Source organism: Vitis vinifera, chromosome 16 (assembly GCF_030704535.1).
Source record: "Vitis vinifera cultivar Pinot Noir 40024 chromosome 16, ASM3070453v1".
NCBI classification, from domain to species: Eukaryota; Viridiplantae; Streptophyta; class Magnoliopsida; order Vitales; family Vitaceae; genus Vitis; species Vitis vinifera.
Window position 1 is genome coordinate 20364281 of NC_081820.1, and position 59158 is coordinate 20423438.

The 59158-nt window shown below is 32.2% G+C and overlaps 4 protein-coding genes and 1 non-coding gene across 9 annotated transcripts; 1 reads left to right on the forward strand and 4 right to left on the reverse strand.

Annotated features, from left to right (window-relative positions):
* The first annotated feature begins 24646 nt into the window (after positions 1-24646).
* Positions 24647-32095, forward strand: LOC100265770 (pentatricopeptide repeat-containing protein At4g38010). The gene has a single exon (XM_059733645.1). The coding sequence runs from the start codon at positions 25120-25122 to the stop codon at positions 26899-26901; it is 1782 nt and encodes a 593-aa protein (XP_059589628.1). The 5' UTR covers positions 24647-25119; the 3' UTR covers positions 26902-32095.
* A 48-nt stretch (positions 32096-32143) lies between these two features.
* LOC100248586 (uncharacterized) lies at positions 32144-34497 on the reverse strand. Its single transcript, XM_002267947.4, has one exon. The coding sequence runs from the start codon at positions 34237-34239 to the stop codon at positions 32275-32277; it is 1965 nt and encodes a 654-aa protein (XP_002267983.1). The 5' UTR covers positions 34240-34497; the 3' UTR covers positions 32144-32274.
* A 4469-nt stretch (positions 34498-38966) lies between these two features.
* MIR399B (microRNA MIR399b) lies at positions 38967-39083 on the reverse strand. Its single transcript, NR_127820.1, has one exon. It is a non-coding gene; the product is annotated as a microRNA MIR399b (primary transcript).
* Positions 39084-41303: 2220 nt separating this feature from the next.
* On the reverse strand, positions 41304-44621 carry LOC100264005 (protein HOTHEAD). 3 transcript variants are annotated; one of them, XM_002267812.5, is made up of 4 exons: positions 44116-44615; positions 43343-43984; positions 42111-43032; positions 41304-42028 (listed from the first exon to the last, which is right to left on the reverse strand). In XM_002267812.5, exons 1-4 carry the CDS (start codon positions 44198-44200, stop codon positions 41995-41997), a joined length of 1683 nt encoding a protein of 560 aa, XP_002267848.2. In that variant the 5' UTR covers positions 44201-44615; the 3' UTR covers positions 41304-41994. The 3 variants fall into 3 exon arrangements, with proteins under 3 accessions (XP_002267848.2, XP_059599434.1, XP_059599433.1); XM_059743451.1 differs by having other exon boundaries at positions 41304-43032; positions 43523-43984; positions 44116-44621; XM_059743450.1 differs by having other exon boundaries at positions 41304-43032; positions 44116-44616.
* Positions 44622-48030: 3409 nt separating this feature from the next.
* On the reverse strand, positions 48031-50771 carry LOC100241724 (protein HOTHEAD). 3 transcript variants are annotated; one of them, XM_059743454.1, is made up of 4 exons: positions 50261-50718; positions 49668-50129; positions 48253-49178; positions 48031-48164 (listed from the first exon to the last, which is right to left on the reverse strand). In XM_059743454.1, the coding sequence occupies exons 1-4, from the start codon at positions 50343-50345 to the stop codon at positions 48135-48137; spliced, it is 1503 nt and encodes a 500-aa protein (XP_059599437.1). In that variant the 5' UTR covers positions 50346-50718; the 3' UTR covers positions 48031-48134. The 3 variants fall into 3 exon arrangements, with proteins under 3 accessions (XP_059599437.1, XP_059599436.1, XP_059599435.1); XM_059743453.1 differs by having other exon boundaries at positions 49488-50129; positions 50261-50709; XM_059743452.1 differs by having other exon boundaries at positions 48031-49178; positions 49488-50129; positions 50261-50771.
* Between the last annotated feature and the right edge of the window lie 8387 nt (positions 50772-59158).

Below are 59158 nucleotides of genomic sequence, written 5' to 3' on the forward strand. Positions count from 1 at the left end.
GTTGTTCCTTTTCACAGACAATTACAAGGTTCAAAAGGCAAGAAGACGAAATGAAATGAAACAGAATAGTAGAACTAGTTATGCAGAACAAATTAGAACTAGTCATGTAGAACATATTCTATCATCTCCTCGACTACTTTTTTTATTCCTTTTTCGAAGTCATTCTCTTGAAACCTTTTCAAAACCTAAAAACGGATGTATAGAATGGGAAAAAAGGATTAAAACAGAATAGCTAAAACACAAAAAAAATCCAAAATGAAAAAAAAAACAAATTGAAAAGAAAGTTTACCTGATTAAATTCTTCTATGATCATTATGGTATTCAATGAGATGCAAGTGGTATTTAGCTTTATCCGGAAATGCTCGCCCACACTTGTTGTGTCATATAAAGAAATAGGTTTTGTGATAGTTTTTATTGTGAGTGAGTCGAGCTTTCTCTGTTGTTTTCATGCTCATATGGCAATGGGGACATTGCTCCTGCTCCGCCTTTGCTTGAGGAGGAGGAACAAAAGGTGGAGGATGGAAAGATGGATTCATCGGTAGAGGATGAGAATGTAGATTCATCGATTGAGGTATTAATATTTAGTTATTTCATTTATTTATTTTAATTCTATATATTTAATTTAATTGTTCTCTTACTTTTACCTTATTTTTTTCCTCTAAAATAATTTTAGTCACTTCAACCATCTTTCCTATTTAGATACTTTTTTGTGGTGATTTTATTTTATCCTTATTTTTATATTATATTTACCAAATCGTCATTTCTTTTGTTCACCATTAAGAATAACATTCATATAATTTCAGCAAACTCCAAACCCTTTTTTCTTACTTAGAAACTACCACTTATGCCTAGTCCCCCATCACTTGCACCAATTGTACACGCAGTAAAATAATTTTTTAAAAAATGAAAATCCTTATTTTTATATAATGTTTATCAAATTGTCATTCATTTTGTTCACCATTAAGAATGACATTCGTATAATTTCGGCAAACTCCAAACTCTTTCGTCCAACTTAAAAACTATCACTTATGCCCAATGCCCCATCACTACTTAATGAAAAATTTGTTGTTCCTTTTCACAGACAATTACAAGGTTCAAAAGGCAAGAACACGAAATCAAATGAAACAGAATAGTAGAACTAGTCATGCAGAACAGATTAGAACTATTCATGTAGAACAGATTCTGTCGTCTCCTCGACTACTTTTGTTATTCCTTTTTCCGAGTCATTCTCTTGATACCTTTTCAGAACCTAAAAACGGATGGATAGAATGGGAAAAAAGGATTAAAACAGAACAAGTAAAACACAAAAATAGATCAAAATGAAAAGAAAAACAAATTGAAAAGAAATTCTACATGCTCAAATTCTTCTTTGATCATTATGGTATTCAATGAGATGCAAGTGGTATTTAGCTTTATCGGGAAATGCTCGCCCACACTTGTCGTGTCAGCAAAAGAAATAGGTTTTGTGATAGATTTTATTGTGAGTGAATCGAGCTTTCTCTGTTGTTTTCATGCTCATAAGGCAATGGGGACATTGCTCTTGCTCCGCCTTTGCTGGAGGAGGAGGAACAGAAGGTGGAGGATGGAAAGGTGGATTCATCGGTAGAGGATGGGAATGTGCATTCATCAGTTGAGGTATTTCTATTTAGTTATTTGATTTATTTATTTTAATTCTATATATTTAATTTAATTGTTTTCTTTACTTCACCTTACTTTTTTCCTCTAAAATAATTTTAGTCACTTCAACCATCTTTCCTATTTAGATACTTTTTTGTTGTGATTTTATTTTATCCTTATTTTTATATTATATTTACCAAATCGTCATTCCTTTTGTTCATCGTATAATTTCAGCAAACTCCAAACCCTCTTTTCTTACTTAGAAACTACCACTTATGCCTAGTGCCCCATCACTTGCACCATTTTTACACGCAGTAAAATAATTTTAAAAACAATGAAAATCCTTATTTTTATATTATATTTACCAAATTGTCATTCATTTTGTTCACCATTAAGAATGACATTCGTATAATTTCGGCAAACTCCAAACTCTTTTTTCCAACTTAAAAACTATCACTTATGCCGAATGCCCCATCACTACTTAATGAAAAATTTGTTGTTCCTTTTCACAAACAATTACATGGTTCAAAAGGCAAGAACAAGAAATGAAATGAAACAGAATAGTAAACTACTCATGCAGAACAGATTAGAACTAGTCATGTAGAACAGATTCTGTCGTCTCCTCAACTACTCTTTTTATTCCTTTTTCGAAGTCATTCTCTTGAAACCTTTTCAAAACCTAAAAACGGATGTATAGAATGGGAAAAAAGGATTAAAACAGAATAGCTAAAACACAAAAAAAATCCAAAATGAAAAAAAAAACAAATTGAAAAGAAAGTTTATTCAATGAGATGCAAGTGGTATTTAGCTTTATCCGGAAATGCTCGCCCACACTTGTTGTGTCATATAAAGAAATAGGTTTTGTGATAGTTTTTATTGTGAGTGAGTCGAGCTTTCTCTGTTGTTTTCATGCTCATAAGGCAATGGGGACATTGCTCTTGCTCCGCCTTTGCTGGAAGAGGAGGAACAGAAGGTGGAGGATGGAAAGGTGGATTCATCGGTAGAGGATGGGAATGTGCATTCATCAGTTGAGGTATTTCTATTTAGTTATTTGATTTATTTATTTTAATTCTATATATTTAATTTAATTGTTCTCTTTACTTCACCTTACTTTTTTCCTCTAAAATAATTTTAGTCACTTCAACCATCTTTCCTATTTAGATACTTTTTTGTTGTGATTTTATTTTATCCTTATTTTTATATTATATTTACCAAATCGTCATTCCTTTTGTTCATCGTATAATTTCAGCAAACTCCAAACCCTCTTTTCTTACTTAGAAACTACCACTTATGCCTAGTGCCCCATCACTTGCACCATTTTTACACGCAGTAAAATAATTTTAAAAACAATGAAAATCCTTATTTTTATATTATATTTACCAAATTGTCATTCATTTTGTTCACCATTAAGAATGACATTCGTATAATTTCGGCAAACTCCAAACTCTTTTTTCCAACTTAAAAACTATCACTTATGCCGAATGCCCCATCACTACTTAATGAAAAATTTGTTGTTCCTTTTCACAAACAATTACATGGTTCAAAAGGCAAGAACACGAAATGAAATGAAACAGAATAGTAAACTAGTCATGCAGAACAGATTAGAACTAGTCATGTAGAACAGAGTCTGTCGTCTCCTCAACTACTTTTGTTGTTCCTTTTTCCGAGTCATTCTCTTGATATCTTTTCAAAACCTAAAAACGAATGGATAGAATGGGAAAAAAGGATTAAAACAGAACTAGTAAAACACAAAAATAGATCAAAATGAAAAGAAAAACAAATTGAAAAGAAAGCTTACCTGCTTAAATTCTTCTATGATCATTATGGTATTCAATGAGATGCAAGTGGTATTTAGCTTTATCTGGAAATGCTCGCCCACACTTGTCGTGTCAGCAAAAGAAATAGGTTTTGTGATAGTTTTTTTTGTGAGTGAATCGAGCTTTCTCTGTTGTTTTCATGCTCATATGGCAATGGGGACATTGCTCCTCCTCCGCCTTTGCTGGAGGAGGAGCAATAGAAGGTGGAGGATGGAAATGTGGATTCATCGGTAGAGGGTGGGAATGTGGATTCATCGGTTGAGGTATTTATATTTAGTTATTTCATTTATTTGTTTTAATTCTATATATTTAATTTAATTGTTCTCTTTATTTTACCTTAGTTTTTTCCTCTAAAATAATTTTAGTCACTTCAACCATCTTTCCTATTTAGATACTTTTTTGTTATGATTTTATTTTATCCTTATTTTTATATTATATTTACCAAATCGTCATTACTTTTGTTCACCATTAAGAATAACATTTGTATAATTTCAGCAAACTCCAAACCCTTTTTTCTTACTTAGAAACTACCACTTATGCCTAGTGCCCCATCACTTGCACCATTTTTACACGCAGTAAAATAATTTTTTTAAAAATGAAAATCCTTATTTTTATATTATATTTACCAAATTGTCATTCATTTTGTTCACCATTAAGAATGACATTCATATAATTTCATCAAACTCCAAACTCTTTTTTCCTACTGAAAAACTATCACTTATTCCCAATGCCCCATCACTACTTAATGAAAAATTTGTTGTTCCTTTTCACAGACAATTACAAGGTTCAAAAGGTAAGAACACGAAATGAAATGAAACAAAATAGTAGAATTAGTCATGCAGAACATATTAGAACTAGTGATGTAGAACAGATTCTGTCGTCTCCTCCACTACTTTTGTTGTTCCTTTTTCCGAATCATTCTCTTGATACCTTTTCAAAACCTAAAAACGGATGGATAGAATGGGAAAAAAGATTAAAACAGAACAAGTAAAACACAAAAATATATCAAAATGAAAAAAAAAAACAAATTGAAAAGAAAGCTTACCTGCTTAAATTCTTCTATGATCATGATGGTATTCAATGAGATGCAATTGGTATTTAGCTTTATCCGGAAATGCTCGCCCACACTTGTCGTGTCAGCAAAAGAAATAGGTTTTGTGATAGTTTTTATTGTGTGTGAGTCAAGCTTTGTCTATTGTTTTCATGCTCATAGGGCAATGGGGACATTGCTCCTCCTCTGCCTTTGCTGGAGGAGGAGGAACAAAAGGTGGAGGATGGAAAGGTGGATTCATCGGTTGAGGTATTTATATTTAGTTATTTCATTTATTTATTTTAATTCTATATATTTAATTTAATTGTTCTCTTTCTTTTACCTTATTTTTTTTCTTTAAAATAATTTTAGTCACTTCAACCATTTTTCCTATTTAGATACTTTTTTGTTGTTATTTTATTTTATCTTTATTTTTATATTATATTTACCAAATTGTCATTCATTTTGTTTACCATTAAGAATGACATTTGTATAATTTCAACAAACTCCAAACCCTCTTTTCCTATTTAGAAACTGCCACTAATGCCCAGTGTCCCCATCAGTTGCACCATTTTTGCACGTAGTAAAATGATTAAAAAAAATGAAAATCCTTATTTTTATATTATATTTACCAAATTTTCATTCATTTTGTTCACCATTAAGAATGGCATTCGTATAATTCAACAAACTCCAAACCTTCTTTTCCTACTTAGAAACTACTATCTATGCTTAGTGCCCCATTATTTGCACTCTTTTTGCATGCAGGAAAATGGTTAAAAAAAATAAAACAAATTTTAAATGACTTGATATTTGGTCACCTTTGGAAGTGGAAAAAAATTATGGAAAAAAAAACCACGATATCAAATTATGAACTATATCTTTTGTCGCCATAAGAAATGTAGACTGACATTTCCTAATAAAGCAGATTACAGAGCGTATCTACTGAAGAAACACGGGGTCATTCATTTTTATTTTTTATTTTTTGCCTTTGATTATTCTTGTGTTATAATATGTTTCTTGTTTTTCTTGTCAGGTATGATTGTTGAAGCACTTTTAGGTTTCGTTTAATGTCGCTTTAAAGGAAGGGAGAAATCTTTAGATTCTTGGCATGTTCTTGTGTTTAGGCATTGTAAATTCTAATTCTGCATTTTAATATTGTATCTGAATATCTTAAGGGGATTATGTTTCTTACTTTTCCTAGTTTCAACTTCATTAAAGCAGATTACTGTACCATTCTTTCAAGAATCGTGGAAATAGAATTTGATGAAGGTGCATAGTTTTAGGTTTCGTTTAATGTAGTTTTCAAGAAAGGGAGAAATCCTTGGAGATGTCCTTGTGTATAGGCATTGTTTGTAACTTTTTGGTTTTCATATTGCATCTGAACATCTGATAAAGTTTCTTTTCTTTCAATGTGATCATGCTTCTTGCTTTTCTTGGTTTGTCTATATTTTGTTTTCTCTTTGTCTCTTTGTCTTCGAAATTTTGCTCAGTTGTAGAGTTTTTGTTGAGAAGAAACAAGAAACCTATATATGTTTCACTGTCGTATGGGCATTGTAGAAGAATTATAGAAATGATATCATAATGCAAGACAAGGTCGATAAATTCCCATACACAAGATTTTATTCATTTTCTTTAATTTTTCGATTTTGCAAATGATGTCATGATTTTTCCTTTTTCTTTTTCATAATGCCAAAAACTGCTTTTGCTATGGATATGATTAGCTTCTTTTAGTTTTAGTCAATAACACGTGAACTTAAACTATACTTAATAAGACATATGACTTTAGTACACTAGGGTTGAATGCTTAAAATCATATGGGTATGTATGAAGTGTCAGGTTTCACGTGTATGAATTAGTGGGTTATTTTGAAAATATACTTAAAGTGTGTTTGACAGATGAATTTAATTTATTAACTATATTAAGTATGTTTATTATAAGGTTTAATATTTTTTTTGTTTTATTTGATTTAATTTTTACCATTTTTTTTAAATATCCATGAATAATGAAAAGCATATTTGTTATCCCACTTCAGACTATTCATTTTTGTGTTTTACCTAATATAATCTAAATTGTTTTTTTTTAATAATTTGTGGAAATGAAAGTAATAAAAATAAACAATGCATTTAATAATTCTTTGAACTTCATTTTTGATAATAATAGTACATACATTATTACTTTTGCCATTTTCTTTTATGATGAAAATAGTTTATCTATATTAAGTATGTTTATTATAAGGTTTAATATTTTTTGTTTCATCACTTGCACCATTTTTGCACGTAGTAAAATGATTAAAAAAAATAAAAATCCTTATTTTTATATTATATTTACCAAATTGTCATTCTTTTTGCATTAAGAATGACATTTGTATAATTTCAACAAACTCCAAACCCTCTTTTCCTAGTTAGAAACTACCACTTATGCCTAGTGCCCCATCACTTGTGCCATTTTTGCACGTAGTAAAATGATTAAAAAAATGAAAATCCTTATTTTTATATTATATTTACCAAATTGTCATTCATTTTGTTTACAATTAAGAATGACATTCATATAATTTCAACAAACTCCAAACTCTTTTTTCCTACTTAGAAACTACCACCTATGCTTAGTGCCCCATTATTTGCCCTCCTTTTGCACGTAGGAAAATGGTTAAAAAAAATGAAACAAATTTTACATGAAATGATATTTAGTCACCTTTGGAAGTGGAAAAAAATTAAGGAAAAAAAACGCGATATCAAATTAGGAACTATATCTTTTGTCGCCATAAGAAATGTAGATTGACATTTCCTGATAAAGCAAATTACAGAGAGCATCTACGGAAGAAACATGCTGTCATTCATTTTTATTTTTTTATTTTTTGCCTTTGATTATTCTTGTGTTATAATATGTTTCTTGTTTTTCTTGTCAAGTATGATTGATGAAGCACTTTTAGGTTTCGTTTAATGTCGCTTTAGAGGAAGGGAGAAATCTATAGATTCTTGGCATGTTCTTGTGTTTAGGCATTGTAAATTCTAGTTCTGCATTTTAATATTGTATCCGAATATCTTAAGGGGATTATGCTTCTTACTTTTCCTAGTTTCAACTCCATTAAAGCAGATTACTGTACCATTATTTCAAGAATCACGGAAATAGAATTTGATGAAGGTGCGTAGTCTTAGGTTTCGTTTAATGTAGTTTTCAAGAAAGGGAAAAATCCTTGGAGATGTCCTTGTGTATAGGCATTGTTTGTAACTTTTCGGTTTTCATATTGCATCTAAACATCTGATAAAGTTTTTTTTGTTTTAATGCGATCATACTTCTTGCTTTTCTTGGTTTGTCTATTTTTTGTTTTCTCTCCGTCTCTCTCTCTTTGAAATTTTGCTCAGTTATGGAGTTTTTGTTGACAAGAAACAAGAAACCTATATATGTTTCACTGTCGTACGGGCATTGTAGGAGAATTATAGAAATGAAATCATAATGCAAGACAAGGTCGATAAATTCCCATACACAAGATTTTATTCATTTTCTTTAATTTTTTCGGTTTTGCAAATGATGTCATGATTTTTCCTTTTTCTCTTTCATAATGTCAAAAACTGCTTTTGCTATGGACATGATTAGTTTCTTTTAGTTTTAGTCAATAACACGTGAACTTAAACTATACCTAATAAGACATATGACTTTAGTACACTAGGGTTGAATGCTTAAAATCATATGGGTATGTATGAAGTGTCAGGTTTCACGTGTATGAATTAGTGGGTTATTTTGAAAATATACTTAAAGTGTGTTTGATAGATGGATTTAATTTAATTGATTTAATTTAATTTAATTTATTAACTATATTAAGTATGTTTATTATAAGGTTTAATATTTTTTGTTTCATCACTTGCACCATTTTTGCACGTAGTAAAATGATTAAAAAAAATAAAAATCCTTATTTTTATATTATATTTACCAAATTGTCATTCTTTTTGCATTAAGAATGACATTTGTATAATTTCAACAAACTCTAAACCCTCTTTTCCTAGTTAGAAACTACCACTTATGCCTAGTGCCCCATCACTTGCGCCATTTTTGCACGTAGTAAAATGATTAAAAAAATGAAAATCCTTATTTTTATATTATATTTACCAAATTGTCATTCATTTTGTTCACAATTAAGAATGACATTCATATAATTTCAACAAACTCCAAACTCTTTTTTCCTACTTAGAAACTACCACCTATGCTTAGTGCCCCATTATTTGCCCTCCTTTTGCACGCAGGAAAATGGTTAAAAAAAATGAAACAAATTTTACATGAAATGATATTTAGTCACCTTTGGAAGTGGAAAAAAATTAAGGAAAAAAAATGCGATATCAAATTAGGAACTATATCTTTTGTCGCCATAAGAAATGTAGATTGACATTTCCTGATAAAGCAGATTACAGAGAGCATCTACTGAAGAAACATGTTTTCGTTCATTTTTATTTTTTTATTTTTTGCCTTTGATTATTCTTGTGTTATAATATGTTTCTTGTTTTTCTTGTTAGGTATGATTGATGAAGCACTTTTAGGTTTCGTTTAATGTCGCTTTAGAGGAAGGGAGAAATCTATAGATTCTTGGCATGTTCTTGTGTTTAGGCATTGTAAATTCTAGTTCTGCATTTTAATATTGTATCCGAATATCTTAAGGGGATTATGCTTCTTACTTTTCCTAGTTTCAACTCCATTAAAGCATATTACTGTACCATTATTTCAAGAATCACGGAAATAGAATTTGATGAAGGTGCGTAGTTTTAGGTTTCGTTTAATGTAGTTTTCAAGAAAGGGAGAAATCCTTGGAGATGTCCTTGTGTATAGGCATTGTTTGTAACTTTTCGGTTTTCATATTGCATCTAAACATCTGATAAAGTTTTTTTTGTTTTAATGCGATCATACTTCTTGCTTTTCTTGGTTTGTCTATTTTTTGTTTTCTCTCCGTCTCTCTCTTTGAAATTTTGCTCAGTTATGGATTTTTTGTTGACAAGAAACAAGAAACCTATATATGTTTCACTGTCGTACGGGCATTGTAGGAGAATTATAGAAATGAAATCATAATGCAAGACAAGGTCGATAAATTCCCATACATAAGATTTTATTCATTTTCTTTAATTTTTTGGTTTTGCAAATGATGTCATGATTTTTCCTTTTTCTCTTTCATAATGCCAAAAACTGCTTTTGCTATGGATATGATTAGTTTCTTTTAGTTTTAGTCAATAACACGTGAACTTAAACTATACTTAATAAGACATATGACTTTTGTACACTAGGGTTGAATGCTTAAAATCATATGGGTATGTATGAAGTGTCAGGTTTCACGTGTATGAACTAGTGGGTCATTTTGAAAATAAACTTAAAGTGTGTTTGACAGATGAATTTAATTTAATTTAATTTAATTTATTAACTATATTAAGTATGTTTATTATAAGGTTTAATATTTTTTTGTTTTATTTGATTTAATTTTTACCATTTTTTTTAAATATCCATGAATAATGAAAAGCATATTTGTTATCCCACTTCAGACTATTCATTTTTGTGTTTTACCTAATATAATCTAAATTGTTTTTTTTAATAATTTGTGGAAATGAAAGTAATAAAAATAAACAATGCATTTAATAATTCTTTGAACTTCATTTTTGATAATAATAGTACATACATTATTACTTTTGCCATTTTCTTTTATGATGAAAATAGTTTAACTTATTAAATATATATATTTGATCACCATCTGCTTTGATTGCCCTATTTAACCTTTTTATTTATTTAGTCATTTAATTTTTTTTTTACTTTTAAACATTTAAATTATATTAAAGTAAATGTAATAATAATATTTAAATATTTAATAATTATCTTTAATTTTTATCTTAAGAGTCTATGCTATGACACTCACTGCTTTGGAAGGAAAAAAAAGGACATTCAATAATTTAGTGAAAAACAAAACAAAATTTATTAAATTTTAATGAAAATTTTCTTGCAAAATGTATTAAAAGTAGATATGAAAAGAGGAGCATTACTAATAAACTAACCCTCACTCTCTTATGTAAGTGCATTGCCCTATTTTACACATTTTTGAGGTATGCTCCCTTCTTTGTTTATTTGATTTCTATGTCATGCTTTGAGTATTCTTTATCTCTTACTTTTATTACCATTGCCTTGTTGTATCTTTCTTAATATTGTCTTTCGATATCCATACTCTATTACTCAATTGCCTCATAGACCTGTTTTTCTTAAATAAAATAAAAAAGGCACTTTAGTATTTTATTTCTTTTTTTAAAAAAAAATAAACAAAAATAAGTTATGACTTCAATTTTTTTAAAAATCTATTTTTTACATTAAAAAACGAGTTTGGTTATCGAATGAGTATACTCGTGAAAAATGTGAGTCCACTTGTTGTCTATTAATTTAATATTAATTTTTTTATAAAGTTAATATCCTTCAAGAAATAAAATCTAAATGGGTTTTAGAAAAAAAAAGTTAAATAAAAATAAAAATAATAAATGTACAAATTAAGGGTCCGTTTGGTGGTGTTTTTTAATTTTGTTTTCAAAATAGAGAACAAAAAACAGTTTTTTTTTTAAAAAAAAAAATTGTTTTAAATAAGAGTGGTTGAAAGATGTTTTAAAAAGGTTTTTTAAAACAAAAAAACAAAAACTTGTTTGGATGAAAGAATTTGTATTGTTTTTAAAGGCAATGTCTTACTTTTAGTTTATAAAAATTTTATAAATTTAATTTATAATAATATGAAATCAAATTCAAGTTAAATCTTATTAAAAAAATAAAAATTAAATCTACAATTATGTATGAGTTAAAGATAAATAAATTTTTTTAATTATGAAACAATTTTTTATTATAGTGAAACAAAAATTACTATAGGATAAAAATAATTTTAATATTCATTTTTAATACAAGTCAAATAAGTATTTTAATTAATTACATATTTTTTTAAAAAAATTTCTTGTTTGATCATGCTTTTTTTTTTTTTTTTTGAGAAATTTTTTTAAATTAAAGAACCCAAAAAAGTTTTTAAATGTTTTATAAAAATAAAGATATTTGGCAAGTTGTTTTTATAAAAGGATTTTAAAAATAAAAAAACAAAAAGACTTGTTTGGATAAAAAAAAAAAAATTTTAAAAAATTGTTTTGATTTGGTAAAAACATTTTAAATTCAATTTATATAATATTAATTAATTAAATTTAATTGAAGTGTTATTGAAAATGAAAATAATTTTATAATTACAAATAAATTAAAATATATATAGTTTTTAGGAAAATATAAATAGTAATATTATAATAAAATCACAAATTATATTTTTAATAGAAAATATATTATTTTATTATATGTAAGAAAAAAAGGATATTTTATTATATTCACAAATTTATGGTATTAATGAGTTTATTATTTAATTTTTAAATTATTTTTAAAAATTAATGGACTTGTTAACAAATTCATGACATTAAGTCTTAAGGTGGTGTTTATTTTTTGGTTGAATAGAAAAACCTAAAATATTTGGTTTTTTCTATTCAACTAAAAGTACTTTGTTGATATTAATCAACATAACTAAAGTGAATTTGTAATCAATAAGTTTAGTTTAATTATGTTGGTTGATATCAATGAGTTACTTTTAACTAAATAGAAATAGTCAAAGACTTTTTTTATTTAACCAAAAAACAAACATCATCTATTTAATTTGGAGTTAATTTGTGAAAAAAAATTAACTATTTTAAAAAAAAAAAATTAATTTCTATTTTTAAAAACAAAAAAACTATTTTTAAAAACTCCATCAAGAGAGGTTATAAGATTTTTATTGTATTTGCTATGATACATTCATCTGATACTAAAAATAAAATGATTAAAATGATATAATTAGTAAAGTACTAAAAATTTCTTTTATATATACACATCATGTTTGGTTGTTTTGTGAAAAATATCAAAGAAAATTAAATATAATTAAAACTAGTAAAAAATTGATGTGTTTTCAAATTATTTAATCTTTATATCAAAGTGTTAAAATAAGTAAATTAATTTGAAATAAAAAAATAAAAATAATTTATTGACTTTAAAAATAAGGCTATGTTTGATTCCCGGAAAATATTTGGGAAATGAAAAAAATGTTAAGGAATTTACTTTTCTCACGTTTGGTTTCACTATAAAAAAAAAATCAAATATAATTAAAATTAATTTAAAATTTATATATTTTTAAATTATTTAATATTGTTATATTAAAACGAAATAAGTAAAATGAATTTGAAGAAACATATAAAAATAATTTATTAAATTTAAACTTATTTTTTATTTTCCTTAACTTTTTCTTTCCTTCTACTTTTCCTCTCTATTTTCTTTCCTTCACATTTTCTCTCAAATTTCCCGGAAACCAAACATAGCCTAAGCAAATTGATTTTCTTATATTTGGTTTTGTTGTGAAAAATATGAAAAAAAAAATTAAATATAATTAAAATTACTAAAAAACTTATATATTTTTAAATTATTTAATCTTTATATATTTTTAAAGTGATTTTCTTATACATTTTTTAAAAACTTATATTTGGAAGATCTTTTTCATCGATTTGTAATTGTCTAGTTCTCAAATAAAAAATAAAAAATAAGGTCACTAGCAAGTTTTATTTTCCTTTGGCTATATGATCATCAAAATGTTTTTATTTATGACTTAAATAAAAAAAATTCTTAAACAAAAATATATGATCATCGATACAAACTTCTTTTTCAATTTTCTTTAGGCAATATTTAGTTTCTAGAAAATATTAAGAAGAGAAAAAATTTGTCGAAGAAAATAATTTTCTTATATTTGGTTTTACCACAAAAAAAAAATATAGTTAAAATTACTAAAAAAACTTATGTATTTTTAAATTGTTTAACCTTTATACAGAAAAGGTAAATAAGTAAATTAAGTTTAAAGTAAGATATAAAAATAATTTATTAACTTTAAATCTATTTTTTATTTTTCTTCGATTTCTCTCTCAAACTTTCTAGTAATTCAATATAATCTTACAAACATCAACTATTATTATATTAAGAATATTGTTGAGCTTTGACTATTTTGTTAATTTTTTAAAAAGGGTTAAATATTTTTCACTCCTTCAACTTTTGACCTATTTTATATTGTCCCTCAAATTTGTTAAAGAGCAATACTTTACCCCCAACTACTTAAAAAGTCAATGCACAATTTGTTAAGTGAAGAAACAAGGCTGAAATGCAAGCAAAAAAATCTATTGCCCAAGTCCAAAGTAACGATACTTTTGCAACTGCATTTAAAAATTACAAATAGTCATACAAACATCTCTTTAAAATCAAAAATCAAAATTGGTAGTTACAATATTTTGAAGGCATTTGGGAAATTCCACTTGTTGTTAATTCAAAGTTGGTAATCCAAGTTCAAACTAGTATTTGAATCAGACTGCAAAAAAGAACAATCTCTTTTATAATTTTATAGAAGGTTTGTAATTAGGGATAAAATATTGGTTTTTAATAAGTTTGAAGAGCAAAACATTGAGTTTTTTAATATAAGAAGACGAAGTATGAAGCATACCAGAGATTGCGGGAACTTTTTTATAAAGTAAATATCATAATGACATTTTTAATAAAGAAAATATACTCCAAGTATTATATCCTAAAGTTTGCTTTAGTGTTAGATAGTTTATTAATTTTGAAATAAACATGAGAATACAAATCACTTTATTCAAAAATAAGTTGTTAGTGGATTTTTTATTTTATTTTTCCCAATTAGAGTATTTATAATTATTTTCTTACCTCCCACTTTTGCTTATCAAATCTTTTAACCCCAAAACATAGTCTTTTTTCAAATATTTTTTCACAATGACAACAACAAATTTTGCTTATGTGGTGTGGTGAGGGTTATTTTTTCAAAATTCTTACTTCAAAATTTTTAAAATACTATATAAAAATATTATGGAATATGTTGGAGGTAACCCAATATGAACTGAGAAAATAATTTTCAATGTCATCATGATATGATGTTGATGAAATCTCATGGTTATGGTTGGAGACTGACTTATCTTAAATAAAATAACATAAAATAATGAAAAAATCTTCCTCGTTTCAAGATTCTAATCCAAATCGGACGATGACAATGGATTGAAGGTGTGGTTGGAAGAGAGGAAAGTAACACCAGTTGAAAGGAAGGAAGAAAAAAACAAAGGTTACTTTCCGACGAATCATAACCTAAGTGTGAAAATGGTCCATGATGTTGCCTCAAGGCTCTAACCAACCACAACATTGAAAAGAGAGTATGTGGAGCCCTATCTTGGAAATCACACAAGCATGATCATAGAAGATAAAAGACTCATACATCAAATATATTTATTATCATTTTTTGGAATCTTTTAGCTTATGTTTGGTTGTTGGAAATTTTGAGGGAAAATGTGAGAGAAAGAAAATAGAAAGAAAAAGTAGAAAAAAAAAATGAAAAAAAAAATAAAAAAAATAGATTCAAAATCAATAAATTATTTTTATATATTTCTTTAAACTCATTTAACTTATTATACTCTGTTATATAAATATTAAATAATTTTAAAATGTATAAATTTTTAATTAATTTTAATTATATTTAATTTTCTTTAAAAAAAATGTTATGGTTTAACCAAACATATGAAAACCATCTTCCTTAATTTTTTTTTTCGACGGTACTTTTCAAAACCAAACATAACCTTATAGTTTTTTTTAATATTATTATGAATTTTAACTCATTTTTCTCTTATCGATCTTTTTAATTAAAATTTTAATTGATATTTTTCAATGATTTACATCTGATATATTATATTGTTCCTATAAAGTGCTAAGAAAAGAAAAAAAAAATGATTGTTTTTGTCCAATGGAAATACCAAAGAAAATCATATATAACTACGACTAGTTAGATATTTATTTAATTTTTATATTAATGAATTAAAATAAGTAAAATGAGTTGGAATTAGTAAATAAAAATGATTTACTAATTTTAAATCTATTTTTAAAATTTTTGTCACTTTTTTTCCTTTTACTTGTCCTCGCTATTTTTTTTTCCTTATATTTTTCCTCCAATTTTTATGGAACCACACAACATAAGAAAATTGAACAAAACAAAACATAGTTTGATATCTCTATTCCATTTTTACTCTCCTCTAGAAGTAGACAAATTATAAATGAATTAGTACACAAATAATAATAATAATAATAATAATAATAATAATAATAATAATAAATAAATAAAATAAAATAATGAGAGAGGTTTTATACATTATTAAATAGAAAAGTAATTTATTGCTCATATGGATACACTTTATATTTTTTTATTTTTAAAATGAAAACATATTTATAAAAATAGATCATCCTAAATAAAAAATATAAATGTGGACCCCGCATTTCGGCTCAATGCGTTTCCCACTCGAATGGCGAGCTCGATTTTTATTTGAAAATTTTTTATTTTTATTGATTATTTGAAATGACTTGGAGTCGCCACTTATTTTTGTTTTATTTTTAAAGGGTAAACAAAATAAGAAAGAAAAACCCTAAGTGCGACACCTTATTTTGGAAAAGGTGATCTACGAAAAACCGGATCGGGTTCGGGGGTCAGATTACTTATCAGGAAGGTACGGTAAAGACCGTAGCACCCCTCTAAGTCCCTAAAGTCGGGTCTCTACTAATAGAATGAAGCTGACGTGGCAATCAATAGGAAAATCAATGAATATCAACATGATTACACACCGAGAATCGAAGCATGTATAAGAGATGGACAAAGTGAGAGAAAATGCGTACCTTAGCAGCAAACAACAACGCGCTATCATGAAAATGAGATTAGTACAAAACAATGATCACAAGATATAGTATACATGTCACTAAGCTGAATACACAATCATCAATAGCACATATGTCATTTCACTCAATTTTATTTTAAAGAAAATTTATTTGATGTTGGGCCCCCACCAAAGCCCAATTCATTTTTGTATGAATTAATCCCATGAATATCTATTATTTAGAATTACGAGATTTGATCCACACTTATTTCAAAACATTTTAAAATCAAGAGACGTATGGAAAAGATGAAAAGGCTTGCCAAAGAGGAAAATGGCAACCAAAATTTTATTAAAAATGGAACCTTGGAACCTAAAGAGGCTTTCGGGATGAAAAGCTTGGGTGATTTGAAATTATATGAAAATCAGAAATTATCAAACTATTCACAAAGTGAAGTTCAAGAAATTCATTTTCAAAATCAGAGAAGGGGGAATGAGAGGAGATGACACGAGGGCACTAAGATTTGCATGGTGAACAGGGCCATGCAAAGAAAATCCCCTTCTTAGCCCACTTAAAAAACCGGTCAATTTCTGGATCTGTGGCTTCTCAGCAACCCTTGACCTGGGCAGGTATGTCAAGGCCATGAACGTACCTCTCCCCTATATTTTGCCCCAGCAACCAAAGCACCCATATCCAATGCCATAGGTCTTACTTCAGCGAGATTACTGGGAACACCCCCTCTTACAATTTTCTGAGCTAATCTTTCAACAACAGCAGTCTTACCCACACCTGGTTCTTCAATAAGAACAGGGTCGTTCTTAGTCTCCCTTGGAAGAATCATGATGACCTTCCGAATCTCTTCGTCTCGGCTAATGACAGGATCAAGCTTTCCAGTTTACTCAACCAGGTCACACCCATAAGTCTTCAATGTTTGGAATGCAGTGTTCCCAGAAGCACTTTCCACCTTCTTACCTTCTTTCCTTCGAAACTTCTGAACCTCAGATTTCACTTTAGAAGTGCTAACCCCAGCTTCTTTAAGCAGATCACTGATTTAGGAATCCTCAAGAAGGCCAAGAATCAATTGAACAACTGCTAAATGGATGTCACACGTGACTTTTGTAAAGATTGGGCTCGCCTAAACACCAAACAGAGATAGGCTTCCGGCGTAGCCAACAGTGGCCAAGGCTACGGCCATAGCGGATTAGGTGATGGCGATCGTCGACGGCGCCACGCAGGGCAGTGAGATGGATGTCGCGGCTGAGTTTGGTACCCAGCTGTCAACCAAACCCTGTGCTGAACCCCACAGGAGGAGCCCTGTTCACGGGCTGTGACAATCCACCTGCAAATCCTAGGGACAAATCGGGTTGATTAAGTGCCGCAGCTGCACCTAACAATGGGTTCAGAATGCCGACACTTCTTCCCATTGATGGCTTGCCCGCTCTCACGGGCATGGCCCTCATGCTGGCTGTCACGTTCCAAGGCGTTCACAAGCGCATCATGGACCCTCTGTGGGTAGTTTTCAGACTCAGGCTTGTCATGGAGATAAATCACGTCCAAAGCGAAGAGTCTCGGGTTGACAGGCCATTGATGTTGAGGATGAGTTGCGGCCCCTGACAGAACCGAAAGTAAAGAGAAGCAGAGAATCGATCAGCGTCAAGTCTTTCGGGAAAGCGTTTCGTCGCCGGCGGCTTCGAGGACAGCTTTGCTTGCTTTATTTCTAGGAGACAAATTAAGTGTCTCTTAAGCTGTTGATGGCTGCACCGGTTTGTGAGGATGGTGAGGTGCATGAAGCGTAGAAAATGGGTATGAATAAGTCTAGAGAGAGAAATGGGTAGGCATGAGTCCCATGTGCGTGAGTAGGGTGGAAGATGAATGGAAGATGATGGGCATGACAATGGGCATGAACAGGGATGGAATCAGGTGGGCACAAGACGAACATGAGCGCGGAATGAACGTGATGCAGCCATGCATGGCCATGCATGGTCATGCAAGGATGGTATATAATGGGTTTGGTGTAGTGATGGATACACGGTATATATGATGAAAAGAATGGGTTAAAGGTGGTGGCCAAATGTGGGAAGGAGTAGTGGCAATGACATGAGAGAGGTTTACAAGCAAGTTGGGAAGATATTGGGATCGGTAATTTTTGGCAAAGCTCTTTCCCATTTCCACAGTCCCTCCATTGTTGAAATTCCGTTCAGATGCTCCTTCTCAGAATTGACTCATTGATGAGTGTAAAAAAAACAGTTGAAGCTCTCATAGATAACTAGGCAACCCTCCAGGAATATTGTTGCCATATAGTAACAAATTGATGAGACTCAAACATCTCCTGAAGATACCCTCACATTCCCTTCATTTGGCCTTTCCGGTGCAAAGTCAGATGTTCTTAGGATGTACTCCTGAATAATTTCCACAAAAACTCCAAGGTCCACAGTACCAGATTGTCAGAAGAGTGAAATGCTTCAACAATAAGATCATTAAATCTGAGATAACTTGTGCTGAATCTGGGATGAAATGATCTCTTCCCTGAGATGATAAGCTACATTTCTTCAATAGTAACAACACCCCTTTAGCAAATAACCCTGACCCTAATGACACCTTCCCATTACAGCTTCGTACCCAAGAAAGTCCATACACCAAGAACAGAGAGAAAATAACAAGAAAACAGAGAAAGGAGAGGAGAAATAGGATGAAGTATTAAGGACCATACTTCATTTCCTAGTTGGTGGGCTTGTAGATGGATGGATTAAAAAGGTTTATTTCCATTAAAATGTCACAGAGCAGATAAAATGGGATTAAAATCAATTTTGAGCACAAGCAGGAGCAATAGAAGAAATAACAACTATGAAGAATAAAAACAATGCATCAACCAGAAGTCAGTAGCAGCATGTCTTAATGAAAGTGAATGAAGAGAAAGAAAAGGAAAACTTACTTCCTTGTTTGCTCCCTGGTTTTCTCAAACTCTGCTCTCAAAATAGCAAAAGTTTCCTCCCCCCTTTAGCAATGGATCTCCGCTCCTCCCTCCTCTCCTGAAAAATATCCTCTCCTTGAAGCTCAAGACTCTCTGAAAACCGGCCAGGAACCTCCCCCTCAAAGCTCTCTGCCCCCCTCCAAATATCTCTCTCTAACCGACTCTGAAAAGCACTACTACCCTCCGTAACAGAAACCCTGCCTCCACTCTCTCTCTGCCTCTCTAATGGAAAACCCCTCCAGAACCAGTCTCATCCTCAAAATATCTCTAACGGCCTCCCAAAAAGCAAAAACCTCCCCATGCCAGACGACACCACCTGCCCCTTTTTTTGTGCAACTGGCTGTCCTCCGAAGATACGCTCCCCTGATTCCAGAATGTTCTTCACTTTCCAAGTGTCTTCCTCTGATTGGTCCATCAATTCCACCATAATGATTCCATTAGTAGCCAACCCAAGAGTGACACGTGGCTAGCCAAGGCTCTTCCACGTGGCAAAATCAGCTGCAGCAAAGAATGACCTAAATGGGGGTCTACAATAAATTTATCTTATGTCGTTAAATATCACTTTTAGAAATTTAAATATATACTTCAATTTTTTTAAACCGTTTTTAAAACCATTACTTTTTCAAAAGAATTTACATAAAATTTATTATCATTTAAAATTTTTTTTTTTAAAGTATATCCAAAGCAACACTAAATTTATTTATTTATTCTTTTTAAATATATATAAAATAACAAAAATTACTACTCATAAAAATAAAATGTAAAGATTTATCATATTTACTTATGACCAATGATGAAAATATCGGTAATCACGGATATATCGGTACTTCGATTTTAGGATATATCGGATATATCGGAGATATATCGGATATATCGGAGATATATCAAGCATATTCTGGAAAAAAATATTGGTAGGTTTAAAATTGTTAAAAACTCATGGAAATATAAGGAAAACCTCATAATAATATAATTAGAAGTATAATGAACATTTTAAAGTTGTTTTATTGAAAAATTTGATATACATATGATATAATTTGCGATATTAGATGTAATTATATCATGTCGATCTATAAGAAATGTTAATTTTGTAATTGTTCTCATTATAAAGTCACATAAAATACTTTATTTCATTAAATATCAATAATTTTTACACATTAAATTCATTAAATAAACATATTTCATATTCAAAATATACTAGTTCATGTTAATTAAATTAATTAAATAATTTAGCATGTTAATTAAATTAATTAAATAATTTAGCTAAGTTAACTAGTTTAATTTAATTCTAAATGTGAAAATAAATCAGAAATAATCATCTAACATAAACATATCAATTTATAATTAAATAATCAAATTAACCTAAGTTAATTCAATAAAAATATAAAAATTAATTACAATTGAATGTAAAAATAGCATTAAATCATCCATATTGCAAACATACTAATTAATTGAAAATACATGAATTAATTACAATTGCAAACAAAATTAATTACAATTTAAAACAAATATACCTTAAAACGATTAAATAATTGAGCAACCTTAATAAAAATTGGAGTAATGAGAGAACAAATGAAGAATGAAAGCAAAAATGGATGAAATAGATGAAATTTGGGCTATTTATAAAAGAAATTTGGGCCAAAATAGCCGTTGGAACGTTAATTTATCGTTGCAAATCAATTTTGGTCATTGGATAAAAAAACTGGGAGCAATCTGGCAATTGGATCGCCATATTACCATTGGAATCACATCTAGGCCGTCGAATCAACACGGGCGTGATCTGGGCCGTCAAATCACGTTGCATGAAAGAGGGAAAATATCGCCAAAAAATTAGCGATTTATCTCCGATATATCACCGATATTTTGGCAATATTTGCGGAAATATCTCCCATCCGATTTTTCTCCACGAAATATCGTGTCGACCATTTCCGATACGCGACATATTGGCGATATATCGCTAATATATCCCAACATTTTCCTCCTTACTTATGAAATATTGGAATAAGGTGGCCTGTCCAAATCTGACTCATTTAATGATGTAATATTTTGTTTCCCAATCACTTCTCAATAAACTCATAATAACTTGGAGGGGATACAAGTATACAACTTGTTTCAAAAAGTTCAAAAGACCAAAATTTGCTATTGTTTCAATACTTGAAGCAAGATAGGAAACCAAGAAATTATCATTTGACATAAGGGGAATGTCGATATTGAAGGAATATTATCATATATTAGGGTCTTCCCCCATATGAAGTGCTAGTTCTTATTGGTACTTTACATTAAATTTTTTCGGTACTTGGATTAATTATACTCTATTGTCAAAGAAAATGATTTTTAAAAAAAGTTTTAATCTCTAAATGGTAATTAGAGATGACAAAGTTTGACACAATTTGTAAACACGACACTAATTCAACATACTTTTTCACGGGTTTTGATTGAATATAAATGGGTTTGAGTCAAATTCATGTCAATATGTATAACTTGTTTAATAAATAGGTAATTTTTATGTCAATATTCATCACACAAAGTTAATTTGAATTGACCCACCTAATAAACTCATTATTAACTTAATTCTATCTTGTTTAAATCATATTTGACTTATTTTAAATTTATTTTTAAATAAATAAGTCAATTGAGTTATAAACATATTTGATTGAGACATTAATCATATAAACATATACAAAGATCTAAACTTGATTATTAAATAAAAAGATTTAATAATTAAATGAGTTACATAATATGTTACTTGTTTAATAATTAGGTAGTATTTAGACTTATATTTTTTATACGATTATTATTTGTGTTAAGTTTGGATTGAGTTGTGTAGTAGAATACCCAGACTTTGACACAACATGAACACGACCCACTAATATGAATTGTCATTCCTAACGATAACACCCTATCTACTTTAAGAGCTATTTCTATAATTTGGAAATTAACAAAAATTATTCTAGTCATCTCGGGAATGATCGAATAAGTCTTATTAGACTGTGTGTAAATGGGCCACTTGAAACTTTTGGGCCTAAAAAGGGGGTTTGTTTTTTTTGTTGAAAGGCAATTTGCTTTCGAACTTTATGTTGTTTGTTTTTCTACTCTCTTTTTTATGATTTATTGTAAACTGTTTACTAAATAAAAAAATCAAAATATTTAGCTTTTTTCAAATAAAAAAAAACAAAATGTTGATTTTTTTTTTACTTTTTAATGTTTAATAGAAATAAAATATTACAAAAATAAATAACATAATACTTGATACTATTAAGCATTAAAGTTTTATTTAAAGTTAAGTTTAAAAAACAAACACCACTTTACTCTAAGTAGAGAAATGAGGCCTGGATGGAGAATAATTTTAGAAGTTTTTGGATCCTACTCCATTTACATTCCTAATTTTTAATTTATATGGGGGTTTAAGTTTGGAAATGGATGTGTTTTTTCTCCGTGAGACAAGAATATTTAGAAGGAAAGGAAATTTAAAATAAAGAGTTTTTTTTACATATGAGACTCTCCTAAAAAATAAAAGAAAAAAAAATCCACTTTTTAAACTAGAAGAAATATCAAGATTGTAATTTGGGTTATTTGGGGAATATTATATATTAGTAAGAAAGACCGTGTTTAGTAGTATTTCTATTAGAAGTATTTTTAGCGAAAACATTTTTTTTAGAAATATTTTTAAAGGAATTACCTATCAAGTATTTCTTTAAAAAAACATTATAAGTGATTTTTCAGTTTTTTAAAAGTGTTTTCTAAATTTGGTCAAATATTAACTTTTTTTCAAATATATTTTTTAAGTTAAAAACGTTTTTTAAAATCAATGTCAAACAGATTCAAAATATATTGAGGTTGTATTAATAAATATTGTATTAAATATATTTGTGTATTTAGGTGATATTCAATAAAATAAATCATGTGGATTTTCACAACATCATGTTGATTTAGAGGTTAGACATATAAATTTAATTAGATTTGATTCGATGATAACGCCTCAAATTTTTAAGAAACAAGTTTCGTAACCACCAAGCTACTTAAATAATTTGATGCTATTCTGCCTCGAGATAAGTCATTGAAATAAGTTCCATATATTACCCCCCTCAACCTCTTCCCTAGCTCCACCCTGCAAACTACCATTACTACATGCAGGGTGGAGAAATGTTAAAGAAAGGTTGGTAAGCTAAGTGTATGTCATGTTCATACACTTGTGAATCAATAGAATCACTCAATAGAGGAAGTTGGTTTGATTCAACCAACAATTTGCTTGAGATTAACTTCAAAGATATTTGACATTGTGATCATGTCCAATTTAAAATACCAACCTAATTTTAACATGTTCCCTTTGGCATATAGTGTGCTCAAATGATTATGAAGACTAGTTGTGGTTCTTGAATGACCTAATGGACATTGTAGGTGATAAGCATGCTTTAATCATATCAAATATGCACCAAGCCATTGTCAATATATATATATATAAAGAATTTTGGTAACAAAGAAGAATACAAAGGAAAAAAAGGAAAGGAAAATGCACTTTACTTGCTTATTGCTATTGCTTATGGTAGGTTAGATGTTATGCTCTACAAGGGTTTGTTCTAAAAAATGAATTTTCAAAAATTTATTTTAAAAACATGGTATTTTTTATGAACATATTTTTAGTTATTTTTATTTATTATTTTTCTAGAAGATGCTTTAAAAATAACTCCCCAAACATAAAGGTTAATTCAAAATAAAATTTTATAGATAATTTTTTTAAAAAAAAATATTTGAAAATTATTTTTTGAAACCTGACTTCCAAAAGGTTTTCAAACAAGCTTTTAACCTCTTTTTTAAAAGTGCTTTGGAAAATCGTTTTCGACAACAATTTTAAAATCTAAAGTTAATAAAAAGTTTATTTCACATATTTTCTATGTTTTTAAATATGTACATAATACTTTTTTTTTTAATATTTTTATATTTTATATATATTTTTTTAAATCCTTAAAAATTTGTTTTTTAATTATTTTCTAATTATCATATTTATTTTCCTATTACTTTTTATTTTAAAGAAAAAAAATCTGTTTTAAAAAATTGTGACCTATCACCCCTGATTTCTCTTCCCCTATCCTACAATAAAAACCATAATATTTGACATACTCTGTTTTCTTCTCCAAAGAAACCAAACAATGGACTTAGGGTTTGTTGGACAATTATTTTTAAGAATAGTTTCAGTTCTTCATAATTAAAAAAAAAAAAAAAAAAACCACTTTCAGTGAGCATTTTTAGTTGTTTTTTTTTTACTTATTATTTTACATTTATTTTAGAAAATAATTATATAAATGTGTAAAATGATTGAAAATAAAATATCGTATATAAAAATTATTTTTAAAATATTAAAATATGTTAAAAACATTTCAAAACAGATTTTTATTTACCAAAATATTGAATAATAGTTTTTAAAAACTGTTTTAAAAAACTGTTTCTCATAATTATTTTCTCGCTAACATTTACCGAACATGTTTTAGTTTTTCGTTGCCTCGTTCCAGTAACCGGACGCTGGCAGTGTGACTACTCCGTTTCTTCCTCCACGTAAACGACGTCGTTTCCCCTTTGCTTCCGATACCACTTTGGTTCCCACCTCTCAGCTGCCAAAAGACGCCGATTAAGTTTATCCGATTATGCTTCTCCGAGGATAAAAACGACACCGTTCTCTCCTTTGAATCGGAGCCAGACGCCGTAGATCGATCACTGTGGCTGCAACGGTTTATCAGGAAAGAAAACTTATTGGCCGTTCTCTCTCTTATACACTTTGGATCGAATTTCATCTCCCTCAATTTGTGTAGGTAGTTTACAGATTTAGGCCACTGTTTGTAGCAAATAACATGCAATGGCTTGTCAAGGAGTCTGGTCGCTCTTGCATTTATGTGTGAACACTGCGCTTGTCAAGAACTCCTATTCCTCTTCAAAGGATCGTTGGCCGCGTACTTTGAATGAACACTATGTACTTCCTGAAATTGAGACTTCTGAATTCCATTCATAGATGCAAAACTATCAGGTCCCTGAAGCAAATCCATGCACATTTAATAGCTTCAGGTCTCCTCCATGACGAATTTGTACTCAGCAAAGTATCCGAGTTCTTCGGAAAACATATTGGGTTTGTTGACTATGCTTTTGATTTTTTGAATCAAACTGATCTCCATGTGGGCACATTACCATATAACACCTTGATAGCTGCCTATGCTAGCAGTTGTACTCCCAAAGCGGCATTTTTGGTCTATGGAAGGATAGTGGGAAATGGGTTTGTGCCAGATATGTATACTTTTCCAGTGGTGCTGAAAGCTTGTACCAAGTTTCTGGGTGTTCAAGAGGGTGAACAGGTTCATGGGGTGGCGGTAAAGATGGGTTTTTTGTGTGATCTTTACGTACAAAACTCGCTCCTGCATTTTTATAGTGTTTGTGGCAAATGGGGTGGCGCTGGTAGAGTGTTTGATGAAATGCTTGTGAGAGATGTTGTGTCTTGGACTGGCTTGATATCGGGGTATGTGAGGACTGGGTTGTTTGATGAGGCTATAAATTTGTTTTTGAAGATGGATGTGGTGCCAAATGTGGCGACTTTTGTTAGTGTGCTTGTGGCTTGTGGAAGAATGGGGTATTTGAGTATGGGGAAGGGGGTTCATGGTTTAGTTTATAAGCGTGCATTTGGGATAGGTTTAGTGGTGGGCAATGCTCTTGTGGATATGTATGTGAAGTGTGAGTGCTTGTGTGAGGCCAGGAAGCTTTTTGATGAGCTTCCTGACAGAGATATTGTTTCTTGGACTAGTATCATAAGTGGGTTGGTGCAATGCAAGCAACCAAAGGATTCATTGGAGTTGTTTTATGACATGCAAATTTCAGGTGTGGAACCAGACAGGATTATCCTTACTAGTGTTCTCTCAGCCTGTGCAAGCCTTGGGGCTCTTGATTATGGCAGATGGGTCCAGGAGTACATTGAACGCCAGGGAATTGAATGGGATATTCATATTGGAACTGCCTTGGTTGACATGTATGCAAAGTGTGGTTGTATAGAAATGGCATTGCACATATTTAATGGAATACCTAACAGGAATATTTTCACATGGAATGCATTACTAGGCGGTTTAGCAATGCATGGACATGGTCATGAGGCTCTCAAACATTTTGAGCTAATGATTGGAGCCGGGATAAGGCCCAATGAGGTGACCTTTCTAGCCATTTTGACAGCTTGCTGCCATTCTGGTTTAGTTGCTGAAGGGCGCAGTTACTTTTATCAGATGATAAGTCAGCCCTTTAATTTTTCTCCGAGATTAGAACATTATGGATGCATGATTGATCTGCTGTGTAGAGCTGGACTTCTAGATGAAGCTTATAAGTTCATTAGGAATATGCCGCTGCCGCCTGATGTGCTCATATGGGGAGCTCTTCTTAGTGCTTGCAAGGCAAATGGAAATGTTGAACTCTCCCAAGAAATTTTGAGCCATCTCCTTGAGCTTAAGTCACAAGATAGTGGGGTTTATGTTCTTCTGTCCAACATATATGCTACTAATGAAAGGTGGGATGATGTAACAAGGGTAAGGAGATTGATGAAGGACAAAGGGATAAGAAAGTTCCCTGGGTCAAGTGTTATAGAGGTGGATGGTGAGGCTCATGAGTTTCTAGTTGGAGATACTAACCACTCTCGAAATGAGGACATTCATATACTGTTAAATATTCTTGCTAATCAAGTCTATTTAGAAGGACATTTTTCAACCTGTTAAGATGAGTATAAATTCTCTACTGAATTTAAAGCTTCCTTTTGATCATATATATATATATATATATATATATATATATATTTTATGTACATGGGTGTGAATCTGTTCATCAGATTTTGAACATTTTGATCACATGGATAATAATTCCTTTATAGGTGAGTTAGATAACTTAAGCGGTCTTGCATGAGTTATACCTGTTGTATTGACTACTAGATCAAGTATGCTCTTTATAGAAAATGAAGATATCATACATGGATGTGGGAACTTCTGGACCTATGAAATACTTGGAAGGATAAATTTTCTTATAGGCACCAACCATGTAACATCTACATCTAGAATTCAAACATTGTATATGCCTTCAGTTTGATCCTAACTAACCATAGTAACAGACTTGCAACATGGATATGTTTTTCAAAAAAGTCTTGTTGTCCTTGATGCTACTTCACCTCAATTGTTATTTGAATGAGTAAAAGTTATGTCTTGGTTTGAGTGGAGATTGCATGTATAAGTGAAATAAATTTGGTTTGAGTGGGGATAGTATATATCGGTGAAATAAAACATCTTATGAATTTGCAGTAAAAGGATTGAATCTCATTTCCTATCTACAAAAGTTAAGTGGAAATAAAACATAAGCATTAGAGACTGTGTATCCCAAGATTGATAGATTAGGCATTAATCATGACTTGAAGAACGTCCAAATGACTAAATGCCTCATATATCTTCTCATTATTTCCTATGGTGATAATGACATCCACATAAACTAAAAATGGTGGTCCTATTGGTACTGTTAGGAAAAAGAATGATCAACATGGGTCCTTCAATTAGTGGAGACAGTATGCGTTGTACCAATAATACAGAGATGTTTCAAGTGTAAAAAGTATTCTATAATTTTTTCAAACTTTGGTTCTCTCCTCTTGAGGATCGACTTTTTTGGCTACATCACATGGGCTTGTTCTTTGAGGTCTCGACAAATAAATTAAAATTGATATCTATTGGATGGGGACCATGGAATGATGTGTGGCAACAAGTTTGACAACCCTAATTTACCAAGTTCAGATGTTGTGCCAGAGGTATTTAGGCAAGTAGTATTTTTTTTTTTTTTTCATAAGTTGGAATCATGATCATTTTTTTTCTTTTTGGTTTTTTGTTTTTTGTATTTTTTCGGTGGGTGGAATAAGTTTAACCCAATATTGTTCAATGAGATGAATCCTCATTTCTGATGTCTTTACAACTAGTCTAAAAATAGCCAAAGAACCATTTTCTCTTGGAGAACTTTCTTGTTATAAATTGCAGATTGACCATTTGCTCTTTTTATTTAATTTTTGTTGGGTCTTTACATGGCAAGTATCTCCTTATACATAGGGTGAGTTGTTAATATTAGTAGCTTATGAGTCACTTTTATATCTTTTAATCTCTTATTTGGTTTTCATGAGTGTGGAGCTCTCATTTTTCCCTCCCCTCATTTTTTTTTCCTGAGTAACTATATGATGTCAATAGAACAGTTTATGGAGACATATGAATCAGTTTTTTTACTTTGGCTGAAACATTTGCATTGCCTGTTTCATGGATAGTCTGTTTGAGTTTCAAGTTGCTTGCTTAGTAGCAATATCTTCCATTGATACCTTTTAATTTCACAGTAGAACCTCTCGGGCTTTATCTGCCTGTGGATGCAGTCATATCCTTGTATCATGCATAAGTTCTTCTATTTGAATGCATGTTTCTTCATTTGTTATTTCTGTTTTTGTGCTTGTGGACTAAAGCTCCCATTTCTGCATGGTATAGTAGTATTGATAGTGGGATAGGAGGTGAACTGCAAGGACAGTGATGTATCAAGCCTGGGAGAGTGGACTCTTAGAGTGTGTGGCAGTGGTCTCTAGTTAGGGAAGGAACACCAAAGAGCTCTTGAGAGGGACTCTTGGAGATCCTAAACCAAAAGCGCTCTTAATCCTTTTTTTTTATTGTGGTATTGATAAATGAACCTTTAGACGCTTTGTATACAAACCCAAGGTTGAACCTCATTGGTTGGTGAGGCCCAACCAATGAGAAGCCTCCACATTCTCGTATCAACCAACTCTTGTACTAATATTATGCTTACAGTGCCTCATGCATTGGATGGTGGTGGGTCTATGGCAACATTTCCCCTCTCAATCTGATTGAAATGGTTTGATGCATGTACAATCTAACTTGTTTCGATTAGTCTCCAACTTCATGCATCAAACCAAGGTCGTTAACATGTCCTAAAAACTTAATGGTGCGAGGGCAAGCCCACCCCTAGGGTGCACTGAGTCGATGTAGAACCTCCCTACTTGTGAATCGGGTGAACATAATAGCATTAAGATGCCATGCCGTAATTGGGGTGTTTTAGAAGGTGTATGAGACCAAATGGAAAGGTCATAGGATGATACAAACTTGAAGAAGGTGTACCCCGCCCTTCATCAAATGAGAAGAGTATATCAATACCACCCATTGTGAACATCCACTAAGGTGGAGGTTGGTACTCATGCCAAGCATGCCTTCTAGGTAACACAAGGCGTATTAGTACGTGTATGGAACGATGCAAGATGTGTGATAATGTGAGTGGAGAATCATCTGATACACATGGTAGCGCATTATTGGCGATCCAACATGTCACATTGGAATATGTGGCAGGGGTGTGTAGGTTCACACAGAGTGCACAAAATTGGGCATAAACAAATAGGAAATACTAGCCTGACGAAGACCTTCTAGAAAGTTGTTGATTTTGTCCTATACTTGGTTTTTCTTTTTTTTTCCTCTTTTTTCCTCTTTTTTCCTCTTTTTTCCTCAAAGATTGTGTGGCTTTACCACCAATCTCGATGTTCCTTTTTCATAGTCTACATTTCAATTTGACAAAGATTATGGAAATTTTCCTTCCACAACTTGTTGTAATAGCATGGAAAGACCAAAGGACCATTTTGGTTACGTAATTGGAACTGGTTCATGAATTTCCAATTCAAAGAAGTGGATCTTAGGTTGCATACATATAGAATTTTAATCCCACAATTGGGATGAGTCATTAAAATTCCATTATTCTTTGAACTAATTAAATTTTAAATCATGCTTTACTATCAAATTAGAATTCTTAGGTTGACAAATTGATTATGGTAGCGAGGTGGTTGGTTGCAAGCGCAGCATAGAAGTGCTAGTGGTAGTTGAGGATGCATGTTGAGAACAATGATATGGTAATGTGGTGCTGATGTTAGTAGTGATGGTGAGTCAATGGCAATGAGTTGGAGACTGCAGGGGCTGCAGGAGTAATACTAATGAAGCCGTGATGGCAACCTAGGCCAGTTGCAGAGGTTGTGGAGAAGGGGGTGTTGAAAGTGACAATTGGTAGTGGTGATGATGATGGCAGTGACAGTGGGTGGTGGTGTTGGTCATCCTGAATTCTTGTTGGTACAATTTGCAAGTCGCTTGAGATTTTTTCCTCTCATTTTACAACTAAGATCCAATTTTTGGGTTTAGGGTGGAATTCCAATTCAGATTTGAGTTTTTGCAGCCTAAACACTAGGATTGGAATTGATGGCTCCAAATTGGATTCCTCTGCCTAGTTCCACTTCCAATTCCTCGACAAATGCACTCTTGGTGCTAAAATGAAGTCTTATGAATCCATGATGGCCATAGACCTAGACCATAAAGCCTTGAATTTTTTAATTTGTTTGTTCCTGATGCCGGTACCATCAAATGGATCTGTAAAGATCAGGGATAAAATTTGATGGGTGAAAAAAGAGAAAGGAAAATTGATGCTTTGAAATGATTAGATGCCTCGAGATAGACTAGAACAAGGAAAAAGAATTCACAGTGTCTACCCCATCCAATTGGGAAAAAAATATGGATAATGATGAATCCTGGTTATTTTTTATTGCTAGGTTTTCTGTTGCTTTCTCAGTGTTCCACTATGGGCTTATTGTTGACTCACATTTCTTTATTTTCATATTGATGCCCCATGCCCAATTTTGTTGCATGCTAGAAATCAACCAGTCTTCCATCAGCAAAAATATGTTGATAGCTTTAGTGGGACAGATATTTCTGTTTTTGAGTATTGAATTATTGTTTTGTCTTTCCTCTTTTTTCATGTGATCATTGTTGTCTTAATGTTCTCATGCAGTGGAGGATTTGGGCTCCTCTTCATTCAGTTAAGATAATTAATGTCGATGCTGATACACAAGCCAGAGAAGAAAAGGTGACTTTATTCTTGCAGAAGAAAATGTCCAAAATTGCATAGCAGGTGTTTTAGTATGAATTTGAAACTACTCTAGTTCCTTCAGTCTTTTATCTTCTCAGTTAACAATGAGAGGCTTGCTGTCTTGGGTCCAAATATTTGATTAAAAAGATGCCTGGAAATATTCAATGACATGTGTTTTAGTATGAATTTGAAACAACTTCCCTAGTTCCTTAAGTCTTTTAAGAAACTTGAGGGAATGTGCATTAAAATAACTGCTAAATTTTGGACTTTTCTGCTTTATATTTTACCATTTGAGGTATCTTGTCATGATGATATTTTTTATATTCTCCACTTATTGGAGAACTAGTGCTGTGGTCCTTATAAGTGATTGTGATGGGGTATTAAGTGGCCATTTCGGAACTACCTTAGACGAGAAGTTTTGTGGTAGTCTTTATTTCAATCTTGTTGTGCTGCAAATATCTGAGTGTCCTGTACTGTTTGACACAACCCCGCATAAACCTCACCCACCACAGAAGAATTAGAAGGCCGTGCTTGTGAAGTTCCTACTGTTAATTGTATGATCTTTGACCATTCAACAAAACATTGAGAATCTGTTTGACATCTTCTATATGCTTCACTGTCTTTTAAACTGTTAATCTGCTGGTACTAAAAGGGCAAAAATTGTTCTTAAGGTGGAGTTGTTGATAAGATTCTGTCTCACTAGAGCTGTTTCTCATGCACTCCAATGAATGTAGGCTTTTCATCTACCAGTCTTCTTCAAACAATCCTCGACTGGCCTTAATGATGTGTGGGTCTACTCGATTGATTACAGAACCAATGCTTGTGATATTTCCTCCTTTTAGTAAACCTTTTGTTATTTAATCTCTTTTTGCAGATATTGATTGTTATTTATTAAGACCTTGTCTTTCTACCTGGCACATACAATTTAACCAGCTACTCATCTGGGGAGAAAGGACTAACTTTCTGGTAAGATTGGAAGTAGAAGTATGTGCCCTCATTAAGGGAGTGAGAATTATAGATTATGTTCATGGCAGGTGGTAATTGTTTAAATATAGACAGCCATATTTCATTCACAATTTACATTTAGCATTTATAAATCTTTGATGACTGCAGAAACTTAAATTTTTATGAACTTCATAATCTGAAAGAATAAATGAATAACTTTTTTTTGCTTAAACTTCAATAGTCTTCTGATTAAGAGCAGTGTATCTCCATCGCTCTTTCTCCACGAAGTCTGCATCCAGGAACTGAGCAACAAAAGCCCAAAGCCTGTATATGTCTTCGAAATTTGTCAGAAACCCCAGTGCAGCCGTGACCACTGTTATGCCAAGATCATCTTTGCCTTTCCTCTTGTTTTGTGCCATTCCCTTTGCTTCAGTTTCTCTTCTCTCAATGACCCTCTGCTTCTCTGCCTCGTACTTGTCTGAGAACCATAAGTGGTGTAAGAATCCATAGCTCAGAGAAATATTGCTTCGATCTGCAAGCTTCTGTAGGAGAATGGGCTCAACTTTTTCTCCTTTCCAATCAAACACATTGAATGCCAGTGCAGGTCCTCTCTCAAATTTTATATTTGGCCCGTAGATTCTGACCAGGGGACTCCCCTCCTCTGTATTGGGATGATGGAGCTTTGTCAAAGCATTTACTAGCCAGTTGATCAGGTACCTGGCTCTTCTACTTATCAGTACAAGTCCCAGTGAGTCCACATGATCCAAGCCTCTACATTCTATCTCTAAGCCTTCTTTCCCTCTGACTTTAGTATTCTGTTGGACGAAATCAGCCGGTTTTTCCATTTCTATGACTTTGGAAGTTTCTGGTCTGTCATGTTTTGCAGTGCCTTCTGTTTTAGGTAACTCGGAGGTCTCTCCTTGTTCATATTCAAATCTTCCAGACAATGTTTTCTGAATGGACAGGGGACCTGAGAAGGAGCTTGACGTATGTAATTCTTCTTGAAACTCGAATTTAGATGTCTGTTCAGGTTCGGTGTCAGTACCAGAAGAATCGGCAGGTAACCAAAACAGCTTCTTTGCTGGAACAAGATTCACAATCCCGGTGCTCGTAGAAGCTTCCAGGATTGGAACAGTGGATTTCTTGACAAATAGGCACCCAAATCCAGTTGGGTTTTCCCCAAAAACCTTGTAGAAAGAACAAATGAGGAAGTCTGGACGAAAGAGAGAGAGGCCGAAGGTGTCCATGTCCTTTGGTCCCAATGCACAAGCATCAAGCAATACATGCCACCCATTCTCCTGTGCTATGTTCATCCATAGATAATGGTATCTTGCTCCAGTCATTCTAGACTGAAGGGGGAACACGAAAAGTCCTCTATTTTTTTTCTTCTTATTTCTCACAACCATCTTCCTCAATTTTCCAGAGTTAACTCTAAGTCTCGGCCATGAGAACTCTGCTGACATGACGCGGGCTCCTCTTTTCTCTGACGTTTCAACCATTGCTTCCACCGCCTCACTCTCATAGTCGTAAACCGTCAAAAGCTTCTGGCTAGATTGGAACGGATAGGATTCTGCTAGAAGTTTAAAAGCTGAGGTTCTGTTAGCAGTGAAAACCATGCAGTAATCATTTTCGGAGATATTAAGAAAACCCATGATTTTTCTCTTCATTGCAGATTCCAGTGCTGATTCCTGACCACCATATTGTAGCAGCGACTTCAGATTCACTGACTTATATGATATACCGAATAAGGGGATATTCGAACTCTGGGGAGATGGTAAATTTGATGGAGAAGAAGTAGAGGCAATTGTAGTTGGTGAAGAGGTCTTAATTTGTATCTGGCAATGGGAAAAGAGACCGATGCCAATATAGTCAAGGCAGATGTGGTTGGAGAGAAGAAGATGATGGTACTCCTGGGCTCGGATTCGGTCAGCTTGATCAGTCTCGGAGTACTGAGGGTAAGCTTCCTCAAACAGAGTGAAGGATTCTTGCAAGGAAGGGAGAGACTCATGATTGGTGAATTGTGTATTGGGGAAGAAACAAGCAGCAGTAGTTGCAGCAAAGTCGCGGCGACAATCCGCAGCAGTGCTTCTGGAGCTGGGGACTTTCTTCTGGGGTTCAGGCAAGGGGACAGGTCTCGGACAGCAGCCATGAAGGCATACCTGTGTGGCATCTCCACTGCAAAGCGAGTGCATTGCTCTGCCCCTTCTCTCCCTCCTCCCTCCGTCTTTCACACAACAAAAGAGGACTTTTTAGCCTCTGATATTTTCTCCTACCTTTTTGATTCATAGTTTATAGAAGGGATTTCCCTTGTATGAACAGATTGAATAGGTCAAAGTTCAAACACAGCTAGTCTTGTTTTACAAGCTTTTGATGGTTGACCATGTCTTGTTTCACATACTTGCTGCTGCAGAAAAAGCCACATGGTCCCTCTGCAACTCTACCCTTCACTCCTTCCATGGCCCACCAGGTAATCATCCCAACCATCAATCAAGTCTACCAGAAACCTTCATATATCTAACCATTGAATCCAAGCTGCAGGTGTAGACAGCATAGCCCACAGGGTTATCCTCTCCCTATTAAGAATATGATTATAAAGGTTGTTGGGTCACATTTCTGAAATATCCATCTTCATTAGAGGGCAGGGCCGGAAATCGATTGCAACAAGAAGTGGACGACAGAGACGGCTTTTTTCTTCGTTGGCATTATCGATGCCTCCCAAAAGTAAGAGCCTCTCCGGAATGCTTCTAAATTTACTTTTTGAGGCCCACCTCCTGCTTAAGCACGCGATTAATACTCTCCACTCATCAGAGGACAAGTATGTTTGCTGGAAATCGGTTTTTGATCACAGACTCGAGTTGCTTTAATTAACCCCCAGCTGGGATTGATTTGGGGCAAAGTTCAGCTCTTTATGATTGCTCGAAACTAACCATGTATCATTCTCAATTTACACTAATCTAATGGCAGCTTAATATGACAAACAAGTAAGAATCTAAGTGGCATGCAACATGGGTGGATGAATTTTGAGCCCATCTAAATCATAATGGGGACAAACCAATTGTATAAAGTTGACTTTGCAACTATGCATGTTCTCTATAGCTGTTCTGATAAAAGACAGAATGAAAAAGAAAACCTCCTGGATAAAGAATGTGAAAAAATGTGAGGTTAGGATAGTTAGAAAACACATTTTACAATCAAAAACTATTTTTTGATAATATTTTTTAGTTATTTTTTAATATTTTAATTTAATTTTTTTATAATTGTTTTAAAAAATAATTATAATATTTTTAAAAATATTAAAAATAAATTAAAAACATTTTAATTTTCAAACAGACTTTTATTTCACAAAATATCACAGAATAATTTTAAAAAACTGTTTTCAAAATATTATTTTTTAAAATTAATTTTGAAAATAGTTATCAAATAAGTCCTAAATATGTTAAATATGTTTTTTGTGTTTTTAAACATTTCTTTGAAAATAATTTTTGTTTGGAATGTTTTAAAACAATTTACAAACAGCCTCTAACTTTTCTATTCTTTTTATCAATAGAAACAAATCACCCAACCTTGGTAATAAAGATGCCTAGTTCTCAACGATCCATATTTTGTCTGAACTCATTGACCGAGTCTCAAAGCTGCAGTGCCATTGTCCTGCACGCTCAATAATAATTGACTCCATCCACCCCGAAGTTGATGGTGTCTTTTATGGCTTGAAACATGTACAACCTTTCCTTCTTATTTAATATTGAAAAATTAATGGCGATCGAGGAGGAAGGAAGGTGAGGAAGCCAGCTGTCATGACTCCTTGCCAATTCTCCATGGCTCCATTGTGCAACACGTGGCACCTGTTTAACTCTTGGGCCATCGTTGTCTATGTAAATTAATACTCAAAGCAGCCTCTCCTGGGCTTTTCTGCGTTCCGAGTCTTAACTACTTTCAAACGATGGAAACATTTTTCTTTAATATGTCAGAAACCATTCGTTTTAATGATTGATTATGCTTTATGGATCGAAAGGCAAAAGATTTAGTAAGAGCATTTATAAATTTCGGCCACCTCAGTCCAATCCATCATCAATCCCTTCAGGCAGAATATGAAGTACATCCATTTGATCATAGATATTAAATGTTGGTGGAATAATCAGAATTCAAATTATTTAAGTCTCACCATGAGTAGCTCATGGTGCAGGCGGATGTTAGGCAGCAACAATCTACGTACTCCTTATCATGGTTGAAAAATGACCCCAAGATGGATGCGTAAGGATAAGACCTTGGTGTGCATGCGTTCTTCAGATGGTTAGGTCATGGATGTGACTGATAAGAGCCGCATTGAAAAATGGCCCTGATCAGGGGCGGAGCCAAGCTATGCCAGTTGGCCCCCTTCAAATTTTTGAAAAAAAAACCAGTACTAATCAATGAGTTTTGATCGAAGCCCAAGATTATGTAAAGTAAAAATGGTTAATACTAGGTCACTTAAGGCCCTTTGGTCTCATTTTGGCCCCCCTAAACTAAAGTTCATATGCTCCCTCCACTGCCTTTGATGAATATATAAGGCCGAAAATGATTAGTGTTGGGACGTCATTTGTTTGTTTGGCCCTGGGCAGCCGCATGGGCCGGATACCAGAGTGACCTCCCCAGGATTCGAACCCAAGTCCAAGACTTAAGGACGATAAGGTTGCCATCCTGGTACCATCTGTGCTACCACCCAGGATTCGAACCCAAGTCCAAGACTTAAGGACGATAAGATTGTCATCCTGGTACCATCTGTGCTAGTAGCACAGATGGTACCAGGATGGCAACCTTATCGTCCTTAAGTCTTGGACTTGGGTTCGAATCCTGGGGAGGCCACTCTGGTATCCGGCCCATGCGGCTGCCCAGGGTCAAACAAACAAATGACGTCCCAACAATTAGGCATTGGTATAAGTCTCAAGATTACTCAAGGTCTTGAAATTTGTGTGTTGATACGCTGAGTCAAACCTGATATCTAATTGATTTTCAGGAGGTTGAAGATGATTAGACACCATCATAAAGCCTAGGAATGAGTCAAGGTCCTTAGTTGGGTGTCTTATTTCAGATGAGTCAAGTCCCACATCAGCTAGTTGCTTTTCAGTTGAGATGACTAGACGTTATCTCAACATATAGTACCTTCCCACACATTATTTTTGGATGACCAATAACTTGATTATTTACGGTGATATGGTTTTTTTCCCTCACTTTTAAGATTAGTATAATCATATTTTTTCATTCATTGAATAAGTCAAAAAAAAAAATCAATTTGGTATATATATATATATACCTTATATAATTTCCAAATTTTGAGGTAGTAAAAATTGTCTCATATATTAATTTTTTTAAAAATAATTTTTTTAAAAAAAAATCATATTTTTGATGTAAGTTTTTAACATTATTGTATTTTATATAAAAATTATTATTATTTCATATTTTTAAAAACAAAAACATATGAACTTAATGTTTTTTACTTTTACAATAAGAAACTTATGTAAAATATTTATGTATCTTTAAAAATCATTTTCAAAAATTTTAAAACTTGAGGTAAAAAAAAATATTTGATACTTCAATTTTTTAAAACAATTTTTAAAATTGTTTCTTTTTTAATGTAAGTCTTTAAACATTTTTATATCTTATATCAAAATTACTATTTTTTTTAATTTTAAAAACAAAAAAGTAAGAAATGTATACAAACGATACTAATTTATTAAGTTATCAAAAATATGGTCAGTTTAATGCTTAATTAAGGAGAGATATGGATTAGTTGATTAGAAATTCAGAAAGTATTACTTTGAATTTAGGAGATTTTGATTATTTGTAAAGTTTCTCATACTGTGCTATTTTAACAGCCCTCCATATCATCTGTTTTGTGTGAATATATAGCTTGCTTTTGAACCCTAAGTTGCTCTTTTATTTTATTTTTTATTTTTTAATTTAATAACAGATTCTGTGAAAAATTGGCTAATTTTTATTCAAAGAACTTGTAACTTAAAAAGAAAGAGAAAAATTAAACTTAATATAAAAGTCAAAAACATATTATTTATTGTAGAAATTTTATTTTGGTTTATATATAAGTTATTTCATATTTAATAAAAATTTTACCAAATAAATATTATCTTTTAAAAATTGTAACTTTAATTTCAGTTTCAACTTCTAATGTGATATCCCACGTTGAATAGGGGAAAAGTTGTTGAGACTAATATGTATGAACTCTTCTTAACTTTGTAAATGTGTTTTAAAGCCGATAACCTCTTTGAGTCCAAGACGAACAATATCTGCGCTATTAAATGCAGGTCGTTACAAATGGTATCAAAATCGATCACCGACTCCAATGTGAGGGTTTGTTTGACCCCTCATGAGGGATGTTTGTCTAGTTGATCTCGTAATCTCATGAAACACAATAAAGACATTGCATTTGCATAACGGGTGTTTGTGATATCCTACGTCAAATATGGGAAAAAGTTCATGACAATATATAAGTATGAGTCTATCTTAACCCTTTAGATGTATTTTAAAGTCATGAAAGTTCTTTTAGACTCAAAGCAGATAATATCTACATGATTGAGTATAAGTTGTTACATCCAACTAAAATCGACAATAAGAATTAGCCAACCTAAATGGGTTTGTAGTATGAAATTGAATACATTAGTGCTTAAACTTGAGTCTATGAGAGTTCAAACTGAAGACCCTTTAAATGAGGGGCCAGGCAAGGCAGTATATCCACAATAGCTACCCTAATGACAATTAATGTCTAGCTAATTCCTACATTTACTGACCTTTGCACTTATATATATATATATATTAGCATAAATGGGAAACCTATATAGAGAGAAAATGCTTTATATCAAGCTGATCAGCGAGCTTACCATATAAAAGTTGTGCATGGGCAGATTAGGTCACAATATCACCTTAAGCCGAAGCAGTCACAGGGCAACTCTCCTTTGGCAAGTCACATCTTTTTACTGCAGCTAAGCTATGTATATTCATATATAGGAGCCAGTGCCTGCCAAGAAAGAGGTGCCCTATGATTGATTTACTTACAGAAGTCGCTTCCTCTTCCTGCATGGCTCCTCTCCGGGCTGCTAAATTCTTGTTTTACATGTAAGCTCTTTACCATCTTTATATATATAATAGGTGCTTTGATTTGAGGCCAAGAGATGGAATAAACCGATAACACAATGGCATATGCTAGAGGGAGTAGGGGGTTATGCTGTGGATATCCTTGAAAAGCAGCTTTTCTGATCATGCAAGATTTTGTTGAAAAAGCTTTCTCCGGATGATGAGATTCTCCATCTCTCCTTGTCCATGCTTTTCTCAGTGAGAAGGGGGAAAAAGCAGTTGAGAGGAGATGCTCTTTCCTACATTCTTCCATATGTAGATTATGAAGATGGCTTATGGCTGATGACTGATGTCTGATGGCTGATAGCTGATGGCCTTCACATGGCATATCCTTGCTCATATTCTTCCCCTCTTTGCTTTTGCTTTTACTTGTTGGCCTTTCGGTGTTTCCAAGTTCAAACAACCCTTCGCCCCATTTTCGAATTTCCCAATGCATTTTCTGATTAATATATATTTTGAAAGTTTTTTTTCTTTCTCTTTCTCTTGGGTGGAAAAATGTTTTCAAAATTCCCAATGCATTTTCTCATTAATATTTGTTTTGAAAGTTTTTTTCTTTTCTCTTCTCTTATTGTTTCGGGCATTTTTCTTATTTATGAATAGAGATATAAATAAAAGGTCCTTTCCCTAAGTTCTTGAATGCAATGATCATAGCCAAAAAAAATTAAAATTAAAAAAAAAAATCACTATCCAAGTACATCCTAATCACTTTCCTCCCTAAGTGTATTACTCAAAATTCATCTACATTAATATTTTTAAAAAAAAAATCTATATATTTATAAAAATAAAAATACATTTACATATTTTTATAGAAAAATGAAAAAAAAATTATATAATACAATTATAATTTTTATTTTTCCTTAAAATTAAAAAAAAATGAATATTATTATATAAGATAATATATATTAAATATATATATTATAAAAATATTCAATTGAATTCTCTTTATGCTCGTGTTATTTAAACTTTGGTATGAATCTAATCTTAAAATAAAAAAATAAAAAAAAATAAAAAATAAAAAAACCTTAGTTTAACCTCAATTAGAATATTACACATGATTGTCCAAGTCCATCAAAGTATCAACCTATTCCAATGTGGTTAGGTTAACTACTCCAAGTTCCAACCCTAGTGATGAACCAACCAACATTAATGGTTGTGTTGAATTCTAGATATTCATGGTAGTGACGGATCTAATACAGGCAGGAGTTTTTGAATGATACAAACCTCCAAAATAGACCATTCGAGGATGTTTTGAGTTTCATATTTCCTTAGCTAGGCTTTTCCACTAACCACAAAATAATTACTACCTACTCCACCAGGTGCAACTCCACTGGTTGCAATCGTCCAAGGTTGGATCAACCACCTTGATAGGTGGTTACTTATTCCTAGTCCACCACCCCTCTTATGTAGGTCATGGATGACATCGAAAACACATGGGGATGTTATCCTAAAAATCCTTCATATGACTCAGCATCTCACATCCAATCTGATTTGTTTTTATTATTTACATCATGATATCACTGCAAAGCTTTTAATGAAACAGTGACAGATTAGTAAATATTTGGACTAAACTAGATGGAAAAACTTCTAAAATTTCTAATTCTCTTAATTCTGAATTCCTGCCATAGAATTCATTTTGACACACTTGGCAAGGTAATCGGAGACCTGTGAAGCGTTGTCATGTTCATGCATGACAGGCGCCTGTACGCTAACTTTTCTCTGTGGATAAGTATAAGGCAGCTCAACCGCCAACAGACCGCCTCACAAAATGGATAAGAAAAGTAAGGAAACTATTGGGTGCTGCAGGGACCACCGTGCTCCATTGCTGCAGTCGTTATTTAACCCTCCAAAATCATCAAACAAACTTCAAACAGTGGATCAATGATTTGATCATCACCAAGGGACTGCAGAATCGACGGCTCTGATATGGAAGCACGACAGTTATATTACACGACATCTTACCCCATCACCACTTCAAATCCCCTGGGTAACGGACACTAGCCCGTAGTGCGGCGGAGAAACCGGCACATCCCGCAGATGTACCGCCAAGCAACCGGGAACTCCCAGGTGTTTACCGGGAACAGCCGGTTCCCTCCTCACTCCATATGATAATCACAGACGGTAATGGGATGCGTCTGTGATGTTCTAGTGTGGATATTTTCTCGGGAAAGTGGAGCATAACGATAAAGAGAAAGAGATAGAGGGAAGATGAAAAGATCAGTGGAAACAAGGAAGATGGAGAATCAGAGGATAGAGGAGAAAGCACCACCTATGATCATAGCCACCACTAAGGGTAACTCCTCTGGAAGAAAGCTGGACACCATTTATGAAGACAAGGACCCACATGGACGCTCTCAGAATCAGACGGCTGGGGTCTCTTGTGCCAACTCTGAAGGGTGACTTACGCTGTGCTCCTTTCTAATACATATATGTGATGTGTATCTGTAAATTACTTCATTTTCAGTTCCTGTCATGGGGTTGACTGAGAGATGGTAAAGTTCTCAGCTTTTTTCATAGTTCAATATCAGGACCGGTCATGAAACGTTTTGGTTTGAATCTTGCTGGTTTTACTAATTGTATCACATTTTCCTTAAGTTTTTATTTGTCTTCTTCTATTTGTACTTAGTTTTTCTTTATGAGTACTTGTAATCTAATACTTCTTAAGACAGTATTGTAATTTTACAGAGCTTCCATTCGTAATGTAGTTGAAGCTATTTATTAGCAGCAGCTGCAGCAAATCCTTACTTCTCACAATTTCAAACCCACTTGATAAAGCCCAAAATAGTAATAATAATAAATAATAAATAAAAATCACAATTTTTGCTACTTCATCTTTCACCAAGAATCTTCTCCCCCATGTACCTGCATTGGAAAATTAAAAGGAAAAAAAATCAGTAATAATGGAAAAAATACGAATATTTGATTATGATAAATGACTAGGTACCTTCCAAGCATCATAACAGTAGCTTGTGGATTAGTCCCCGGAGAGTGATTAAAGGTAGAACCATCTATAATTCTTAGCCCATCCACGCCAATAACCTTGTAGTCTGGCTCCACCACTCGCCCAACATGGCAGCCTCCATGATAATGCCAGATCGTCATTACAGTGTCTATGCAAAACTGTTCTAAGAAGATGGAGGCGCCGACATGTCTGGGCCGCAAGTTCACTGGGGAATATACCATCATATCTATAAGAAGTTGGACTGGTATGTGGGGGAATCGGAACTTGGAGAAGGCTTTTGAGTTTATGACTTTTATGATGGTGCGCATGCCTTCCACACATCTCTGGAGGTCCTCGGGCTCCTCGAAGTAATTGAAGGTGACATATGGGTTGTCTTCTGGGTTGGTGGTTCGGAGCTTCAGGTGGCCTGTTGAGATCGGACCTTTGATCTTCTCAAGGATGATTCCACCTCTCACTGTTGCTTTCATCATGGTGTTCATGGCTTTATGGGCTTTCTCCGTACCTTTTGGGTTTGTAGAAGCATTGGATAACTGTTCAGGAGGCCTGTGAAACCAAGAACGGATGATATCGGAACCGCTAGCGGCTTCGATGTAACTCCCAAACGTGGTGATGCCCACGACTTGGATGAGGGAATTTTCGACGGGCCGTGGAGAGGGAATGGGCAGGGCATTCATTGGGTTGTCAGCCATGCCTTGGCCAACCATGGGCTGCTCCAGAATCACTGGGATACCATGGGCCTTAAGATGGGACTCAGGCCCAATTCCACTCAGCATCAACAATTGTGGGCTTCCAATCGCGCCAGCTGACAATATGATCTCGCTCTTGGAGTCCCTCCTATACGCATTATGCCTGACTCCTACTTCATCTCTAAATATCACACCTGAGGCTATTGGCTTTGATTCTCCTGCATCAACCATCATCATAAAGATGAAAAAGCATTAATTTCACAATCATATCAAACATATTGCCCAACATTCAGAATATCTCATTTTCCCTATAGAACAATGCTATTTTATGTTGTCAGAAAATCACTTGGACATTTTCGATTTTTTTTAGATTAATGTTCGTAGCAGCTTATAAAAATGGGTATCCCCCAAACAGATCATCGAATATATACAAGGTTATGCAAACCCTAAACTAATGTTTTTCGTCCTTAATTCTAGGGGTTTGTGATTCAAAAATATATATTGTATCAACACGTTATTAAATCTTACCATGCAATCTAAACTCAATCTTCTCCACTGTTGCATGTAAGAGAACAACAATATTTTTAGGGTTGGCATACTCGAGCAAATCAGCAGCAGTGTGTCTGTGATCCTGATGATCGAATATGGTTCCGCCAACTTTAGTCCCATACAAATGTTCATAGCTAAATCCATTGTATGGCAACACACCTGCCTCCAGCAATCCATCTCTGACAGCAGACTGCCACTGCAGCATCGGGGGCTTGAACACCACCTTCTTTTCCACCCATTCATAAGATTCCTTCACCAGTCTTTCGTCCCAGCCTGAGCTTTTTACGAAGCCGGCGCTAGCTCTTGAATAAAAACCAGCATTCAAGGCGCTTCCACCACCTAGAACACGGGCTCGAGTGTTGAAGACTCCATCTTCAGAGATGAAGGATTGGGAAGGTGATAATGGAGAATTGTCCAAAATGTTGGCAAAGAACGAATCCAGGTTTCTTATCTTAGGGTTGCCATAGGGCGAGCCTCCTCTTTCAAGCACCAAAACGGTAGCGTTTTGGGAGAGAGTTGCAGCCAATGCACAGCCAGAGGTTCCACCCCCAATGATTATATAGTCGTAATATAGGTTTGGTGGAGCCTGTTTTGCTTCTTGGAGGAATGAATAATTGGGAGCTGCATATGGAGAGTATAACAAGATCCATTTTAATGGAGAAATTAATAAACAGAGAAACAAAGCTTTGCATCTTATATTTTTCTGATCTTTATATGTAATGAAATATCAGTATTCAGTGAGAAATTCATACCTTTCTCTGAGTAACAGAAGCCATGAAAGAACAGTAATACTCCAGCAAGAGCTGCACCAAAATTTCTCCACCACCTCAAACCCATAATCTAATTAACTTCAGGATCCCAACCTCAAAAAACACTTTCTGGGACTTCTCTAGAAAATCTAAACCAGACTAATAAGCTTTATGTCTGCTCAACATATCAATCTCTACCGCGTTACATGAATGAGCTCAAAACCATGCAAGGATATCGGTTTCAATACACTGGAGACATGAAGTTGTAGCTCAACAACAAGAATTGCTTGCAGCCATTCCTGCAGGGATATAAAGATTTAGTTCAGTGCCCAAGAAGGTAGCTACCCAGCTTGTTGAAATGCCAATATCCCTTCCCTTTTATCCCTTTGGTTGTAGAAAAGGGTGCCCATACAGCTTGTTGGTAGAACTTGCATAATTAATATGGTATATATTGTTTGGTTAATTTAGTAGACCCTGAGACTTCGTAACGGACAGTTGGCAAGTGATTAATGTCTCCAATTAATTAATGAATATCCAAAAGATATCATCAATCAAAAGATGTCATCAATCAACCATATATAAATATATATATATATACATATATAAAATGTTTTATAAGACAAAAGTTTGTTAGAAAATATGAAATATTTTTATCATACTTCTAATATTTTTAAATATTTTATATATCTATTTCTATATTTTTAATTATTATACATATTTGCATATTTATTTTTTAAAATAACCATTCAAAAATAATTGAAAATGACTAAAAGATATTATTTAAAAACATCATATTTTATATTTTAGAAAGAAAATAGTTTTTTAATTGTCAAAAGTGTTTTCCTATTTTTTATTTTAAAGAACAAATTTTTTTTTTAAATAGTTACCTAACAAAGCCTAACCCTTGTTTTTTCTTTTCTTTTTTTTCTTTTTGTCTTTCTTCCTTTTTTATAACTCCTTAAGTTTGATATTATTATAGCATTTTTCCTTTAAAATTGAACATGTCAATGTAATTCTCCAAATACGATGCACTTTGAACATTTTGCTAAAAGAAGAAAAAATGTTTGCATATGGTTTTGATTTAGAGCAAAAGAAGATAATTTAGGTGAGTTCATTAACTAGTACACTAACCAAATTAGAGAGAGTCTGGGAAAATGAAATGTTCCAACCTATCCACTTCCAATGAATTAACAATTATAGGCCATGGAGCCATCCCTTGGTTGTGACAACTCAACCATACTAAAATAATCATATTTACCATGTTTTTCTAACCCGAGAGGCACACAACTTCATATATATTGACGAATTTGTCATGAGGATGATTTTTTTTAATTTCAACTTAGCCTAGCTCAAAGAGGTATTTCATGCTAAGAGTTACCAATTGGTGTAGTGTATATTATTATTAGTGTTTAGTTGGTAATTATTGATCCCTGAATTTGGAAAAATTTGTTATTGTAAAAACGTGCGCTCTAACGTCTCAATTTGTGAAATCTATAAATTTCACATTTGAAATTTCACCTACCATTGACCTATGATATATATCTTAATTAATCAATCTAAGTAAAGTAGTGAATTTAGAATTCCAAATTAAGAAGAAAAAATGTTTGCATATGGTTTCGATTTAGAGCAAAAGAAGAAAGTTTAGGTGAGTTCATTAACTACTACACTAACAAAATTAGAGAGTTTGGGAAAATGAAATGTTCCGACCTACCATAATGAATTAACAATTATTGGCCATGGAGCCATCCCTTGGTTGTGACAACTCAACCATACTAAAATAATCATATTTACCATGTATTTCAAACCCGAGAGGCACACAACTTCATATATATTAACGAATTTGTCATGAGGATGCTTTTTTTAATTTCAATTTAGGCTAAAAGAGGTATTTCATACTAAGTGTTACCAATTGGTGTAGTATATATTGTTATTAGTGTTTAGTTGGTAATTATTGATCCTTGAATTTGAAAGTATTTGTTATTGTAAAAATGCTCTAACAACATCTCAATTTGTGAAATCTATAAATTTCACATTTGAGATTTCACCTACCATTGACCTATGATATATATGTTAATAAATCAATGTTAGTAATGTAGTGACTTTAGAATTCCAAATCAATCTCATAAAGAAAATGACATGGTCAATAAAAGAATTTAAGTGGAATATCTTATTACAAGTTCAAAAATCACAATCATTCCAACTACTCAAAATCTACTATTATTGATTTTCTTATCGAACTCAATCCACATGATTAATTTCCTACCTCCTACTATCTTTTCACAATTCATGGTCAATGCTTCACTAATTCGAAATCACTTCACCCTAATTAATCTTTAGGATCTCACCTACCTACATCTTACCAATGACACTAAAATGGATGAATCATAGAATGGACTCATATATAATTCAAACATTCAAGTGAAATATTGTCAATGACACAAACTCTCCATGATGATCTTCATGGCCCATTTTTGCCCCCAATTTCGAATTTCGTCATCATGGAAGATCCCTCTATGTATTCCCTCTTTGGGACTAATAATTTGAGTTTCAAAAGTTTGAATTTAAGCTTGAAATGTTTGGTTTTAAAATGTGACAAAAGTAAGCATATTTTCCTAAATTTTTTTTATACTAGTGACTTCCAAGAGAACAATAAAATTAATATTCATTTGGTTTTGATTAATTTTTTTCCTTTAAAATTGAACATGTCAATGTGATTCTCCAAATACGATGCACTTTGAACATTTTTCTAAAAGAAGAAAAAATGTTTGCATATGGTTTTGATTTAGAGCAAAAGAAGAAAATTTAGGTGAGTTCATTAACTACTACACTAACCAAATTAGAGAGAGTCTAGGAAAATGAAATGTTCCAACCTACCCTAATGAATTAACAATTATAAGCCACGGAGCCATCCCATGGTTGTGACAATTCAACCATACTAAAATAATCATATTTACCATGTTTTTCAAACCCAAGAGGCACACAACTTCATATATATTGACGAATTTGTCATGAGGATTCTTTTTTAATTTCAACTTAGCCTAAAAAAGGTATTTCATGCTAAGTATTACCAATTGGTGTAATATATATTGTTATTAGTGTTTAGTTGGTAATTATTGATCCTTGAATTTGGAAGTATTTGTTATTGTAAAAATGCTTTAACAACATCTCATTTTGTGAAATCTATAAATTTTGATCACATTTGAGATTTCACCCTATGATATATATGTTAATTAATCAATGTTAGTAATGTAGTGAATTTAGAATTCCAAATCAATCTCATAAAGAAAATGACATGGTCAATAAAAGAATTTAAGTGGAATATCTTATTACAAGTTCAAAATCACAATCATCCCAACTACTCAAAATCTATTATTATTGATTTTCTTATCAAACTCAATCCACGTGATTAATTTTCTACCTCCTACTATCTTTTCACAATTCATGGTCAATGCTTTGCTAATTCGAAATCACTTCACCCTAATTAATCTTTAGGATCTAACCTAGCTACATCTTACCAATGACACTAAAATGGATGAATCATATAATGAACTCATATCTAATTTAAACATTTAAATGAAATCTTGTCAATGACACACAAACTCTCCATGATGATCTTCCGTTGGCCCATTTTTGCTCCCAATTTCGAGTTCCGCCATCGTGGAAGATCCATCTATGTATTCCCTCCTTGGGACTAATAATTTGAGTTTCAAAAGTTTGAATTTAAGCTTGAAATGTTTGGTTTTAAAATGTGACAAAAGTAAGCATATTTTCCTAAAAAAATTTTATACTCGTGATTTCCAAGAGAACAATAAAATTAATATTCATATGGTTTTGATTAAATTTTTTTTTCCTTTAAAATTGAACATGTCAATGTAATTCTCCAAATACGATACACTTTCAACATTTACAGAGCTTCCATTCGTAATGTAGGTGAAGCTATTTATTAGCAGCAAATCCTTACTTCTCAAACTTTCAAACCCACTTGATAAAGCCCAAAAAAAAAAATCACAATTTTTGCTACTTCATCTTTCACCAAGAATCTTCTCTCCCATGTACCTGCATTAGAAAATTAAAAGGAAAAAAAAAATCAGTAATAATGGAAAAAAAAAATACGAATATTTGATTATGATAAACGACTAGGTACCTTCCAAGCATCATAACAGTAGCTTGTGGATTAGTCCCCGGAGAGTGATTAAAGGTGGAACCATCTATAATTCTTAGCCCATCCACGCCAATAACCTTGTAGTCTGGCTCCACCACTCGCCCAACATGGCAGCCTCCATGATAATGCCAGATCGTCATTACAGTGTCTATGCAAAACTGTTCTAAGAAGATGGAGGCACCGACATGTCTGGGCCGCAAGTTCACTGGGGAATATACCATCATATCTATTAGAAGTTGGACTCGTATGTGGGGGAATCGGAACTTGGAGAAGGCTTTTGAGTTTATGACTTTTATGATGGTGCGCATGCCTTCCACACATCTCTGGAGGTCCTCGGGCTCCTCGAAGTAATTGAAGGTGACATATGGGTTGTCTTCTGGGTTGGTGGTTCGGAGCTTCAGGTGGCCTGTTGAGATCGGACCTTTGATCTTCTCAAGGATGATTCCACCTCTCACTGTTGCTTTCATCATGGTGTTCATGGCTTTATGGGCTTTCTCCGTACCTTTTGGGTTTGTAGAAGCATTGGATAACTGTTCAGGAGGCCTGTGAAACCAAGAACGGATGATATCGGAACCGCTAGCGGCTTCGATGTAACTCCCAAACGTGGTGATGCCCACGACTTGGATGAGGGAATTTTCGACGGGCCGTGGAGAGGGAATGGGCAGGGCATTCATTGGGTTGTCAGCCATGCCTTGGCCAACCATGGGCTGCTCCAGAATCACTGGGATACCATGGGCCTTAAGATGGGACTCAGGCCCAATTCCACTCAGCATCAACAATTGTGGGCTTCCAATCGCGCCAGCTGACAATATGATCTCGCTCTTGGAGTCCCTCCTATACGCATTATGCCTGACTCCTACTTCATCTCTAAATATCACACCTGAGGCTATTGGCTTTGATTCTCCTGCATCAACCATCATCATAAAGATGAAAAAGCATTAATTTCACAATCATATCAAACATATTGCCCAACATTCAGAATATCTCATTTTTCCTATAGAACAATGCTATTTTATGTTGTCAGAAAATCACTTGACATTTTCCATTTTTTTTAGATTAATGTTCGTAGCAGCTTATAAAAATGGGTATCCCCCAAACAGATCATCAAATATATACAAGGTTATGCAAACCCTAAACTAATGTTTTTCGTCCTTAATTCTAGGGGTTTGTGATCCAAAAATATATACTGTATCAACACGTTATTAAGTCTTACCATGCAATCTAAACTCAATCTTCTCCACTGTTGCATGTAAGAGAACAACAATATTTTTAGGGTTGGCATACTCGAGCAAATCAGCAGCAGTGTGTCTGTGATCCTGATGATCGAATATGGTTCCGCCAACTTTAGTCCCATACAAATGTTCATAGCTAAATCCATTGTATGGCAACACACCTGCCTCCAGCAATCCATCTCTGACAGCAGACTGCCACTGCAGCATCGGGGGCTTGAACACCACCTTCTTTTCCACCCATTCATAAGACTCCTTCACCAGTCTTTCGTCCCAGCCTGAGCTTTTTACTTCGCCGGCGCTAGCTCTTGAATAGAAACCAGCATTCAAGGCGCTTCCACCACCTAGAACACGGGCTCGAGTGTTGAAGACTCCATCTTCTGAGATGAAGGATTGGGAAGGTGATAATGGAGAATTGTCCAAAATGTTGGCAAAGAACGAATCCAGGTTTCTTATCTTAGGGTTGCCATAGGGCGAGCCTCCTCTTTCAAGCACCAAAACGGTAGCGTTTTGGGAGAGAGTTGCAGCCAATGCACAGCCAGAGGTTCCACCCCCAATGATTATATAGTCGTAATATAGGTTTGGTGGAGCCTGTTTTGCATCTTGGAGGAATGAATAATTGGGAGCTGCATAGGGAGAGTATAACAAGATCCATTTTAATGGAGAAATTAATAAACAGAGAAACAAAGCTTTGAATCTTATATTTTTCTGATCTTGATATGTAATGAAATATCAGAATTCAGTGAGAAATTCATACCTTTCTCTGAGTAACAGAAGCCATGAAAGAACAGTAATACTCCAGCAAGAATTGCACCAAAATTTCTCCACCACCTCAAACCCATAATCTAATTAACTTCAGGATCCCAACCTCAAAAAACACTTTCTGGGACTTCTCTAGAAAATCAAAACACTCAACTTATCAATCTCTACCGCGTTACATGAATGAGCTCAAAACCATGCAAGGATATCGGTTTCAATCCACTGGAGACATGAAGTTGTAGCTCAACAACAAGAATTGCTTGCAGCCATTCCTGCAGGGATATAAAGATTTTAGTTCAGTGCCCAAGAAGGTAGCTACCCAGCTTGTTGAAATGCCAATATCCCTTCCCTTTTATCCCTTTGGCTGTAGAAAAGGGTGCCCATACAGCTTTTTGGTAGAACTTGCATAATTAATATGGTATATATGGTTTGGTTAATTTAGTAGACCCTGAGACTTCGTAACTGAGAGTTGGTAAGTGATTAATGTCTCCAATTAATGAATATCCAAAAGATATCATCAATCAAAAGATGCCATCAATCAGCCACATATATTTTAATGTTCTATTATTTTTACTTCAATCTCATTGTGTTTGTGACTTATATTTGATCTCTTATTTGTTTGTTTTATGGCAACCCACTTGTGAAATGCTTTGGCCCAGTCTCTAGATTCTCTACTCACATTCCAATGAGGGGAAATTACTCCAAGGAGAATGAGGGTTTTGATTAGCATCTTGAGATGTTTTCCGAGTAAGGCAACAAATTAATTTTCTTTGAAGTAGTTCAACTGCATGCTGCCCCTCAATGAAAAGTGGAGTCCCAGAAATTTAAAGCTTGGTAATGGAGAATGAGGTGGGACTGCCTTGGATTCTTTGAAAACGGAACTCATAATAAAACACAAACCTGCCTTTATCATGGTTGAAAATTTATTGGCCGAAGAGTTAGTAGCCCTTAATAAATGCATTAACTCTTGGGTTGTTAAGAAAGATGCTAAAGCCCAAGTGGTGACCGTTTTCAAAAATACTTATGAAAAATAGCCTTTTAAGAATTTTAATTGATATTTTGTAAAACAAAAGTCAGTTAGAAGATATGAAATATTTTTACCATATTTTTAAATATATTTTAAAAATATTTTCTATATCTAGTTCTATATTTTTAATTATTATACATATTTATATATTTATTTTTTTAAACAATTATTCGAAAATAATTAAAAACGACTAAAAGATATTATTTAAAAACACAACATTTTATATTTTTAGAAAGAGAATAGTATTCTAATTGACAAAAGTGTTTTCCTATTTTTTCATTTTAAAGGACAAAATATTGTTTTTTTAAACAGTTATCAGGCCTAAGTCTTGTTTTTTTCTTTTTCTTTTTTCTTTTTTCCTTTTTTTTTTAACTCCTTAAGTTTGATATTTTTTTATAGCATTTTTCCTCTAAAATTGAATATGTCAATGTGATTCTCCAAATACGATACACTTTGAAAATTTTTCTAAAAAAATAAAAAATGTTTGCATATGGTTTTGATTTAGGGCAAAAGAAGAAAATTTAGGTGAGTTCATTAACTAATACACTAATCAAACTAGAGAGAGCCTGGGAAAATGAAATGTTCTGACCTACCCACTTCTAATGAATTAACAATTATATGCCATGGAGCCATCCCTTGATTGCAACAACTCAACTATACTAAAATAATCATATTTATCATGTTTTTCAAACCCTTGAGGCACACAACTTCATATATATTGACGAATTGTACAATATATATGACATGTCAAAAGGATGTTTTTTTAATTTCAACTTAGCCTAAAATAGGTAATTCATGCTAAGTGTTACCAATTTGTGTAATATATATTTTTATTAGTGTTTAGTTGGTAATTATTGATCCCTAAATTTGGAAGTATTTGTTATTGTAAAAACGCTCTTACAATGTCTCAATTTGTGAAATCTATAAATTTCACATTTGAGATTTCACCTACCATTGACCTATGATATATGTGCTAATTAATCAATGTTAGTAATGTAGTGAGTTTAGAATTCCAAATCAATCTCATAAAGAAAATGACATGGTCAATAAAAGAATTTGTGTGGAGTATCTTATTACAAGTTCAAAAATCACAATCATCCCATCTACTCAAAATCTACTATTATTGATTTCCTTATCGAACTTAATACACATGATTAATTTCCTACCTCCTACTATCTTTTCACAATTCATGGTCAATGCTTCACTAATTCGAAATCACTTGACCCTAATTAATCTTTAGGATCTAACCTAGTTACATCTTACCAATGACACTAAAATGGATGAATCATAGAATGAATTCATATCCAATTCAAACATTCAAATGAAATCTTGTTAATGACACACAAACTCTCCATGATGATCTTCAGTTAGCTCCTTTTTGCTCCCACTTTCGAATTCCACCAAAAGATCACTCTATGTATTCCCTCTCTGGGACAAATAATCTGAGTTTTAAAAGTTTGAATTTTAAGCTTGAAATGTTTTGGTTTTAAAAGGTGATAAAGGTAAGCATATTTTCCTTTTCTTTTTTTTTTTATATATACTCATGACCTTCAAGAGAATAATAAAATTAATATTCAATAGATCTTCATAAGATAATCTAGTAAATCTATTCACAAAAGTGTTACAATTAGATTGAATTGCAAAAATTGAGAGATTTTATCCAATTAGATTCTACTAAGAAAGTTTTTAACAAGGTACTTCTAATGATCAAATCATTTATAGAATATTATACTCTTTCTTTTACCAGAGGTTTTTCCATCCAATTTTCCCTAGTAAAGTTTTAACAAAATATATTTTTACAATATCTAAGGAGAGAGTACGATAAAATATGATAATTTGTCAAATTATGGGAACTTATATAAATAACTATACATATGTATGTAAATCTTTTCCAAACTATCTATGAAAGAGAGACACCTTGCTAATGAAATGACATTCAATTCTCTATGAGCATTCTGATTTACTCTTTTTCAATTTTTTTTCTTCTTTTAATTCTTTTATTTTGCACCAAGAAATGATAAATTACAAAAATCATCTATGTACTTTAAGTCTATTTTTACTTAAATCTTTAAACTTTTTTTAAAAAATAATGTTAATTCTAAGCTATCTCAAATATTCACTAGATCATATAGGTAGAATTTTTTATTAAAAATATTTTTTAAAAAATCCATATGACAAACATACAACCGAATTAAAAATATTCAAATATATCATAGAGAAAAACATGCAAATTATTTTTAAAAGAGGTGGACTTATCTATACCAATTTTCTCTAAATTCAGTCAATGAGGGTGACATTGCCCAAGGCCCAAACTTGTTCACAGGCCCATTCCAAATTTTGTACCCATCACATTTTTCATTTTTGCAATGCTTATTAAAAATTTTCAAATTATTTCTTGGACTGCTTTAGTATATTATTTAATGTATTTATTATTAAATAAATAAAATTAAAATGTGGAAATCCAAACTCTTCTTCACCGCAAACCAAGGTCTGTCAGTACTTTTGCGTATCCATGCACATTTCATGGAATGGTCGAAGCCCAACTAATTGTCTCGGGCTAAGATTGCGGGCTAAGATACCGGTTGGCTCAAGCTGAATTGGGCTTCATACAACTTACCCACCGTTAATTTCCACACATGCCTAATCCAAACTCAATGTGGCCTGCAACAAGGCTCATGTTATACAACAATCAATCAGAAACGATTTTAAAAAATAAATAAATAAAAATAAAATAAATTAAAAAAAAAAAGGTTTATTGTATTTTACCCCATAACTATACCATGTGTTGCACATTACCCCCTCAAATTTAAAATCAAACAATGTATTTTCCATGTTTTAAAATTATATGTAATGTAAAATGACAGTGTTACATTTTTAAACGCATGTACTCTCCATGTGACCGAAGGCAAAAAAGTCATTTTCTTTTTATAATTGTAGCTCTCTCTTCAACAATAGCCCCAGCCGCCCTAGTTGTAGCTTTGACAACTAATATTAATGCCTCCACAATTTCCTCAAGTGTTAAACTAGGGTTTTTCAAATAAGAGCTTAGTAGTTCGGACATCAAATTCATTTGAAGTCATAGCAACTAGAGATAGATGCAAAGTGGCATCCTGATCAAAACTTTGTTTCTTCACTTTAGCAAAATCTAAATTTAATAAAAATAATTTGAAAACCCAGCCAAGTTATGATCTTTCACATCTAAATTCAACATTAATTTATCCAAATTTCAAATCAGAATTAGAATTTATTGAAAGAAATGAAAAAAAAAAATCAAATTTGAAATCCAATATGAAATCCTCCTATGATTTTCCAAAGAAAAACATAGTAACAAACTCAAACAAAAACTCATACAATCATTCAATTGAGTTAAGCACAATAAATTCACAACCTAACCTTAATTTACAAAATTGTCTTTCCTTCTCATAACCTCACTTTTTTCTCCACAACCAAACATAACATTATCAAAACACAATTCAAAACAAAAAACAATTCAAATCAACAATATGCAGAGAATCCAACCCCAACTCTTTTGAAAGTTGACAAATTCCCCAATCAATCAACACCCTCACATCCAAAACAAGCAATTCAATAAATAATAAAATCAATCCACGCCACCATAACCTTGATTCAAGAAAATTCCACAAATTGAATAAAAAAAATCCAACAATGACTCCGAAATTAGGGTTTCAGAGAGATGCGAGAGGCGAATACAGTGGAAAGAGAAAAGTCCAGCATTAGCTTCCTTGGGATTCTAAGGCTTCAAGTTGGGGATTTAGCAGAAGCAACTAGGAGGTATGATCGATAGGGAAAGGAGAACGGGAGTTTAGGGTTTTAAAATGACAATGACCCTTTTGCCTTGACTTAAAAAGAAAATGACCATTTTGCCCTCAATCACGTGAAAAGCACATGTGCCTTTTGTCCAAAAATATAATACTGTTACTAAAAAAATATACATTGTATGTAATTATAAAACATAAATGGTACATTGTTTGATTTTAAACTCGAAAGGGCAATGTGCAAAATTAAATATAGGTTAGAGGTAAAGTGTAATAAACCATTTTAAAAAAAAAATGTTTTTACAATGAATTTAGTGACACATCACTTTTTTAATAAAATATATTTATAAACGATATTTTTAGAAGAAGTACTAGTTTTTAAGCTGACCTCATCATGAAAAATATAAAGATTAAAGGGAGTTATTTTCATTAATTTTCTAATCAAAATTTAAATTTGGACCCTTATAATATAAAGTTGGTATTGTTAAATTAACAAATATTAACAACTGTCATGACAAAATGAGATTGGATGTTGGGGGCGGCCGACCTCCATGAATTATTTTCTAATTCACTTGTAAAATATGGGTGAATAAATTGGGATGACCAAATATTCCTGCGTGTGATATTACCTAATCCATGATTAAATTATTGTTTTTTCTAAAAAAAGGAAATTTATTCAACCGCCTCCTTTTAAGTTAGGATGGCAACACATCCCCTCCAATGTATTTAAAATAATTATCATCCTCATCCATTAAGAAAAAGAAAAAAAAAAAAAAGAACGTTCCATGCCCACCAACTTTAACTTTTTTTAATTTTTTTAATTACATTAAAATAAATATATTGTATAAATAATTAAAATATTATATTTTTTTATAACTTATTTTATTGAAAATTATTTTATGGTTATTAAAAATAGGAAAATAAAAATAAAATTAGTTTTATGTATAATCAGAGTGAGACGAGATGGAATAAGACAATACTCAAACCTAAACCCATTCTGATTTTAAAAATTAAAAAAATTAAAAATTAAAAATTAAAAATATCAAACCCACTTCTAATCCGTTTATTTAAATTTCAAACTTATCCTATTAAAGGTGACTATCCAAAAAAACACACCTACTGTCACCTTACTTTAAGTCATATAGATAATATAAATAGTTTTTACTAGTTACGTTAGGTGATGAAACTATATACAATATTTTTATATAACTTCATATTATAAATTTACAATACTTCTAGCATGTAAAAACTTTTGTGGTTAAAATATAATAATAAATATAAAATAATTATTATATTTCTGGACTTCAACTGAACTTGGACCAATGAGGTTGGGCATTCTGGACCGTTTGGTCCAAATTAAATTGGGCTTTAAACCAACTCGATCCACAAAAGTGTATGTTACGCAGCCCAAATTTCTTCACATCCCTAGTCCAAACTCAATGTGGCCTGCGGTGAGGCTCATGTTATAACAATTTTTAATATGTTTTTTTTTTAATTTTTTTACAAGGAATTTAGAAATACGACAATTTTTTAATAAAAGATATTTATAAACTGAATTTCGCAAAATTAAATTTGGACCGTCATAACCATGAAGATGATATAGGTAAATTTTGTGACAAAATGGGATTGGATCTTGGTGGGACGACCAACCAGGCAACCACCATGAATAATATTCTAATTCACTTGGGAATTGGGATGGATTTATATTCCTCCCTATTATATACCCTATTCAACAATTAAATTATTAATAAATATATTATTTTATTTCGTAGGTTTACTATTAATAAAGGTATTATTTAATTTGTAGGTTTGTGACTGAAGACCCTAACCAAATATTTATTTTATTTTATTTTATTTTTTTATAATATAATCTTTGGAGCTTTGTGATTGATGAGTGCCAAAAGCTTCCTGCCCGGTTCATTTCTTTCCCTTTCAACCCTCCATTTATTATTAAATTCTTATTAATCTAATTATTTTTAACTTCACCAGAAGTGGCTTCACGTAATGAATGCTCCACCAAAAAGATCGGGGAAAAGTAGGTTTTTGCCCCGCTAATTTGAAAAAATATAAAAAAAATCATTCCAAATTTTTATAAATAGGTTTTATCTTCGTGCATTTAAAAATATTTTAAAATAAATAATTTTTTTTTACAAGTGAGATGATTATTTCTTAAAATGACTTTTTATTTGTCAAGTTAATAATACTAATTGCTTTTTTTTTTCTTTTTTTTTTACCATGGAAGCTGATTTGAAATCAATAAAATAATAAATTTTTAAAATTAGAAATACAATTTAAATAAAAAAAAAGCTTTGAAGTTAAAAATATAAAAATTATTAACTTTCATTTGACTAAATTACACTAATAGAAAATATGATTCAAAAAAAAGTTGGAAATAGGACAAGAGTCAATATTTTTAAAATTTTTTTTTTAATTTTATTGGTTTTAATTGTGTTTTTAATTTTTAAAATTTTTTATGTCAATTAATAAAATGTTTATAAAAAAAAGAAAAGAAAATGAGTCAATTTATATAATAAATGATATTAAATCATTATTATTTAAGAAATTATAAAGATTTTATTTATCACGTGAAGATGTTGAGAATTTTTTCAAAATGATTTGTATGTCATATTATATAATAAAAAATTTATAATATATATTTATTTGTAAGATATTTTTATCAAATTAAAATAATAAATTAAATTTTTTATAATTTTATTTAATATTATCAAGTAGATTGATATTTTAAAAAAATAATTATATGACTTATAAAAATATATATATATTTTAAAAATTAAATAAATAAAGATAAAATTTATTTATAAAAATTGAGATTGCTTTATATATATATATATATATATATATATATATATATATATATGTTTTCAAATTAGTAAGTCAAAACTCATTTTTTCTAAAAATATTTTATATGCAAAATTTGAAAAAATGAAGATTTAATACATTTTCTATTATTTTTTAAAAAATAAAATATCTTATATTAAAAAAATATGGATTTATTTTATAACTTTAAGAAGTAAAAGATCTTGTATAGATTTATCTTTAATCTTTAAAAAAAAAATTAAATTTAAGTCATTTTTGTACTTTCCTTAAATAGTTTTTAAAACCAAATATTTCTTAATGTAATTAATATTATTTTCTAATTTTAAAAAAGGAAAAAAAAGACAGAAAATATATTCAAATAAGACAATAAAATATTGTTTTTTATATTTTGAAAATATAAGTACTTTAATGATGAAAACATGAAGAAGCAATTGAAATTAAAGCAAACATGTCGTTATTTTCTTTCTTTATGAAAGCCTATTTTCCATTTTAGCTGCCAACAGATTAATCTTATCTACTTATCTGGATTCCAAGTCACAATTTCACTATTATTAGAAATGAATTGAATTGAATTGAAGTCCTTCTCAAGCCACACCATATAAAAAGTAAAAACATAAGAAAGAAATCAAAAGTTGAATGATGGGTGCAATCCCCATCTCATTGAACTTAGCCATCGTACCATACACAAGTAGCCGACCACCAAAGAGAGTTGTTAACTACTTTATTTTACATTCATTTGGACCCTAAACGTGTCAAATATTAAATCACCCTAAAGCTTAAACAATACGATTAGAAAGAGAGACAGCTGATGCGTCCTTTGACCCCTGATTCCAAGTTTCTAACCACTCCCCCCTTAGACCAAGTGGGTCAAGCCATCACCCCCCTCCACACTCAAAACACAAACCCCTCTCTAGTCTTTACTCTCTCTCCCGCCATTGAATTGTTCAATTGGACCAACCATTTGGTAACCCTAAGGGGTTCAGCCCTGCAGGACACACCCAATTGGAAGCTTGGGTCCAATCTCAAATGTCAGAAATCATACTCTATGGGGATGATGATTGGTAAAGTTAAAACGAGGAAGGTGTGAAAAATTTTGAGGATGATTGTTGATGTTAAAAGAGGAAGGTGTGAGGTAAAAGGATTGTGAATGAATTCTCGGTGTTGATCACCAAACTGATAGTCTGATACTGACAAGAGAGGGTTTTGAGTTGAGTTGAGACAAAGTTGATGAAGGCATGATCACTTGTCTTTGCTG

What these genes read in the sequence shown, in the direction of transcription:
- LOC100264005 (XM_059743450.1), bottom strand. Translation starts at nt 44,200, where the DNA reads ATGGGTTTGAGGTGGTGGAGAAATTTTGGTGCAGCTCTTGCTGGAGTA. An exon ending in CTTCTGTTACTCAGAGAAAG is followed by an intron (nt 43,985 to 44,115) that starts GTATGAATTTCT and finishes CTCCATATGCAG; the next exon opens with CTCCCAATTATTCATTCCTC. An exon ending in GATTGAGTTTAGATTGCATG is followed by an intron (nt 43,033 to 43,342) that starts GTAAGATTTAAT and finishes TGGTTGATGCAG; the next exon opens with GAGAATCAAAGCCAATAGCC.
- LOC100265770 (XM_059733645.1), top strand. Translation starts at nt 25,120, where the DNA reads ATGAACACTATGTACTTCCTGAAATTGAGACTTCTGAATTCCATTCAT.
- LOC100248586 (XM_002267947.4), bottom strand. Translation starts at nt 34,239, where the DNA reads ATGCACTCGCTTTGCAGTGGAGATGCCACACAGGTATGCCTTCATGGC.
- LOC100241724 (XM_059743452.1), bottom strand. Translation starts at nt 50,345, where the DNA reads ATGGGTTTGAGGTGGTGGAGAAATTTTGGTGCAATTCTTGCTGGAGTA. An exon ending in CTTCTGTTACTCAGAGAAAG is followed by an intron (nt 50,130 to 50,260) that starts GTATGAATTTCT and finishes CTCCCTATGCAG; the next exon opens with CTCCCAATTATTCATTCCTC. An exon ending in GATTGAGTTTAGATTGCATG is followed by an intron (nt 49,179 to 49,487) that starts GTAAGACTTAAT and finishes TGGTTGATGCAG; the next exon opens with GAGAATCAAAGCCAATAGCC.